This window comes from Poecilia latipinna, unplaced genomic scaffold (assembly GCF_001443285.1).
Source record: "Poecilia latipinna isolate Pla-1442-1.1 unplaced genomic scaffold, P_latipinna-1.0 Scaffold1167, whole genome shotgun sequence".
Taxonomy (NCBI): Eukaryota; Metazoa; Chordata; class Actinopteri; order Cyprinodontiformes; family Poeciliidae; genus Poecilia; species Poecilia latipinna.
Genome location: NW_015113783.1, coordinates 71,494 through 128,465, shown reverse-complemented (window position 1 = coordinate 128,465; position 56,972 = coordinate 71,494). Strand labels below are relative to the sequence as shown.

The 56,972-nt window shown below is 41.1% G+C and overlaps 6 protein-coding genes across 10 annotated transcripts in view; 4 read left to right on the top strand and 2 right to left on the bottom strand.

Annotated features, from left to right (window-relative positions):
• The window catches only part of tpx2 (TPX2 microtubule nucleation factor), an 11,874-nt gene extending 8,505 nt beyond the window's left edge, over positions 1-3,369 (top strand). For both annotated transcript variants that reach the window (XM_015053212.1, XM_015053213.1), the window contains exons 9-17: positions 1,053-1,191; positions 1,277-1,496; positions 1,592-1,687; positions 1,765-1,938; positions 2,019-2,165; positions 2,249-2,360; positions 2,522-2,688; positions 2,997-3,100; positions 3,299-3,369. In XM_015053212.1, the coding sequence (XP_014908698.1) occupies positions 1,053-1,191; positions 1,277-1,496; positions 1,592-1,687; positions 1,765-1,938; positions 2,019-2,165; positions 2,249-2,360; positions 2,522-2,688; positions 2,997-3,100; positions 3,299-3,362 (1,223 nt within the window). In that variant the 3' untranslated portion in view covers positions 3,363-3,369. The remainder of the gene's footprint in view (positions 1-1,052; positions 1,192-1,276; positions 1,497-1,591; positions 1,688-1,764; positions 1,939-2,018; positions 2,166-2,248; positions 2,361-2,521; positions 2,689-2,996; positions 3,101-3,298) is intronic.
• A 3,009-nt stretch (positions 3,370-6,378) lies between these two features.
• plod1a (procollagen-lysine, 2-oxoglutarate 5-dioxygenase 1a) lies at positions 6,379-19,512 on the bottom strand. The gene is made up of 19 exons (XM_015053211.1): positions 19,149-19,512; positions 16,463-16,554; positions 16,252-16,385; positions 15,442-15,605; positions 14,141-14,253; positions 13,814-13,877; positions 13,167-13,264; positions 12,378-12,479; positions 12,132-12,263; positions 11,215-11,336; positions 10,008-10,112; positions 9,789-9,914; positions 9,048-9,189; positions 8,817-8,930; positions 8,671-8,736; positions 8,473-8,577; positions 8,175-8,321; positions 7,612-7,737; positions 6,379-6,942 (listed from the first exon to the last, which is right to left on the bottom strand). Exons 1-19 carry the CDS (start codon positions 19,237-19,239, stop codon positions 6,787-6,789), a joined length of 2,199 nt encoding a protein of 732 aa, XP_014908697.1. The 5' UTR covers positions 19,240-19,512; the 3' UTR covers positions 6,379-6,786.
• A 1,511-nt stretch (positions 19,513-21,023) lies between these two features.
• Positions 21,024-30,839, top strand: kiaa2013 (KIAA2013 ortholog). The gene is made up of 3 exons (XM_015053194.1): positions 21,024-22,479; positions 23,842-24,695; positions 27,065-30,839. The coding sequence occupies exons 1-3, from the start codon at positions 21,519-21,521 to the stop codon at positions 27,113-27,115; spliced, it is 1,866 nt and encodes a 621-aa protein (XP_014908680.1). The 5' UTR covers positions 21,024-21,518; the 3' UTR covers positions 27,116-30,839.
• Positions 30,840-32,040: 1,201 nt separating this feature from the next.
• Positions 32,041-39,160, bottom strand: phc2a (polyhomeotic homolog 2a (Drosophila)). 2 transcript variants are annotated; one of them, XM_015053196.1, is made up of 7 exons: positions 39,068-39,160; positions 36,070-36,235; positions 35,655-35,733; positions 35,100-35,211; positions 34,789-34,912; positions 34,016-34,241; positions 32,041-32,858 (listed from the first exon to the last, which is right to left on the bottom strand). In XM_015053196.1, exons 2-7 carry the CDS (start codon positions 36,208-36,210, stop codon positions 32,704-32,706), a joined length of 837 nt encoding a protein of 278 aa, XP_014908682.1. In that variant the 5' UTR covers positions 36,211-36,235; positions 39,068-39,160; the 3' UTR covers positions 32,041-32,703. The 2 variants fall into 2 exon arrangements, with proteins under 2 accessions (XP_014908682.1, XP_014908681.1); XM_015053195.1 differs by lacking the exon at positions 39,068-39,160 and adding an exon at positions 38,650-38,996.
• A 2,908-nt stretch (positions 39,161-42,068) lies between these two features.
• Positions 42,069-53,931, top strand: LOC106960214 (uncharacterized). The gene is made up of 8 exons (XM_015053193.1): positions 42,069-42,344; positions 43,433-44,546; positions 45,679-45,813; positions 46,846-47,020; positions 49,121-49,219; positions 50,392-50,483; positions 51,241-51,381; positions 53,576-53,931. The coding sequence occupies exons 1-8, from the start codon at positions 42,220-42,222 to the stop codon at positions 53,837-53,839; spliced, it is 2,145 nt and encodes a 714-aa protein (XP_014908679.1). The 5' UTR covers positions 42,069-42,219; the 3' UTR covers positions 53,840-53,931.
• Positions 53,932-55,002: 1,071 nt separating this feature from the next.
• Positions 55,003-56,972, top strand: part of rcc2 (regulator of chromosome condensation 2) — a 17,589-nt gene continuing 15,619 nt past the window's right edge. The window contains exon 1 of one of the 3 annotated variants that reach the window (XM_015053206.1): positions 55,003-55,110. The gene's annotated coding sequence lies outside the window, so the exon portion shown is untranslated. The other 2 variants (XM_015053205.1, XM_015053207.1) reach the window with 2 other exon arrangements.

Genomic DNA, 56,972 nt, shown 5'->3' with positions numbered 1-56,972 from the left:
TTTTTTGTTCAAAGTCAGATTTCAGACTTTTCATGCTTACAAATGGCAGAAAATATCTTCAGAAAGCGACTTTTATTCCAATCATTCCTTCTGTGAGTTGACCTGAGTTCAATGGATGGATGTTTTGGGAAACCTTGACCTTTTCTATTGAGAGATGTTAAAATATTCTCGTGAACTCTACCTTGTGTCAAGTTTTGGGTGTGGTTACACCCCAATGCCGGTCAGGGTAGAGCCGGCGCCAATCTCCAGGGATCACTGGATACGCCCTGGAAAGATTAGCAGTCCATCACAGGATGACATGCAGAACTAACGATACACTTACACCTGAGGGGCAATTTAGAACCACCAGATGACCTAACCCTTTCACTGTGGGAGGAATCCCATGCATTCTTTGGGAGAGCATGGCAACCCTATAGAGAGAAACCACAAGCTAGGATTTGAACTCAGAACTGTCTTGGTGCAAGCCAGCAGTTCAAAACAAAATACTAATGGAAACACGAATCCTAGACTCATTGATTTATTGTCCAGTCCCATTTCCATCAATCTAGCAATATAAATGACAATAGACATGTGATCAATATCAATGGATAATAAATCGGGTAGAATATTCAATAATATTGAACTCTGAACCAGAACCTCACGGTATTTTGGAGTGTAGGCAGAGGAATGGTGTTAACTGCTCAACTTCTCACAACCATCTTAGCAAGGTGGGTGGCATCACTCACTATTTGGTTACCTAGCAACAATATGTTGAGTAACTTGTACAGCAGCATTTTCAGAACATTTTAACAGTGTGCCTCATAACTGCTTCAAAATGATAAAAAAACATTGTGGTGTGAAAGAAGATGAGAACAGGCGCTTGAGAGGAAACTGTTAAAACAGGAAAGGTCACATCATCAGTTTGGCAGTAATTCAGATGCGCAAAACCAAAAACGAATTGTCGGCTGACATGAAACCCTTGTACTGCCATTCGTTTTTCCACCATGTCAACCAACTCTAGATGGAAATATTGTCATTTCTTGGGTTTTGAGTCTTTCCTGGACTTGTCTCAGGGCCGTCTCCGCTGAAGGGTCAGCACCTGCACCTCACCCAGCCTCACTCCCCCCAGCTGATGACACGACAGAGAAGCCGCCAACCTTCTGTGAAGAGCAGTGCAGAGCTGGAGGCAGAAGAGCTGGAGAAACTTCAGAAGTAAGAGCCCATCTCTAAAGAGCTCATCATTAGAGCTGGAAGTTCTGTAAGGCGTTAAGCTCCTCTCACAACGTCGTGTGTTCAGGTTTAAAATCAAAGCCCTGGAGCTGAACAAGAAGATTTTGGAAGGCCCCGAGGAGCTGAGGAAGCCAGCGGTGAAGGAGCCCACAGTACCTGAAGGATTTGAGCTGGAGATAGAGAAACGACTTCAGGAGAGACAGATGAACAAGAAGTCGCAGGATGGGGAGAAGCCTCACAGTTTCAAAGCAAACCCCCTGCCCAAGAAGGTCCTGGATGGTGTCGTGGTGAGTCCCTCCAGAGGGTTCATCTGGAACAGTCTTGTCTTCAGAACTTCAAACCATTATAAGCGTCTATAAAGCAGACATTCTCCTGTGGGCAGGGCTTACCTGAGAAGAAGGTAATGTATCCGACTGTACCAGAGTCTCCAGCATTTGCCCTGAAGAAGAGGGTTCGTATGGAGCGCAAGGTTGAGGAGGTAAGGAAGGACTCTCCCTTTTCTGGGTCTCCTGTTACTCTGTCACTTCAGTTTGGTGACCTTGTTGTTGTGTTCAGGTAAAGCCACCCTCACCGGTCAAAGCCGTCTCCGTCCCCCACTTTGGGGTTCCATTCCAGCCGCAGCTCCCCGAGAGCCACCAGGTGGAGGTGTGTCCCTTCTCGTTTGAGCAGAGGGACAAGGAGAGACAGGCTCTTAAGGAGAAGAGGCTGGCAGAGTTGCAAAACGAAGAGGTGGGGTTTCATTAATCCAGAACTGGAAATGTCGCCCTTCAGAGTCCATACAGCTCATGGTGTGTCTGCGCTGCTTCCAGGTGCCCCACTTCAAGGCCCAGCCACTGCCAGACTTCAACGCAGTGGTCCTCCCTGAGAAGAAGAAGCTGGAGCCCACCAAGCCCGAACCCTTCAGGCTCCACATCGACGAGCGAGGAGCAGGCAGACACAGGCAGTGGGAGCAGATGGTAGGACTGGCCACCTATGGCTGACTGTGCTTGAGACTTGTGGCAGAGTCTCCTAGCCGACTGACTTGTCCTGTGTCCTGCAGGTGAAGGAGGAGCAGAAGCAGCAGGAGGAGGCGTCTACGTTCAAAGCCAGGCCCAACACAGTCACTTACAAAGAACCGTTTCGACCTAAGAAGGAGAACCGGACGTTAGTGGGTAAGACTGGAAACCAGCCTGTAGTGAAATGATGCTGATGACTAGGGCTTGTAGTTCAACTACAACAGCTGCTGACTTGGCATTACTTTAACTGACTACGAGAGGTCCTATTGCTAAGCTAATTCTGGGCACCTCCTGAGAAAACATTGATTCTTCCACAGTGGTGGAGCCCTTCCAGTTGGCCACAGAGCGCAGAGCCCAAGAGTGGCAGGAGTACGAGCGTCTAATTGGTGAAAAAGAGGTGCTGAGGGCGCGCATGGAGGCAGAGCAGAGGCTGGAGGAAGAGCAGAGGGAGAGGGAGGAGATTGCCAGGCTGCGACAAGAACAGGTGAGCTTCTGTCTGGGTGACATATTTTGTTGACTCAAACTTGGTTTTTAAAAATAATTTTTAAATAAGACTTTCACAAACATTTGCAAACTGGGCTCCAGTTCATTCACTGTCATTGATTCTGTTCTACTTAAGAACAGAAACTGGAGTTAACACAAGTGTGCACATCAAAAATGCAATATGTTGATCCCCCACTAGGAGAGATCTCTGTCATGCTTCAAACTGATCTGGTTCTAACTGTAGGAATCATTGAAGATTAAATCTGCCTTTGAACCACTTTACCATGTGACGTTTCCTCCTGCCTTCAGGTCCACAAAGCTCAGCCCATCAGACACTATAAACCTGTCGCCGTGAAGAAGAGTGACGTTCCTCTCACAGTCCCAGAATCGCCAAACTTCTCCAAACGCTTCCGGTAACAAGCAGCAAGATCCCTTTTTACAGCAACATTCTCAACAAATGTGTTTTCAGTTTTTAACTGTTGCAATGAGGTGACTGAAAACCGCTTTTGTTTATAGTTCTACTTGATCTCAGCTTCAGCTGGTGATTAATTTTTCTCTCATATCTTGACTTTCTAGTGAGTTTCTTGGTAAATTTTTTTATTTTTTTTTAGGTTTTTGAAGGGTGGGCATAAACTTCCACATGTAGTACATTCCTGTAATAAAACTTTTATTTGAAATCCTAGCCTGCGTCACTGACTCCAGAACACAAAACTGGCAAAAAATGATCTGGTGTTCCATCTCAACATTCTTGTGTGGCTTCTCACAATTATGCAAATGACTGTGCATTAAACACATGACTATAATTCAGCCTTTACTCTTCTCAGGCTAAAAAAACAAACGGTGCTGAGTGCAATTTAGCGTCAAAACATGTTGCTGTCCAGCAACAAACCTGTAACAGCCATACAGCTCACATCTGTTTGTTTGTGGTACAAAATTCAGACTGTGGTCCCAGGTCAAGAAGCCTAATAAATAAATCAAGTACTCTTCATGTTTTGCATATTTCCCTAATTTAAGACGCTTGATTGGTTCAACAGCTTATTAATCAGTCATCAGTTGAACTTGTGTGCTTGAAGCAGGGAAAGATCTAAAACATGCAGGGCAGTGTGCCTTCCTGGCTGAAGTTGGGAAATGCTACTTTATGCTACATATTACTTAAAATGCAAGAAAGCTGAATTAAATGCGGCTTGAATTTAGCAGTCTGACAACTGAAGGGTAAAAACTGAGTCTGGTGCTCTTGCTCTGGATGCTCCTCCGCCCTTTCCCTGAGGGAAGGGGTTGGAAGAGGATGGGTGGAGTCCTATAAAGTGGAGAAGGAAAAAGGTGCACTAGCCACAACCATGAGAGGATAGTCTAGCAAAGAATTTGCACAAGAACTAAGGGGAGCTTCACAAGGAGAAGCCTGAGGCTGCAGTACAAACATTAAGAGCCTCTACGCCTAAATGATTTGTATTTTATTTGGGAAATTGGAGTCTGAAAGAAGAGTAGAGAGAATTGACGTTGCTTGAAGTTTCCATAACCAGTGATGGTTTGGGTTGTCATCTCCTGGTTCTGGTTCTCATTCAGTCGGTTTTTCCCCACAGACCGTCTCTAACAGGTCAATGCCATAGTTGCACTAACTCAGTATAGTCCTTCTTTTTTATGAAAACATTGTGTGTGTGTGTGTGTGTGTGTTCTATAAAAACTGATTCTGATTTCAACTGTAAGCTGCAGTCTTACAAGAAATAAAGTCTAGGAATATTTCACTATGTGCAGTGAACCTATACAAATGTCCCTTTGTGAAATAAGTGAAAATGCTTGTTTGTATTTTTTTTTTTTTTTGTTAAAAATAAATTAAAAAAATAAAAAGCTTTAGGTGTTCTGGCATTTCTGGAGTAATTTTGTATGTCCTACAAAGGTTCACAGCCATTCTGTCTTCATTTGTAAAAAAAAAAAAATAATAAAATCCATTGTTTTTGCTGAGGTTTACTGGAGCATTCCAGGGCTAAATGCATTGGTAACCCTGAGCAAACTGACAGATGTTAAAAAAAAATAGTGGTAGAATTTCTTCAGAACAGGGTGAAGCTTTGTCATCATGGAAAACCTCTGATTTAATAAGGCAGAATTACTTTTTCCACATCACCAGGTTTGTTTTGGAAAGCTTTTATTCCCCTCACTACATGTACTAATGTTGGCATAAATGACACCAGTATGAATATTTGACTCCATTCATCCTTTAAGGTTGATGCTTTTAAGAGGAAAGTGAGCAGCCTGAAACGCATGTTGTTTTGCTTCCCCGCTTTATTCTAGTTGTCTTCAAATCTCTCCCATAAAACACATTCAACTTTTTAATGAGACACAAAGTGTTACAGATCATTTCCATACTGCGGCTCTCACTCCAAACATCTGCAAGGAGGCAGGTAGTCCAGCTGTTTCACATCTAACATATAAAAAAATAAATAAACTTACTTTGGAGTACTTCAGTAAAACAGCTAGGATACAGAAAAAGGCACTGGTGATTTAAGCAGCTGCAGTTTAAAGCAAAGCTCAACATCAAACTAATGCATCTAAAAAAAAATAAGTAAGAAGGGTTTTCTCCTGAGAGAATCTGATTGTGATCCATAAACCCAGACATACTTCACCTCCTGCTGTGAGCTATTGTTGCTATCAAGATCAACGTCAGAGAGGATGATCAGTTACTTGAAAGGAGAACAAAATTATTCGTTAAATCCACTACAAGCTGGAGCCTCGGTGGTCCCTGGAGAATCAATGATAAATCTTCAGTTTAAAATTGGATATCTGCTTCTATCTAATCACTGATTGTAAACTCCTGCATTACAGCGGCCTACAACTCCCAGGATGCACGTGTACTGGTAACATTTGTTCCATTTACTTTTACAACTTTGAGGAAGAACTGGGAATGACATCATTTTATGGGTTGCAGTATGAAGTCAGGACATGTAATACTATTATCATTATATTACTCGAATATGGTCATGAAATATCCATCACTGCAATTATTTCTGGGACAATGTGTCCAGCAAAATTTGTTATTGCAACAGGCCTATATGCAATACTGCAGTTGACCACAAGGGACAGCCTCTTGTCTCAAAATACTGTAACTCTTTATTTGAAGGGGGTTGAATAAGACTGTCATGACACTTTCATAAACATGACATAAACTTTACCTTTAATAACATAAAGTTACCTCATTTTTAAAGTGCAATCAGTAATACTTTTATAACAAATTTATATCAGTAATGATTTCTTGGTTAATGTCAAGTTGTCATAACAAAGACATTTTGAATAATGTCAACTTTGTATTAAAAGTGTCATAATTTACCGAATGACGCTTTATGACAACAGTCATAAATACTCATGAAGACTTATTTATGTTCATGACAGGTGTTATGTCATGTTTATGACAGTGTCATGACAGTCTTATTCACCCCCGTTCAAATAAAGTGTTACCCAAAATACTGAAGAATAATTTTGTATTTGACAAACGTCCTTTACTTATCCCCAAAAATCCAGTTAAAGTTGCAATTTTTATATAAAAAAAGTGCTTTTTAAACATCTGCCAAAACTGTTGCTATGCTATGATATGAGACTGAAAAATCCCCCCTGTGGTCCTACTGCCATCTGCAGAAAAACAGCCAGTCGGTCAGAAACAACCAATCAGAGTCAGGAGGATGGTTTTGGCGAGTAGTTCTAACTGGGACTCTAACTGGGACACAGATCAGGTGAAATGTCATTCTCAACTCCCACTTCCAAACTAACATGATTTTACCCCACTGGTGAATCAATGAGACATGAGAACCTGCCTCGAGGCTGACTGGATCCAGGTGCAGACTGGGAAAACTGCTTCAAATAAGGCACGATTTGTTGAGAAATCTTTAGATCCCACCTTCTTTACGTTCCCACTAAGTTGTGTTTTCACATGTCAGAATTAAAACTTCCCCAGCTCAGTTAGTAAATGATGACGAACTAAAGCTTACAGTTAACATGGAGGGAGTATCGGTGATTGAACTAATTAGAAATGTTTCGGAGACAGGGATAAAAAACAAAGATTATTTTGGGTGTCACAGTGTCCCGTTCAGTCTGGAATATGCGGTGGTGAAGTTCAGGGGTCCACAAAGGACACTGCAATGTAGCGGACCCCCGCAGTGGTGGGCAGGCCTTCGTGGTAGTGAGTGAGGCGGCCGGGGTGCATGAGGGCCCAGCCTTTCCGGGGGGCCTGGATGGAGCAGTCGTATCGGAGGAAGCGGCATCCACCACCCTGCATCCATAAAACAACACTTTACAGCTTTCACTCTAAACACATCTCAAACACATCTCGACTGAAGGTCGACTCATCTTTGAATTCAAGCAAAAATAACAACAAACAAAAAACACACAACACAGTCTCTAAAGATACAAAAAAAATATCTTAAAAAGCTTTGGCCTCATGTCAGCAACACGTTTCAAGAGGAAAACCAGGTTTCCATTAGGTCACTGATGGGCGTCATCAGTAAGAAATTAAATGTTTCTGACTGGAGTTTGGCAAAAAAAAAAAAAGATTCAGTTTTTGAATAATATTTCTTTCCAGTTTGAAAGAAACACCTTTAAAGCTGAAGTTGAGATTTAAAGCCAAAATGACATTTTCTATTGCATCTGAAGGATGCAGAAAGCTGTCAAAGCAGCTCCACACCTTTTTAAAATGAAAATAATTTATCAATCTGGAAAGACGTCAAAGTTTAAAAGCCAATATAATCAGTCACTTACATGTGATTTCATCCTTTTATCTCGTTGTCAGGAGCTAAGACTACTGTACCTCCTAACTGTATTCATCACGTGTGTGAACGCTCCAGACGTTTACTGGAGCGTAAACGTCCAGCTTTCACTGTCGGTCAGCATTGTTGCTCCAAAATCTGTGAGGTGCAGAGCAGAGGGGCCGCTGTTTGCTTACCTGGTAGTCAATGCCGACTTGGTTGAGTGCAATGTTTATAGTGAATGTGGAGGCGTCATGATGCGGCCGCAGAGACGGCTGCTCGTCTGGCTTGTATCTAACTACGAAGGCCAAGTCAAACTGAGCCTGCAAACACACAGACACGCAGCAGATATAAAAACCTAAAACAAAACTAAGAACTGGAACCTCATTGACTCAATCACTTTAGTTTCCGTTACTTTATTTTAGCACTTATTTTAGACATAACTGTGTCGATGTTGAATTGACTTGTTGCTGAAATTTACTATAAATAACAGCCAATAAACTTGCCTTGCGTTGCTTTAAGGCAGATGCAGAAAATCTCCATGAATTTGTTTAATTTGAAAGCTAGTCTGTAGTTTGGTCACAGGGTGGCGCTACAGGACAGTGCAAAGTGCAAAATCCCAGCCTGTTTCCTGTACTCTTTTAAAGCTGTCTTCAATATTAGTACGTGAAACTATTAACTAGTTTCACTAACTAGTTATTAGTTAGCAAATGCAGAATTATGCTGTGGCAGCGGATCATTTAGGGTTCAGAGGTCTCACCTTGGTGTAGTACCCAGGGAACATTTTCTCTGTTATGGGTGCAACAAACTCCAGCAAGAACTTTTGCCATTCCTTTTCATAGTTGACCTGGTTCATGTGGATGTCGATGGTGGGGACGTTCTCATAGCCCCCCTGGATTCTGGTATCCTGGGAAACAAACCAATCCAAATGTATCACTGAGGGACGGCATGGACCGAGACAGCAGAGAAAACACTCATGACACAAGCAGCTACGTCCGCTCTGAGCCTCACTGATCCCTCACAAGGTGAGGGATGAACACGTCCATGCAACAGCTTACCATGTTTCCCCCTCCTGACCACTTGCCAAAGTGTTCCATTTCTTCAACGAGATGGTCGCAGGCCACATCATTGAACAATGGGAACCAGTAAACGTCTGGACACGGCTAGAGAGAACACAGAACCGATCAACCCCAGGTTAGAGAGTCATTTCAGTTTGGTGGGTTCTCTCTGGAATCTGGCTTCATGCTGCTTCTCACATTTTCAATCAGTTTGTCCTTAATCATGCGGGTGTAATTCTCGTGGATGTAACGTTCCTGCCAGTCCTGAAACACACACAGACAGACCACACTCGCATCAGTTCAACACTATCCATCCGTCCATCTATCAGTCCGTCCGTCCTTACCAGAGGATTTTCAAAGATCTGCCACAGATCATTGTGAAGATGTTCTGTCCTGTACTTCTCTGTCGACAGAATGCGGCCAAATGTGTGTAAGTTGTTTACGTACATGAAGACACCCTGGCAAAAGGACAAGACAGAGTCGCAGGTTTAAGGCTACGGAGAAACTTTTCATAATAATGTTTAACAAAACCTCTGAATCAGAGTCTCATTGTGAATCTCTGCTGTCCTGAAGACCTTGCTGCGAACGTTGTGGCAGAAAGCCATGTCGGGGTCTAAGCTCTCCGAGGTAAACAGCTGGTAGTCCTTCAGCTCTGCCTGCAGCAGGCTCGCCTTCACCAAGTAGACGCTGGAAATGTACGGCACATTCCACAAACCCCTGCAAAAGAATTTCAAAGCAAACATGAGGATCCGACATCAGGAAGAGACTGTGACAGAACGCTGCAGATTCTAAAGGAACAAGGCTTTTACAAAAGGCTTTTTAGTATTATTGTCCCTCTTCACTGATTCTAGAATCGTTGCAACATGTTGGAATAGCTTTTTGTATAATATGATTTCTTTTAGTTTATTTGGACAATTATTCCTCTGGTTTTGGATTCTGTGCCGCTGGAAGAATTTGTGCTCTTGTATTTTTACGGTTATGTTTTTACAAGTAGGTGCAGCTGGTTAGCTTCTCAAAAAATAAAATATTTTCAATTGAACTGAAATGTTTTTTTAATTCTTCAGTAAAAACTGTCCGTTTCCTGGTCTGATCCAGAAACAGGTTCTGTTTCGTCTGGATCTACAGCTGGCTTCAACTTTGACCTTTTCTCTCATCACGACTTTTCCCTCCAACATAGCTGTTTATTTTAATCACCACTTTAGAACTTTCCAGTGGTTGGTCCGATCTAAGTAAACATAATTTCCTATCAAATTATTGATCATCAGTCTACCCGGTAACATAGCATTCAAGTCCTTGGGGGACACCAGCAGACTCACACTCTCCGTCCTTGGACGATGTCCACGTAGTCCTCAGAACGGGCATAGTATCCGTCCGCGCTGAGCGCCCCCCAGAAGTTGCTCCACAGTCGGCCCACTCTAGTTATCATGGGCGCCACGATGGGCCTGGGGCACCGGGGGACAAGCAGTAAATAAACCATTACAGTTTGTGCAACAGAAATCAAATCTGATCTTTAATTTTATTTTTTATGTACTTACAGGTTTTGCTTAATCAAGATTTTCAATGTGTTCTCGTTCTTTAGGACCACCTCAATGTCCAAGTTGAAGAAATAATCACACTCCTTGTCTTTCCGGCACATGTCACTGCAAGACAAAGCAGAGGTGCTAGGGTTGTTAACCCTTTACAGGTTTTTAACTTTTCAACCACAATGAAGTTTTCTGCACCATCATCTGTAAAATGGAGTAAACAGCTCAGGCAAAGCCAGGGCCCCGGAACAGCCGGCATCAGAGCTGCTCAGATTTATTGAGACCACAGATCTTACAGGTTGGTTCAGGGGTGTCCAAACGTTTTGTCGTGAGTATTTGCAGGCCACATATTTGTTAAACTTTTCTTGTAACCCCTCAACAATAAACTGAGGATTTGCTGTCTTTTTTCCAAGAATTGAGTATTTTAAATCAACAAGTAGATTTTTTTGTAGCAAGGGTTGTGTAAATCAGTGTAGATCCAAAGCTCACTGCACCTTTGTCTCATTAGATGTCGAGTTTGAATTCATCTGGCCTCAAACTGAAAAACTATTCTCAGTAATTGAAGAAAAGATCCAAAGTGGTAAAAACTTTTTTTATTTTTTTGATCAGGCTGTGTGTATAGAGCTGCTTAATACTCTTCAAACTATAACATGTGTGACGAAATTTAAACGGGGCCTGTTGGAACCCAGCGTTCTGATGCTAAATGTTAGCATCAATGCTAATCTTAGCTAAACTTTACTAAACAGCATGTGGAGAATCACAAGCATGATGACTAACATGGACTTACTCCATTCAGTATGTTAAAATTAGTGTGTAAGCTAAAATTTGCCAAAATGCTCATTTTTATCATAAATGCTGTCAGTAGCATGTGGGGTATCACTAGCAATGTTCTCTTGCATTGACTTCCTCCATTTAGTATAACAGCTAATAGATAAATAATAGCTAAAATGCTCATTCTGGAGAAAAGGCTAATGCCTACTGGGGGGCAGTAAAATGCTAATATTTTTGCAGCAGTATGGGACTCATCCTTTCTTGCTTTTCTCACTCCTTCTTGTTGAATGAAAGTAACTCTTAGACTAATCTAATTTGCATGTTAGCAAATTGGATTAGTGGGGCTTCTCTATCTATCCACACAGGATCATCTTTCTGTCCTGCCGTAGTGGTTGCCATGACACTGGAAGTCATGAAAAAAATGTTTTGAGCATAAACTGAAACTCACAAGGCCATGTCACGAGCATCTGCTCCGTCCATCTCCTCCTCGGGTCGGATGGATTTTACATCCAGATACAGACTCCCGTGATTCTGCAGGAAGGAGCTGACCTGCTGCTCATGATGAGGCTCCTGCAAGAACAAAAGATTTAATGAGTTTATTATGTCCATCTGTTCTCTGTAGACAAAGCAGGACAGACAGGATCGTTCATGTTCGCAATGTGGCAGCTTTAGAACTGCTGGATGTGGATTTACACCAGGACTACTGCAATTGTTTCTTCCTGTTAAATACAGTATTGACACACAAAAATAATAATGTTCTGATTCTCTTCACAGTGGTTCCTTCCACAGAAACACTTTCATGACTGAGAGAGCGTTAGAAATAAAAAGAGAAACAATGACCCGTGGAGCTACTGTTTCAGTTCAGTCTGGCAACCAAGCCAAAAAAACTCTACGGTCACCTTTAACCCAGACTTCAGAACCCTTCACTACTGAAACATGCTTACCTGTAGGAGTCTTAGTCCTCAGTGAACCAGCTGGTCTACAGGCTGTCGGTCTTTAGGTTCCCTTTTTACAGTAGTTATAATCACCAAAACTATTTCTATTTGCTAAATGCCGCAATAGCAAGAGAAACAAAATGTCTGAAATTTATTTATTAGTCTTCAAAATCGTAAGTTTTCTAACTAAACATAAACAAGGGATGTATGGCCTGATTTAACTTCAGACAGTGAATTAAAAGTTGGATCTGCCCAGGATGTGACTCTAAATCCAGGTCTCCACAGGATAATAACAATACATTGACCATTTTATGCTATTTTGTTCTCAACGCATTCCACTATGTAATAAATAAAGATTTGCAACTGAAATATTTTTTTTCAATGTGATCTAGGATGTGTTATTTTTTGAGAAGTGCACATCAGGGGTCACCTGGTTGGAAATGAAGAGCTTGAGTCTGTTCTTCGGGTACTGGAGCTTCAGGAGACGTTCGAAGAAGACGGACACAAATGGCGTTGGCTGCTGAATGAAGATCCCGATCACCACCAGAGGGTACTCACTTTCCTGTAGAAAACAACAACGGACTTTGTCCGACTACTGTTTTGCACAGACTTAAATGTATTTCATGGAAAACCTGGTTGGAAAAGCCGTGGCTGGTCGGTCGAGAAGTGAGCTGACCTTCAGGGATGAGAGTGAGCGCAGGTTCTCGAGGCAAACGGTGCAACCGGTCTCAAACGTCCACGAGTTGGGGACGTAGTTACCCAGGTAGTTCATCTGGAGCTGGAAAAAAAACGTGTTCCTGTTGGTCATCACAGCACACCTAGGAGTCCACTTTTCTCAACCCGATACAGATGTCTGTTCAGTGTCAGAAAAACAGCACTGTCTCTTTTTTTAAAACAGAAATAAATTTATTTAATTACTAATTTATTTGATAACTCTGCACCAGCACAGCATAGATAAATACACCGATAGCCTCACAAGCTCGATCAACATGTAAAAACAAATACAACTTTAATTTGTCCAGTCGGTGCAACTCGGAGCCGTTGTAATTTAAACAACAAAGCAGCTGAAGCTGACAAAAGCAGTAAGTTGATCAAACACGTAAAAAATGAAACGCAACAAACTGTTTGTCAAATGGTTCAGACAGTGCAATTAGTAATTCTAAATATACTGTAAAATAAATAGCTCAGAGCATTGAATTTGCTTTGTGCTGAAAAGATTTGCCCATATGGATCGGGCAAACCCGTCTGGAATGTTTTTTTTTTTTTTTTTTTTTCCAATTCCAGAACCAGTGCATGTATTAATACTGGATCTGTGCATCTCTAGTCACAACTTAAAAAAATATTTTAAAGGCTAAACCTTTTCTGCCAACAGAATGCTGCCCAAGTACTCTGTGTAGCTGCTTTGTAGCTGACAGTCGTAGTGAAACATTAGCAGCTTTTCATTCCTTTTCTCTGTCTGCAGTACCTTAGTTGGTCCGTTCCCATGGAGGATGACGGGCAGGGTGTCATATTGGACATTTCTGGCCCGAACTCGACCGTCTTCAAACTTCAGCACCACCTCATCTGGAAGCACAAACATAAATAGAACTGACCAGGCACAACATTATGACCGACCTGCAGCTCTGTACAGCTGAACCCACATGAAGTTCTTCATGTTTGAGCTCATTTGTTGGATCCAAACAAGTTCACAGGGCGTGGTATGTTTACGGCACATTTAAAGGCAGCAACAGCTAACCAACATGATAAACTACCATAAAACTCTAAAATACAGACATGTTAAAATAACTAAAATAAACTCAGCCAATACAGATATGTTCAGGCAATATGTATGTATTTTTTCTAAACAGAGATTTAAGGTGTTGAGGTGTTAAGATCTAGAAAAAATATATTTAGTTTTACTTCCTCTGATGTACAAAACTGTTAGCTGGAAAACTAATACGTTTCACTAAAGGTAAAAACACAAATAGTTATCTATTCCAGGAAGGATATTGATGGCTCCTAACAGAGTAGCAAATATAACAGGGTGGGCTTTCCGGCCCACTGAAGTGTCAGAGTGATGTGTGGCCACTAAGTTAAACGGTGAAAATCTGGTTGAGGTGTTAAAACACTCACCAAGAGCTCCATGAAGGTTCTGGAACAACCTGCACTTGGTGTCCAGGGTGATGTTTAAGGCCTTCTGAAAATACATTTAGAAACAGCCGAGTGAGTTAAAATTACTAGTTGATTGTTTACATTTTCAGCTCATTCGTGTTTGCATGTAAATATTTATTCGTGTGTTCTTGTCCTGCACGGTTGAAGTGTGGCTGAAAAGGGAAAAGTTGTGCCACTGGAAGCTTTTTAACATGAAACACGTGCAGGACATGAGGAGTCTCATTAGTTGTGGCTGAGTGCTTTGATTAAAGGGGCTTGCTTGTGTAATTGCAGTGACACATGTCTTACCCTTCTAGCTGGATCTATGTAAACCTTAGTGAAGAAGAGCTGGTCGCTGTCGCTGTCTGCTCCCGTCCAGTTAGCGACCATCTCTCTGATGTTGGGAATGTAGCCCATGAAACCTGGGAACCAAATAAAGTCAACAAAACACCGCCTGACTTCAGTCACAACTCCATGGAGGTGTGGGTGCGTGTGTGTCGGTTCCACGTCGGCGGTACTAATGAGGGCTTCCAGGCACAGATTTACAGGCTCCATAGTCAGCAATTCACCAGCCTGTAAAATCTATGAACAGCCACGTCAGCAGCTTCTGTGCACACAGAACACCACTCGGAGACAGAAAGATTAACTAGAGAACGCCGAACTGAATATTTCAAAGAGAGCGACGAACGACAACAACAGGTGATGGTTTTCTACAGCAGCAGACGGCAACAGAAGTTGAACATTTTTCAACGTTCTCGTGTTGCGCCATTAGCCCAAGTGTGCGCATCAAAATTTCACAAATTATGCTGCTCACTCGGCTGCAGGAGGACAAGTGACTGCTGCCTCATCGCACACGGTCCGTGTGATGTTATTGTTATAGAGACATTTCTAAATGAATGTTTCAGTCAAAATGACTTCCTTTATGCAGGAAAATTAAATCGCTGAAAACTGATAATCTTCAGACATGTTTGGTTTGAGACAATAAAACATTTTCTTAAACATTTTTTGAAAGCGTGCTTGTTTTTGATATGGGCCATATGGGCAGTTCTCCAGGGCAGCATAAGAACGTGGTGGGGCGTCCGAGAATTAGAAAATAAAACGTATCTTATCTGTCAGTTGTCCCCTGCACAAGTTTGCTGCTACTTGTATGTGTGTGAAGTGGAGAAAGTTTCCCTTAGTCGCTGTTGAGTGATGAGAAGTTACATCACCTGCTTTCAGATAATTTCTTACTGGTTGGAGTGTGGCGAGTGTGCACGACTGCGTGCATATTTATATTTCAAGCTTACAAAGTTAGGCATGGTGATTAAATGTGATTAATCAGAGAGCCAGAGTGTGATTAATCTGATTATCTGATCGATTGACAGCACTACTTAGTTACATGTAATCAAATTAAGTTTGTCAAACTTAATCTTTTTACATTTGTTTAGCATGACGACTTAATAGACTTAATACATTTACTGAGATAAACTGTTGTCATTTTTCAGTGTGGCAGATAACACAGTCTGAGAAAATAGTCCATGTTTAGCTGATTTAAAGAATTAAATGTTATTTTGTCCACCTATCGTAGCTGTTAGCAGTAAGAGACACGTGATCAGCCCTGGGCGACCCACCTCCTGAACCCAGAAACCTGTTGCCCTCCCTGACATGGGGGTACTTGTCCTCCAGATGTCTGTCTGGCCAGATGAGGCTCTCCGAGGAGAACACCACCTTGTGTTTGGCCTGCTGGAACTTCCTGAGAAGCTCTTTAGGACCCGAGGCGAAAACCACGTCGTAGCTGTGCCAACAAGGGAGAGAAAAAAGGAAACATTCACAGCTCGAATCTGGCTCCGCTGTGTGAAAAAAAAAAAAAGAAAAGGCTGAGAAGAGCGCTATAAAAGTGAGGAGTTAAGGTGCCAGTGGTTTTCATTCAAAAATGCTGGTTTTTGAATGGATTTTGCTTTTTTTTTCCCCTATTGCTGTCTCAGAGACGTAGTTTACGCGTAAGAATCCCATTTTCAGTCAATGTTTCTTTTAAAAGGATAGTTTGGGATTTCTAGCGTTTTGACCACATCTGAATGCGGTCAAATGGACCTATTAGCTATAAGACACTTTGGCTATAATACACTATCAAAACGTACAGAAAATGATAACCATCGCAATAAAACTAAACACGGCAAATTTTACATGTCCAGGACTCTTTCAACCTCTGACTCCTTTCTGTTTTCCTTCAAAGCAGCCAGATGGTTTACAACTGTAATTAAGCTTTTTAAATGTCTTTAGCTGGACTTTCCCTGAAGTTGACCATCTTCAGAGAAAGGTTTTTCTCATTTTTATCGCCCTTCACTTAGATCTATGAAAGATTCTGCTGTAAAAGCAAAAGGGAAAGAATAGACAAACCAGCAGGGAGGTGGATGCAGGTTAAATGTGAGCATCAGTCCCACCTGTCGATAAAGAGGATGACCTGGTCCTTGGACTTCATCTCCGCCACAGCAGCTTTCAACAAGCGAACCTTCTGACCTCCTCCTGGAGCCGACATGTAATCACCTCCCCTCCACTTCTCGCCTTGGCCGAGCACCTGGGAAAACAGCACAAAAAAGTTACAATTAGGGTTTTCTTTATTTTATCTAAAGAAATAGATTAGCTGTGTCTTACTTTTACAGTGTAGTTGAAGTGCTTAGCCGACCTCAGGAAACGCCTGAAGCCATCTGTCTCTTTGGTTGCAACAGTCAAAACTAAAAGTTTATCTGGAAGAAAAAATTATGAGATGGAAGAGTGGTCAAACGGTTTGCTTCATCCACTACAACATATATATTTTCGGTTCTAGAAAAAAAAGTGTACATAAACATATAAACTTGTTTGTTTCAACTTTGAAATGTTGCTTGGTTGTAAATTATAGGTTTTCCTTCACAGAGTAACTGGCCTGCTCACGACAGACAAAGTAAGAAAGTGTTGAGTGAAATGACGCTGGGCACAAGAGTCATTTAGCTCTGCTTTTCTTTGGCAGAGAACCAGAGGAAAACACAAACCAAACTTACAGAAAAGAAGCAATTAAGTCTTGAACTGTTTTCATGTCAGCACAAAAAAAACAAACAAAAATGTCTATTTAATGGTTCATTATTTAATTGTTGTAGCAATGGTTCTAAATAGTTAGTTGGAAACCTTTAAATTTGTATCACATTAAATTGAGCAGTAGACTTAAGAATCCATGAAAAACTTGCCAAATCCTCTGACAATGCCAGACAAATGATTCTGCTATTGACGTTTATCTCTCTGAGTGAACTGTGTGTAACCCAGTAGAACAGTAGACGAAGTCCTGCGTATCAGCAGGAGATTGAGGACCAACTGTCTTGTAACCCTGCTGTCACGGTTCAAATTTCAGAACTGCTTCCTAAATTTGGGATTTTTTTTCCCGATACGCATGTCTTCCAGTGCATACTGATCCACATATATATCACTTCCTGTGTGATTAAGTGTATAAAGCATGTAGTCTTTGTTTTCCAGAGCTGTGTACTCTGGGCTGTAAGAAGGTGTGTGTGTAAACTACTTTGCTGGAAATAATAAACTTGCAGAAACAATTTGTCTCTCCACTGTTTTCTTTGGTTTAGGACTCATGTTAAAAATCCTACAAAAGCATGTGCCACCATCAACTGAAGATTCGTAATGCTAACAAACAATATGAGCCATTTAGCCTCAATTGTTAGCAAACTAAAAAAAAAGCAACAGTTGTTAGGAGCTGTCTCAAAGGCCACAACAATCAGTAAAACACAACATTTATAGGAGTTTTGAAAGATTAAAATAAAAAGATAAAGTTAAAATCAAAGCATGGTTTAGACCATGCATACAGCATCTATGTGCGTGGTTTAGACCTGTATGCACAGACCATGCTGTGCATGCGGCATGGTCTGAACCATGCTGCTTTTAGATGTGTTCCTTGTCCAACAGTTCTCCAGTCCTGCTAATGACTATGTTACTCATGTGTGCTAAAATAGAGACACATCTAAACATTGCAGGACATCGACTACAACTCCTCTAAAAACTCTCAGAACTGTATATTTTACTCAAATAAACTGAATTCAAAACATTTACAAATGTAACAGAAAATGTAGACCAATCTATTTTTAAAAGTATTTTTATTCCTTTATCACTTGCTTCTAAATAAAAAAAAATATGTTTGTCTGGATAAAGATAACAGGTGTTGCACTGACTTAGCAGGAGCACTTAAGAAGCGCATTTAACAAGAATGTTTAACTGTAACATCTGAACTTTGTATAAAGTCAGTGTGATAGGGTTCTCTCTGAAACTGATTCAATTAGCTGAGAACTATTTCTCATGGTCTCTTTGTTTCTTTAGCATCGCTTCTACATAGTTCAAGTTTTGATAATAAACGACCATAATTCTATTAGACGTTGTGAGTGTTTGATGATGTAGAGAAGGAGCTGCAGGAGCCGGAGGCTATGTTTAACCAGCCCTCGGTCCTCTGCGGAATCCCGTCCACGTCAGCGACATGGAAGAGCTTCTCATGGTGCCGAAGTTAGCCTCTGCAGGACCATTTCTGTTAGGGAGCCTCAACTTCACAGAACTATTCATAGTTTAAAATACTGGAAACTAAACTGGATTAGTAAATATTTTACAACTGCGTTTTGGGAAAAATAAAATAAAATAAAACAACTTCCTCCATTCTATTATAATCAATTCTGGGTTTGGCAAGTAGGCTCCTGTCTTCAGCAAAACACTATACAATGTGGTCTTTATCCGCAAAACATTGCAACTCTCGTTTTTTTTTTGTTTTTTTTAACAAATAAATTATTCACAAATATCTGATTTTGCAGTCAATGTAAACTAGGTCAAGTTTAAACCTGTGAAGGTTGAATCACTAAAATCAGTTAAATAGTTCTTTATTACGTGTGAATCGGAAGTTAACTTCAGGACTGATTCTGAGCTGAAAGCAAATATATATTTATCACAAACTACACTATAAACAGATTGAAAAGTTTTTATTAAAGTCCCCAGATAAAGTAGGTTAGCATGAATAGTGATAATAATTTGGAATGAGGAAGTCCCAAAACTGAAAACCGTAACGACTAAAACAGATTTTTCTAACCGAGCTGACATTACTGCGTTGTCGTGTTTTAACTGCAGCGAATCTGCTGGAACGTTCTCTAAGCGAACCGATATAACCTCAACTACCAGAACACAGAGCGAGTTTAACTTCACCCGGAGCCACAGAGGCTGATGAGGAGAACCAGACACCGCGCTGATAGACTGAGAGTAGCCGCAGTCTGAGCGACATAACCCGGTGGGAATGTGAGCGGGGGCTCCGGCGGAATGCTCCACTTACCCTCCGGGATACGCTGATCTTCACAGTTCACCAGCGAGGAAAGTGCACATAAACACATCCATGAAAGGATGGGAAAACATAAGCGTTTCATGTTAACCAGAGTTTACAAAAATATGTAGCAGAATCCCAAAGTGTGCGAGGGTTTCCTGTGTGCTGCCTCGTCCCGGACCGAGAGCCTCACTGACTGTACACCCTACTGGGCTGCCTGGACGCTTCTACCACCCCCGTGTGCCTCTTCCCACCATTCCACTCTTCCTGTCTTTGCAACCAACGGTCACTTCACATCCGTGAAAAAATATTATAAAACGTTCAAAGTCTTGATGTTGTGGCGTTTTTGAAATGGACACTTATAGGTCATGGTGTAAATGAACCACCCTCTCCATGAGTGGGTGGGATAAAAACTTTTGGGAATGGAGGATATTATCCTCTTGTCTGGGGGACATGATTCCTTGCACGTAGACTTCCCCTCATACGACACTGTCCTAAAGGCTGAGTGAACGCCTCATTGTTTTAATACTGCGCTGAGGCAGAGTTTGCTGGGAAAATTGGTCTTGAATTACAATAAAACGACCTAATTTACCCATTGACTACTTTTTCAGTACTTTTGCTCATTTACCTTGATGCCATGACCACCACTTCTTCATAAAAGGTTCAAAATATCAGATTAGACAAGTGAAGGACTACACAGTCAGGTACATGTAAACACAATTTCAAGGGATTTTAGAGATTACAACTGTTGTGGCCAAAACAAAAATAAGTAGAGTCACACTTACAAAATAATCGTCATTGGGATGGTCCTATACCTCAAAGTCACTGCTTCTACACAGCCATCAATATCAGAAATGATCCAGGCAAAAGTAGGTTGACCTCTCCACAACAATAAAAGGTCACAGGTACAAGACAGAAGCTCTTCATAAATGCCAGTTCATCTAATATTTTATAGATTATCACAACTTTAAAGAATGGATCAAAAATAGATGAAGCTGTTTGCTTTTATTAAACTACAACTTATACTTTTTTCACTTGAAATGTAACAAAATCCTGAAGTTTTGGAACTAGCTCTCCGCCAACTTCATTTGTTTTCTCTGCCATAAAACATCGCAAATTATATAAATACACAAAAATACACAATGGTAAGGTAATTTCCAACTCCTCCTCAGCTCTTACTAGAGGTCAACAGAGTGCCCACCCTGCCTACTAAATACTGTACCAGTATTTTGGTAAAGCAACTATGAATGTGGCAACCCACCAAAGCTAAAACCGTGCTCCTGAAACAATGCTAATCACGCAACCTCATTCTACAAAAGCTAGTAAAGGGCACCACCTAAAGAGGTAGGTGGTTTACGAGTGGTGGTGTACAGGGAATTTTCTTTGTACTTGATGATTACCAGAGCAGACAAAAACACACACTGTATCCTCTAAACAACCATGGATCAATAACTTTTTGTTAATAATAACTGGGTAATTTGACCAACCAAACTCAGTTGGACTACATCATCTAATTAGTAAACACTGTGGTGGAAAATTTCCTTTGAATATTAATCTCTCTGAGTGAACGGTGTGTAACCAAGTAGAACAGAAGTCCTGCATATCAGCAGGAGATCTTGTAACCCTGCTGTCACTGTTCAGATTTCAGAAGTGCTTCCCATATTTGGGCTTGTTTTTCCTGATATGCATGTCTTCCAGTGCGTTCTGATCTAGATAGATATCAATTCTGGTGCAATTAAGTGTATTTAAAAAAAAAAAGCATGTAGCTAGTGTGTGTACGTGTGTAGTTATTTCAGGTTATTAAAGATAGAGGATAAAATGAATTTCTGGATTACACCTCCGTCCAGTTGATGGCGGTAATACACTAAGTCTGTAAACTGCCAGTAAACACCATAAAAGAAGAAGTAAAAGAAGAGACCACCGGAAGTGTCAGCCGTTGGAGTCTACTACAACGTCAGGTTGTTCCTTTTCGGGTTGATTAACAAATGCAACTAAAATATTTTGGACGTGATATTTTGATGAGCTTCATGCTTACTTGGTGAAGAATGTCAGACTTAAAAAGATGCGAGAAAGAAATGTTCCACTGAGTTGGTTCTCAGCGCTAGCTACTTAGCTAAGCTATCCTCCCCGGTGGAACCTGACAACTAAACTGAACGGGACACTTTCAGTTTGCCTTCAGCTGAGGAAACTGAACCTTGAAGTTAATGCGGCTCCTTAGACTCATCTCTGCCTATCGGAACTTGAGCCAACACCATAAATGTAGCTTCCTGAACAGAATCCGACACCTGAAATGAATGCAAGACTTTAAAGTGACCCGTAAGCACTCGGGGTGTTGTGTTGACACGCAGACTCGCATCTGGGCTTCCGTTGTTTGAACAGAAAATGTGGCTGCAGCAGAGACTGAAGGGGCTACCGGGCTTGTTGTCGAGTAGCTGGGCGCGAAGGGTCCTCATCGGGACGCTCCTCTTCCTCATCTTCTACTGGTTCCTGGGGGCAGAGCGCAGGTGGACGTTCCTGGGCGGTTCGGCTGTGCCCGGAGGCGCGGCGGGGGAGTGCCTCCAGAGTGAGATCCACAAGTGGAAATCCACAGCGGAAAGGGGAGAGGGGATCTACAGCACCCCCTCTGAGCCCCTGGACACGCCTTTCGTGTCGGGGAACGGCCATATTCTCATCGATGTGGGCGCCAACAAGTTGTGGGTGGCTTCGTCTTCACAGCCGGGCTCAGCCCCGGTTCACCAAACCGAACACTCTCCGAGGGTCAACGTCCGCCTTGTGGGGGGACTGGCCGAGGCTGAAGCCAAGTTCCTGGGGTACCGGAAGGGAGCAGTCCTCTCGGTCCGGTGCGCCTCGCCGGCCGCGGTGCAGTCCGCCCGGGACTGTGTGTCCATCCGAGAGGAGTTCATCGCCCACCGGAGCCGACCCAACGTGTACCTGCAACGAATCCACATCAACAACCCCTCAGATCGGGTCGCTAACGTGGACATATCACCCGGCAGCCAGCCAGGATCGAGGAGCAGGTTTTCCTCCAGCGTGGACACGCTCGGCGACAGAGAGGTGGAGCTGTCCTCCGGAACGGTGCAGGTGGAGAACAGCCAGGTCGTGCTGCTGGTGGTGGTCACCAGAAAGCTGAAGAACAGGATCCAGGTCGCTGCAAAATCCGAGTACTCGGACAACATCCTGTCTGTGGTCTGGACCTCAGAGCCCATCGAGTCCTCGAAGGTGGAGGCGGCCTTCAGCAGCCTCAGAGATGGCGCCAAGAAGGAGATGGAGGAGCTTCTGAGGGCTGACGTGAAGGAGCTGGTTCAGAAACACCAGCAGGCCTGGATGGACCTCTTTAGCTCAGGTAAGCAGCTCACTGACTCTGTGTTTTTACAGTTCTGAGCCAAACATCAGCCAGATCTGTGCTAAACTGTCAGCCCATCACTCAATCCTTTATGCCTTCCTTCCAAGCTGCCTGAAGTTCTTAAAGGAGCTCATGCTATGTACATTTGAGACGCATAGTGCCATTTTATAGCACAATCAAGTATGAGTGCACCGATTACAGTTTTCTGGCTGATCAGTGATCTTTACAAAGCCTGACCTGCCATACAAATATTTTTGTCTGAAATGTTGCTATAGATAGAAAGAAAGTCCCTGAGTTGGCAGTGATGGGGTGGCCATTGTTAACTGCAGACATGACCTGGTGTGTGGGTCTGGCAGTCAAGCCTGTCTCACAGCAGAAAAATAGAGGACAGTGGTTGATTTTGAGACCTTTGCTCAGATAGATAAGATAGGTGCATAAGAACGTCTTTAAGGCCAGTTTATCAGTGCACTCCTCAGGGCTTCCCCCAGAGAACTTGCTAAGTTTGGTGATTGGGGTACCAGCAGCCCATTTTGTTTTTTGTATTGGAAAAATGTTACATTGACAGGAATTGTAAAAACATTACTGGTTAACTATACTACTGTGAGACATTGTTGACAATGCTTAAACACACAAATGGTTTTAAAATCAACAAACCAAAAAAAACAACAAAAAAAAACTAGTTAAACAAATATAACATTTTTGTACATCTGTTAGATCTCAAATAGGTAATGAGCCTGTGAAACAAAAAACATGATGTAAGGCTGATCACAAAATTAGAGAAAACCCAAGGCATACAGGAACTAAGCAGCTGCTGCAAAACTGCAACAAAAACGCGTTTTTTCGAATTTCACTATTCACCCGATCAACGGCATGATCAAGGTTGCCACTGGCAAAAATGATGAAAACAATAACGGCAGGAAACAGCATGAGGATGATGGGTTTTTTTCCCCAGACAATGTGCAGCTGGCTCCACCAGAGCCATCACAGTTCATACAGTTCATAAAAAGTTGTGTGTTTAATCCATGTCTGTTCTGTAAAATCACTGACAACAGTTTGCCCAAAACACCAGCCTCTGAAGGCTAATGGATGATCAGTGCCATTGGCACGGCTGAATTATGAGTATAATCTCATGTAACGGTTTAGAACCATCACTGACATATTTTTTAATGACTCATCACATGAACAAGTATATTCATATGTGATTTTAATTCAACTTCTTATTTAATGGAAACACAGCAAATGTGAAATTGTGGGGAGGGGGGGGGGAGGGGTTGACATAAGCAGAATATCGGCAAACATTTGCCCACATTAGGAACGGAAACCCAGCTACTGACCAGATGAAATTCTGTCTGTTGAATTCAGGTATCGAAATGAGAAAGATCACGGACTCCCACACGCCGTCCAGCCGCACCGTGAACAACACCCTCTACTACATCCTGTCCTCCTCCACGGCGCCTCTGCTCGACCAGCGGCCGAGCGCGGAGGAGCGTGCGCGCCTCGTGTCCAGCCTCAACTACGCCGACCACTGCTTCAGCGGCCACGCCACCATGCACGCCGAGAACCTGTGGCCTGAACGCGTGAGCAACACGGCTCAGATCCTGCAGCTGGTCACGCTGTGGACCCTCACCCTGCAGAAGAGGGGCTGCAAGGTGCTGGTTGCCGCCGGCGCCCACGGGGCCATGCAGGGCATGGTGCTCAGCTTTGGCGGCCTCCAGTTCACAGAGAACCACCTTCAGTTCCAGGCCGACCCGGACGTGCTGCACAACAGCTACGCCCTGCGAGGGATCCACTACAACCAGGACCTGATCAACCTGGCCGTGTTGCTGGACGGCGAGGGGAAGCCCTTCCTGCACCTGTCGGTGCGGCAGCAGGAGGCGGCAGTCAAGCTGTACGCCTGCGAGGCCGGCTGCCTCAACGAGCCTGTCGAGCTCACCTCCGAGGTCAAAGGCCACACGTTCCCCGTCATGGTGACCCAGCCCATCACGCCACTGCTCTACATCTCCACCGACCTGCGCCACCTGCAGGACCTGCGCCACACGCTGCACCTCAAGGCCATCCTGGCTCACGAGGAGCACATGGCGAACAGATACCCCGGCCTGCCCTTTCTGTTCTGGTTCAGTGTGGCGTCGCTCATCACCCTGTTCCACCTCTTCCTGTTTAAACTCATCTACAACGAGTACTGCGGCCCCGGCGCCAAGCCTTTCTTCAGGAGCAAGGTATAAACGGCGCTGACAAAAGCCAGCTTCCCTCTAATCTGCTCTCTTGTTTGTGTCCAGCGTGTCTTCTCTCTGCTCACTCTCTCTGTGGGGCTCTTGGTCTGAAATGAGGTTCTGTGAGTGAACACCAGAGTGGGCAGCCATAGCCTTAAACACTTTCCTCCCTCCGTCCCCCCCCTCTGTTGAGAGATGATTGGTCAGCGTTGGCTCTGGGTGGAAGGACTTGGTGCTCTGCAGCTGCAAACAATGAAACGATCCAAACTGAAATCCTTTTTCTAAGATCGGCAACACGTCTGGCTTCCAGCATCTCGTTAGCACACTTCCTGCTCTCTTCACGTCCGCCGTGGATTGGAAGGAAACGTTGGTCGCTGTGGAAGGACGACAAGCACAAGAAATCTTTTCCTTTGCCAATATTTTGCTGTTCATCTCTGCCAGTTTGGGTTTGTTGGAAGAGGTGTTACGTTTTTTATGAAGATCATCATCTGATGGTTTTTCAAAGTAAATAAGAACATCCAGAAGTTTCTGCTCTTTTCTTCCCAGCAGTCAGACGTTCTTTTAATGTTTTAAAGAGGTCCTCATTTGCAGTTCTCCAGACTTTCTGAAGCAACACGTCAGGGGGAGGTTTTTCTTTTCTAAGAACTCCTAGTTCAAATTTTTACATCCCCGTTGTCTAGGATATTCAGACATGTTGAACGACTGGACTGAAAATGTTGGAAAACAGCAGTAAAGTTGCTAGAGAACCTTTAAAACTATTGATCCAGACCAGTTCAAGAGATCACTAGAACGTCTGAGTGCTTGGATGGACTGGATCAGAATCCCCATTGCTGCAGATCTGTCTGTCATAGAAACCTGTAGCCTCATGTTGAACAACAGCCAAGTCTTCACCTTATGCATAAATGGTGTAATGTAGTCAGTAGGAGGCGCTGTGGGCATGTTGACAAGTGTTGGTGATAAACCCAGAGAAATGAAATGACACTAGGCCAGGTTGGGGTTCGGTTATCATCTTTAACTGGGCTGATTGGTTCCTGTCCCTGTGCCAGAATCAGCTGATCACTTCTGTAATCCAGTATGGAGTACTACTCTGGTGAGTCCTGTCCAAGTCTTTGTGAAAAGTACAAATATACTTCACACATCCAGACACCTAAAACCTTGTTGGTACCACGGAGTGTTGGGGCCAGAGTAAGAGATTTTATTTATTTTTAAATTACAATAAAGTCATAATATGCAACATTACCAGATAAAAGTAAAAAAAAAAAAAAGTTGTTTTAGTGAGAAAAAAGCTTTGATAACTATTACGATCTAACGTGACCAGCTCAGCAAGTCCCCGATTCTTTCTTCAAAATATACTTTGTTGTTTGCAGAATCGCTTCAAAGTCTTAAAGCTGCTGATAATAATTTAACTTTGATGTGTTAAAAGATTAAGCATTTCTTTATTTGTAAAACTAATACTAAAGTATAACTTCACAAGTTGCTCAACATTCCCCATTTTATCTTTTGATTATTTTTCTTGGAGAAATTCTCATAAAATGACCGCTTCATTCTCCTACTATACAACCATATTCTGGTCATACTATTACTTAATTCTTGCATTGTCGTGACTTAATTGTCATATGACTTTTTGTAATACGACATTCTTGAAGTGAAAAAGCATTCTTGGCCTGGCCCTAATACTCCATTGTGTGTTGGAAATTTATTATCTTTATTACAGCTAAATATAGTTTTTCAAGAACTATATTGATTGTCTTAATGCAGACAGATCTGTTCCACACTTATCTAGACACAAATGCCACACACACACCGTTGATGCTCAGTGTGATCAGTGAGCCACTCTCAGTGTAACTCCTTGCGATCTGATGAATCTGTGTGACGCTGTGATCAGGGATCAGAACCTGGTGCTCAGGAAGTCATCTGGAGGAACATCCTCAGAGAGGATTCTGGGATTCATAAGAAGGCAGGTTGAGGTCGACATGATGGAGCCCTTCACAGCTGTTTGTTTCCTCTCTGAGGAGGGTTTAGACCTGCATAGACGCCTCTGGCTCGGTGCAGGCGTCAGTTGCCGTTTCCAGCTGTTGTGCCAAGCAGCTGGGAGGACCTGCCACACTCTTGAGACAGGCCGGTCTCTGAATGCATGAACTGCTCCGTCTCTCTGCTTGGACTCTTTCTGCTCTCTTTTTTTTTCTGCCTTTTTCATAATGTTTTATATTGAATCACATGATTAAATTAACAACAAACCTGTGGCTTTGGTTCTTTACTGCCCACACCCCCTCTTCCTCCTCCTCCTGCCTTGCTGTCTGTGTCTAGTCAGGGGTGGGGGCAGCCAGTTTCTGCCATGCCTCACCTGTTCTAACGCTCCGCTCTGACTCCACCAGGTCTCCAGCAAAAGGGAAGACGACTGCTGCGACTCCTCGGAGGTCGCTTAAGCGTAGCTTCAGCGCGGGTTTGCTGCTGCTACTGTTGTTGTGGACATATTGACATGGTGGGTGGCTTGTTTGCTGTTCGCTCTGATTCTAAAATCTCTGACCTCCAACTCAGAGGTCAGAGGAGTTTTATGGAAAATAACATCCAACATGGCGAATATTGCCCAGACATCAGTTGTTAACCCAAACCCACAGGGCTGGATTTGGCAATAACGCTCTTAAAAATCATTTGTTTTACTCTGCATGAGTAAATGTACTGAAATTTTGTTTTTTAAAAAAAATCACAACTTATAAGTTAGAACTGTATATGAAACCGGTCTTTTGTAGAAGATTCTCTAGATTAAACCTTTAAAACAAAAAAGATGCTGACCATTTTCAGGTTCATCTGAACCAGTCCTGATTGGTTCAGACATGGTGGTGTGAGCCACCAGGTCAAACAGGAAGAGCTGAATATAAGCCAGGCGATCCAGGTGGAAAGCAGCAGTTTCGGCCTTCTGTTCACCTTTCACCCATTTCATTAGAACCTGCAAAATCACTGCAGCATGCAAAGGTTTCCATCCACCATTTACTTCTTTAAACCTGGCTTCGGTGTGATAAGCAGGCATGTTTTCTAATGGCGTTGTGCAGAAAAAAAATATTTAAAAACCAAGTTATCTTTCTGGTTTTAATATAACAAAGAAATATCAGAGTAAATAGTTTGATGCTGGTGGTAACAAAGTGCCTAACTATAATTTTAAATTAATTTTTTGTCAAGTTGGTACATGTTGATTATCGTTTTTTTTTTTTTTTTTCTGTGTAAAACACTAAAGACATGACAAAGGACTGTTAATCAGAGGTAGGGAGGGCTGGACCAGGCATGCCTGTATGGAGGATTAAAAAGGACAAAATTAATACATTGTCGTTAAATAAATTCACCACAAAATAAATACTTAATCAGATGTTTAAATATGCCATTAAATAATTTAAATGCACACTTGAGATAGTTAATCAAATGTATGTTTATTTATTTCACAGTTCCTATTTTTGAAGCATACCAGTGAAACAATCTGACAAATTCGCCTATCAATCAAGAGGCAGGGCTAACACCGATCTATTTAACTCCACTAGTGTGATTTGATGTTCGGCATTCGACCAATTCTTTGACTTTACCCTCCACATAGTCTGGATGCTAATTATGTAATCTCTCCATCTCGCAGAAAAGCTCCTGAAAATTCTCCTTTAGAAAGGCTACCATGATTTTCAAAGAATCAGGCTAAACTAGTGGAGTACAAGTTGGCCCCTCTGATTTTGATTTGCGAGTTTAACTGATTAAAATTATTTAATTAATTATCTCAATTGACTGCTATAAGTTTGACCTTTTTTTTTTTACCGTCCGTATGTATGAGGGTACTATGGGCTGATTAGACAGCAGAAGCATAAATTAGTGAAAATTGTTCTGAAACATTTGGGCCCCACTTGGGGTCTGCTGGTCAGATATTTATTCACAGCCAGTCCCAGTATTGGTCTTTTAGAACTAAAATCTTCTGCAGAGGAGGGTCTGGGTTTTTCTTTAGAGCTTTAACAGTTTACCCATTCAATGCTTTGCTAATTGTTCACAGGGAAACTGAACAGTTCTGCTAATAAAGCATTCACATGGTGACTTGTGATAAATGAAATAAACAGTGTTAATGTCGGTCTGCATCGGGGTCTTTGCAAACATTGACCCCAGTAAAGGAGTCGTCTGTCCACCTACTAGGAAAATAGTTTATTTCCATCTCGATAAAGTTTTATTCTTTTTAAATTAGCTTTGAGTCAAAGTTTGTAGTTCTGGCTTCAAAACAACATAGTTGTAGGTTTGTCCACCTTATGACCATTTTTCCCTCCAAAACGGTTTGGTGCTGCATTTAACAGTATCATCCAATCTGCCACTGCCAATACATATGAACACATCTTTACGATAGGCATGTTATGATAATGACCAACTTGTGACATAACGTTCAGGCCTAGTGTGAAACTACACAACAGCAGAAGTCGTCCCTAGAGTCACTAAGATTTCACCAGAGAGAGAAAAAGAGAAAATCTAGCTTTGAGAAAATCTAAAGAACTGGGACTGTGGTGAGTTCTAGACAAATTCTGGCCGTAGTTCTGTGACTGAACTGAAACATGGCGTGTAGTGACAGCTTCAAGCAGGACTCTGTGACGAAGAATCCCAAGCAGACTGTTGGAGTCAGTGAACACGACTCCTTCCTTTGGTTGACTGGCAGCCACTGTTTAGCTTCTCATGCTAATGAAGTCCATCCTCTGATGGCTCGTGTTTAGCCTTTTCCATCAGTTTTCTTTTTTCTTGTAACCTGAAGCATGTAACCTTTCTCCAGTTCACCATCTTTACTTCTCATTTTCAGTATTTCTCATAACATCTAACCAACATCAGCTTTAACAAGTCATGTTCTGCCTGGTTTTTCAAGCTTTACTCGAACTCTGGAGGTTTTTCTCAAAGTGTCGCTCAGGTTTCCTGACCCCTAGTCTGGATTTAAGCCCCAACATCAGACTTGCTTAGGAAATGGACCCTGATGGACAGCTTCCCTGCTGTATTTGGGAAATAATTATTCTGGGAATGCAGGGTGCATTGAATCTTCTTTGGGCTTTTCCCCTTCCAGACAGAACATTAAAACTGATTCCTTTGTTCACACATGTAAATTCCACTTGGCTTCACGCTGATTTTTAGGTCCTTTTCCCTCGGTTTTCACTTGCCAGGTGATTTATATTTGTTCCGTTTCTCTTTATGGTTTTTTTTTTATTATTTCTTTAATGTGAACTACTGAATATGTCTGAATGAAGAAATAAGTTAATTTATTGAACATTTGCAATAATCCCAATGCTTTGTACTTGAAGTCTTTGTGCTTAAAGTTTGATTTGGGTTTATTTTGGGGAGAATAAATCACTTATTAAAATGTGGCATGGTGTTATCACTTTCTTAAAGATTCTTTAGCACAGAGTTTAATCTTCTGCTGACGGGAACCCTCAGACAAAAAAAGTTAAAGGTAAAATGTCCACGATGTAAAAAGAAGCAGCAGGAGGAGCAAGAGGACTCTTTAATAAATCATTAATATGAATCTGTGAAAAGTCATTTAGGTTCAAAAAGCTCCTACTAACCACAGGCTAGAACTAGTGTTTATTTTCTGTCAAAATGTTCGGGTTGGTGTTTCTTATAGATTCAGCTACAAAAATCTGAATAATCTTTTGGCATGGGGGTGGGGGAGAATCTGCCAGCGGAACTAGTACTTAGTTATTCATTTCAGATGGGCTTCCGTATCTTTCTGAAAAGTTGCAAGTTAATTTAGTCTTATTTCAAGTGTGCTAAGATAATTATCCAGAGTTCCTCTAGATATTCAAACTCCAAATATTCACCGCCATTAAGATAAAAACAGTAAGTCAGACGTAAAGAACATATCTATTGACTTTATTAAAGTGTGTTTTGTGTGTAAGTCCGGAGAACATGTCCAAGGACTGACACACAGTCTACGCTAGAGGAGAGCGTCACCATTCGCATCTAGCAGTTTGTCAGCAGAGCATCTCTGGCTTCAGCTCCACATGACTTTGGTAAAGGCTTGATGACGGAACAGTGTATTTTTGTGTGTGTATTCTCTAATTCCCAGCCATGATTTTGGCAGCTTTCTCTCTCCACTCCCACAGGCACTTATTGCAGTCACATTTGTGTGCATAGACTTTCATATAAATTGCCTGGGGGGGGAGAAAAAAAAAATCTGCTTGCTCCGAGTCAGGTTGATTCAGAGCAGCACCAGAGGAAGTGAACGGAACATTTACAGCCAGATCGTTCATCCATTCATCAACAAAACACCAGATGCAAAGCAGAACTTAAGGATTTTCACATTAAATCTTAAGTTTTTAATCCTAATCGAAGAATTTTGGTAACCCTCCTGTCACTATGCAGAGAAGTAGAGAATCAATACAAGAACAAATAATCACAGTTTGTGTGTCACAGTGTTTATCAGTGTCATTCTGAGATGAGGATCAGTTTCTAAGAGTGCAGCAGAAAACAGCTGTCAGATGTATCATTGTCTGATTGTGAGTGAAACCAGAATGAACCTGAACATTTCCAGATGTGGGCTGTAGAGCCGGTGCCTTGCAGTAAGAAGGTCCTAGGTTTTCTCCCACAGTCCAGAAACAGAACTGGGAGGTTAACTGGTTCTGCATGTTGCCCTGGAATGGACTGGTAACCTTTCCAGGGTCTACCCCACCTCTCACTATAGCTAACGAATAGATAGATTTCCCAACGTCACCACAGTGGGTCAATGACAAAAACACTTGTTGTATTCCATCCTGATGGTTTGTAACCTGGGACATCTACTCCTTTCCTTCTCTACAGCCACTTTTTTTAATCGTCAAGTTTAGATTTAAATTGCTTCAGCATAAACTTCCATCTGGGTTGTAAACGCCGTAGTTCTGATTCAGGACTGTTGGATTTGAAGCTGCAGTGTGTAACTTTAAAAAAATGTGGTTTTTTATACCAATTTGTTCAAATACAGTATAATATGAGCGAGATAATCTGTAAAAAGATGGATCTTCTCCATTTCATCCCTGAGCTTCTGTTGCCTCTGCATAAATGCATCACTCCTGGTCAAAAACAACCAAATCAGAGCCAGGAGGAGGGACTTAGTGCTGTCAATCAATGCTATTCAACATGTTAATGGTGGAGAAACAACTTGCTATTACAGGTAAACCGTTTATCTGCCGTCATTGGTAGTCGTGCTAACTAGACTGAGCATTCACAACAGGTTCTGCTGACGGGGGAGAAGCTGCATCTCCTGGGTCTGATTGGTTGTTCCTAGGTAGCACTGGGAAAAGGCAGAGGAGATACTTTTTTTTTTCAGATTGTCTCATACCATACAGTCACGGCATACTGACAGCTTCAACAAATCTGTAAAAAAAAAAAAAAAAAACTTTTAAAAAGTTACATACTGCAACTTTAACAAAGCGGTGAGAAAACACAGACTGTGACTTGTTGTCATGGAGCATGACCACATACTGTCTGAGGTCACAGCAGGACAGAGCAATGATTATCAAACAGCTGGAAACGCATTACCTCAAGACAGCGGGAGAAAACGCCCCACCCTCTTTCTCTTCCGCCCATGTCCACAGGCTGGGACATGGGGACCAGACTGACGGTCCAACCGCCACCTGCTGGTTCTAACTGGTATATCAGCCCAAGTTGGAAGGCAGCGTTACTTTAGTAGTTTTCTGCTGTTTAACAGGGAAGTGACTTGTGCAGGTTAAGCCATCAGTCATGCTAGTACATTTGCACACAGAGCACAGAGAAAGTCCTGATCTTCTGATCAAGCAGGTGTCTTTAGTGGAGACATCTGACTGCTGCTGACCTGAAGCAAGGAGTGAACCTGCTGGATGGTCACATTACCAAATCTACATGGATTCTTGAAACCAGCATCTGTCTCCAGCAGAGAATACCTTTAGTCCCTGAAGTAGTGAGAACATGTAAGAGGTGAGACGAGGAATCACTGAGAGTCTTTGAGGTCATGATGGATATCTGAAGATCCTGAGCAGGCCTGCTGTGTCCGGTCAGCGACAGAGACGAGCTACGAGTCTTTGAGCATGCTAATCTGAGCGAAGATTTTCAGCGCCGGGCCCAGTTTGATGTTCATGGTTCCCATGAGGTGGTCCTCCTTCAGGAGAAGCAGAGCCTGTCCGTCAATCTCCTGAGAGCGGAACTCTTCTGCAATCTCCAGGCAGCCTGCGACCAACAACAATGACAACCTTCATGTCAGGGTACGGTGCAGTGGTTTTCATTCACCTGTGTTTGTTCAGCTGTGAAATACAAAGGTTTACTAAGGCCATTGTAGATAGTAAAAAAAAAGTAGATTTGTTGTTTTCTGCCAAAAAAACCCCCCTGAAATTTTACAATTAATTTCAATCTTTTTTCAAGAAAAAAAGATGAACATTTTATACTTTTGAAACTCAGAAATGTTTTTTTTCCTAGAGAATTTCTGACTGAACTCAAAATTTTAGCCTTTTCCAAGCTCAGAAATGTCCTTGTTTTGTAGAAAACTTCTGAGATCCTAATATTTCCATGTTTTTGTCGAAAATGTACTCCTTTTTTCTATCTACAGTGGCCCATTGGACATGCTGCCATTGGTTTAAGTTGCTAAAGGACAAACTGACCTCTTTTCCATCACTATGGTACTTTCTTGTTCTACTACTCTACAATTTGCAATATGTGCTGTTATTTAAACTGTTAACTTTATTTCCCATAGAGGGTCTACAGCATGAGATAATGTTGTCAGTAGCTAAAAGTTCTCCCTCTTCTGCTAATGACTTTCTACATTACATTAACAAAGAAACGACTTCAAAACCAGTTAATCTGTTTCTTGTTGTGCATTTTGCTCCGTCTTCTCAAACCTGCGGTCGGTTGTGGCAGCTGGCTGCTTGTACTGAGCCCAGTTCTGGTTCTGCTGGAGGTTTCTTCCTGTTACAGGGGAGTTTTTCCTGTAAATCTTGCTTGTTTGTTATTGACCAAATACTTACTCCACCATAATTTGCAAATAAATTCTTAAAAATTCAGACAATGTGATTTTCTACTTTTCTCATTTTGTCTTTCATAGTTGAGGACTACCTATGATGTCAATTACAGGCCTCTCTTCTCTTTCTAAGTAGGAGAACTTGCACAATTATTGGCTGACCAAATACTCCCCACCCCCAAACACTGTATATTTGAACCTGTATGTATAATTCTGACCCTGAATACAGTCAAGGAACTCTTCAATAAATTCAAATTTGTCCACATAATTTTTAGTTAAAAAAAAAAAAAAAAAAAATCACCGAAATCAATTGTTGCACAGTAATTCTTCTAACTGGAGCAAAAACTATCAAGGATCAGCATGCCGCACCCACCTGGTAGGGAGGATATGAACCCGTAGACGTCCTGGATGTTCCACTGACCCGGATCGCTGTGCACAAAGCTGTGGGGGTGCGGCTGGAGGTCGAGGTTCTGCACCGCAGGAACCCGAGGGGTCGTAGACAGGGGGGGTGATGGGACTCTCTTATAGCCGGACAGGTCTGAACACTGACTGGACTCTCCGTGTGCAGGGTGAACAGTGTGACCAGCAGAGGGAGCAATCTGACAGAAACGAGGAAATCAGCTCATTTCAACATTTGAACTTTGAACTAAAACCTGAGGTCAGCTTCAGAGAAGACAGTTTGTCCAAAGCTAAACAGTAGCTTCTTTGCCATGCCCAGATCCTGCTGAGAAGACTAAGGCTAGTTAGCAAGGCCACCAGCAGATAGCAGCGGGTAAACGGATAAACGAAAGGTGACTTGTTTCTCCGTCATTAGTAGGTTGAGCAGCGTGTACAGACAGCGTTAAGACCCTCCCCTAGTCTCTGATTGGTTGCTTCCCAGTCCTGTATTTCTGCAAATGGTAGTAAGACCACAAGGAGGCAGAGGAGATTCATTTTTTCATTTATGTCTTATATGAAATTACAATTTTTTATTTATTTATTTTTTTTTTTACAAATACATAAAAACCAACAATTTTAAGCCTTATTTATCATAAATCCTGAAAATAATGATGTCAGGAGTTCTGTGCTCTGTTTTGCAGACCGGTTACTCGTCGTACTGTCAAAATTGGATTCATCATATAAATTATGAAAGAGCAGAAATCTCACCTTCTTTTTAGACTCCAAGCTGCTGTTTTTGTAATTCCCATTCAACGTTCGCCTCTTCAGGTTCTCCAGGCTGGTTCTGCGGTTCGGGAAGAGACCCATTCTCTTTGTGCATCCCACGTTGTAGCTACAGGAATATTTTAGAATATTGAAAAGGAAATCAGAGTAGTGTAAATGCAATGTTTTCCATTAATTTGGTTTATCATAGTTGCACCTTCATTAAACTAAAGGAAACTCCATGTCTTGACATAGATGGAAAAAGACGGTATAATCAGAGCAAAAAAACCTCAGAAAGAAAAATAAATCAGACTCACCGTTTAGCACACACTGTGGAGCAGAACCTCTTGGATCTTTTAAAGATGTAGGCAAAGTCCACCTTACCGCACAGTTCGCAGGTCAACATGGGCTCCTGCTGGGCCTTTAGCTCTGAGAGAACACACAAACAGCACACACAGTTACTGTCAAGCGACTCCCTAGTTTTCCTTCTCTAGATGTGAAAAAACTCCTCTTGAGATGAGGAAAAACAAGGAGAAAGGCAAGGAAACACGCTTTTCAACAACTCTATTCCAATTCACTGTGTTACTTACATTGTGCAGCACTACTGGAGAACAACACTGCAGTTCAAGGATGAAGAACTCACAGTTCCCAGCACATCTCCCTGATGTACTCCACAGACATTTTCTTAGAATAAGAATTGTCTGAGAATAAGAACTGTCTGTATGTATGTGTGTGTGTGTGTGTGTGTGTGTGTGTGTGTGTGTGTGTGTGTGTGTGTGTGTGTGTGTGTGTGTGTGTGTGTGTGTGTGTATGGATGGAAAATGAACTTTACTATTGATCTAAAAACAAAAGCAAAGAAAAAAGTCATTTACCCTTGGAAGATGGGCCATCCATCTTTGAATTTTCTGCCCGTCTCCGGAGGCTCTCTATAGAAAAAGATGGACGCTCCACCTACAGAAAAGAAATGTGTTGATTCAGCTGACTGATAAAAATGCCAAGTATAGTACACTGCTGGTATGAGCTCAGCTTAAGACGGTGCTAATAGCATTAGATTGTTGAAACAAAAAGACCTTTGCATATCTAAAGAAGATTAATGCATTCTGAGGCATCGAAGCAAGAAAAATTCCTTGAAGGATTACCACGAACGACATTTGGGCATAAAGACTTGCCCCTAATCAAGCCAGCCTTCATTACTGCAAGTCAGAAATCATTTTAGGCGTGAAGCTGTATGTCAGAAAAAGTTCTGCTGACATTAACCAACAGACCAATGGATGACCAGGTACTCACAGGGAAAGGCTCGGCACCTTCCTGGATGACAAAGCCTTCAATCAGGTGTGTCAGGATCTGGGACTTGTCTATGGCCTGCTGAGCTGCTTTGCTGTCTCCATTATGCTGGCTGCTGTTAGTGCTCCCATTCCCAGAGGTCATGACTGGAGCACAGGCAGCCCCAAACCTGCCAACACAACAGCAAAGTACAACTGCATGAATCTGAAAGGATGTTCAAATATTGAAATGCAGCAGAGTCAGTGTGTCCGGTGGCTGATGAACCAGGATCGTTCCTTTTTAAATGTTGCCCTTTAGACACACCTGAGCATCTTCACATAATAACCAAGAAGCAACATTGGGAAATGTCCAGCTTAAAACCAGAAATCAGCTGGAAGGACTGGAAGTGAAGTAAAATGAAACATCTCCACCACCATATCTACAGAGGCACAGAAGATACCAAAAGCAGATGGGCGTATCTAGGTATTGGTATCTAGGTACAGTAAAAGGTTTCTCCTTCTTCTTCTCTTTCAGTTTCTCTCTTCAGAGGTCACCACAGCCAATAATATGTCTCCATTTAATCCTGTTTTCTGCATCCTGCACCACTCCAACATACTTCTCTCAGCCCCTCCAAACCTTGCCATGCAACACCACTTCCTCTATGGGCACCTTGTCATACGTTTTCTCTAAATCTAGAAATACACAGTGCAGCTCTCGCTGGCCTTTTCTGTACACTCCATCAGCATCTTTCAAGTAAAAACTGGCATCGGTAATTCTGGCATGAAACCGTTCTGCTGCTCACTTCTGACCTAATCTTTTCCACATACAACTCCAGGTATGAGAAACTCCATACCAGTCACAATTCTGTATTTCTTCTTAATAACCGACACAACACCTTCCCTACATTTCTCAGGCATCTTCTCAGTCTTCAAGATTTTGTTGAAACAACCAAATCATAAGCTCCCATGCCTCCATGAGTATGTCATCAGGACCCAATGCCCTTCTCCTCCTTCCAAGTAGAAAACTGAGACAGTCATAGTGTGGAAACTTAAGGACCACCCAGAACTCTTAAGGTATTGCCGTCGTCAATCCTACAGCCAACAAGCATGTGTGTTCAGCAGATAACTGTAGGCTGTACCCAAGCGGCTAATGTCAGTTTGTCATACTTGTTACAGAACAAAAATTATCATATTTTGCTCAATAAGCGTTTAAAACTTATGTAAAATTCAGCAAGGTCTTAATCTGTTTTTCATTTCATCTGTATTTTCATAGAAGTAGGATTTGTTTGTTTTTTTTAAATAAAAGGTAAGCAGATAATGTTCTACATTACAGTAAATTCCAGATTAGATAGATAGATAATTTATCAACCTTGAAATATCTAACAATCCATACTTTTTTACTTGTATCAATAACGTCAATATTGTCTCAAAGAACAACACAAAGTTACTCTCATAGCTGACATACCTCAAATTTTATTTTAAATATAAAATTTTAATTCAGCACACACACATTCATCAAAAAGTATTCATCCACACCTTACCAGCTGTATTATGTTTTTAAGCAGCCATATTGTCTCAGTACTTTCTTGATCAGTTCACTTCAGCTTTTTTATAAAGTGACAGATCCAATCTCACGACATACATTCTAGCTTGATCCCAGTTCTAACACAATGTAGCCAAATTCAGTTTAAATGCCATTTGGTAAAGATGGATTTAATCCCAGCAGATTAAATCCAGACACTAACTCTGCATCAATACATCAACAGAGCACTCATTTGGCGACTATGGAAAGGAACAACAACTCCTCTTAACATGAATAAAACCTCTAGCAGAACCAGAACCAGTCTGACCGGTCATCTGTCTTTACAGAATAACACTTCTCAAGGTTTTCTCTTCAGAAACCTGTCAGTTTGTCTTACCCACTTTTAATCAGTCCACAAGATCCTTCAGACAAAACATAGTAATAATAAACTCAAGGATTAAAACATTTGACACTATACTGTTCAAGCAGATTTAGCTCCACTTTCCATCTACTCTGAAAAAGAGCAACTTCTTTTTCAACAATCTTGCAGTGGCAGCTTCACCTCGTCAGCCGCTACATGAAGAAAACTATCATGTAATATCCAATCCTCTAGTGTGTTAAATATTTGTTCTGCTGTTTGTACAGAAACAGAAGAACGAAGATAAACCTAACAATTTTAGAGTAGAGTTTGGCGCTCCATTACTACAAAGCAGCACGCTGTGGTGACCAGGGGCTGTTGTTTGGCATTCAACAATAAGGAAGCCTTAAATTGAAATAAATAAAGGCGTATACTATCAGGGAACATTTCCTCTCCTGGTTAAGTTTAGGTTCCCCTTGGTGAGAGTAGTTTGTTTACATCCATGCTTGAACTCCACCGAGCGCGTCGGAAGTTTCTAACTAACAAACCGCACAAAGTAAATCTAAATTGACGTGAGGGCGACATTAATCCAGTTAGTTGGGAGCTGAAATCAGTGTTGGGCAACAAACATGTAGCCTTCTTATCGTGTGTTGCTTAAAAGTACACCAGGCTAAAGTCATTTCACCAACACGCGCCTGAAGGACTGAAGCTAGCAGTTGGCTTACTTTAACCGTCCGAAACCAGTTCGGAATCAGTTTCAGGCGCCCTGCACGGTAACAATGGTCCGGGGAAGAAAAGCTCTTTGTTCAGCGGCTCCAAGCTGAACAACTGCTCCGCTCCCGCCGCTGGGAGGAACACCGGCCAGCCAGCTGGAACCCTCGCCGGTAAATATTCACCGCATAAAGCGAGCCGAACCGCCTCGTTACACCGGCAACCGCGATGTTACCGACTGCCTCATCTTTTCACCGCAGTCCCACGCTGCACTTTCAAACGGCGTTATCAACATCCATTACAACTCATCTCCAAACTGATCAAGTCGGGATGTGAACCCGCATAGTTTCCGCCAACAAACGTCAAAATAAAAGCACGCTCCGTGTTTTGTCGGCGGTTGCAGCTGGACATTCGTCTACTGTTCACCCTTACTCTGAAGAGAATCCCTGCTTAGTGTCTTTGGCCGCAGGTGAACTTCTCGGAAAGGCGCTAAAATCACCTCAAGCTGGGATCAAGAAGCGCGTTTATTTTGATATTCCCCATGTTCACCAACAGCTTGCCTAAACAACTGATCTCCGACTGATTAGTGAGCGCTGTTTCCATCAGTTATGGAAATGTGTGGAGCTCCGGAAATGCATTTTATTATTTTTCTTTTTTGGTTGTTTTTGTGTGTGTTTGTTTGATTTAAAGACCAAATTTTATAAAGAGACGTTGCCGATTCGAACCCCGGTCCCTCCTTCTCTGGTCAGTGTACAGGCTATGGAGCAACAAGCAGAGCAATATTAGCAGCAACGTAAGGAGTTAGATGATAAAAACATAACTGGAAACAAACAAAAAGCATTAAATGGAAGTGGCAAAAATAATTTGAAGTACATATATAACGTCCACTAATAATAATTTATTAGTCTACTAATCAGTTATTATTAGTCAAAGGTAACTCTAACTCAGGGTCTCCACAGTTTTCTCGAATTTTTTTATTATTTTCAGATTAAAGGAGCATAAAAACTAAATACTGCTTGTTCATGTTTGGTTCTGGTGAAGCAGAGTAGACTCAAGACCTGAGTTCTCTGGAAAGTTGATGCGACTACAGATCTTTAATGTATTTTGATGTTGAGCTATTCAGCGATTTATCAACTAACAAAAGAATTTTAAAGTCTATTCTCTGAGCTACAGACAGCCAGTGGAAGGACTTTAGAAGTGATGCGCTGTATCGTATCAGACACCTTGTCTGATACGCTGTTTGTCACAGGTATTTGGGTCCTTCGTGTCACCAATTCATGACAAATGTAGTCTTGTTATGTTAGTTGAAACTAGGGCTGTGTAATAATATCTATATGGCGATATATATAATATTTTCTTTCCTAGAAAAAAAATCAATATTCATCCGCAAGTATTGTAACATCCAACTGTCACCTTGCTCACTCACTGCTTGCTTCGCCGGGAGAGTGATTAGGTCATCAGGCTTGGAGTGATTCCTTCAGATGTTAAGTGTCAAGGTTAAAAAGGTATCAAACTATTCAGAGCAGGGTACTTGGTGCACTTTATTTACTTTACAAATGCATGTAAGCTACAGTTTGTACTGTTTCAATTAAAAGAAACATATTTTCTCACCACTTCTTTGATTCATTTTGTCCAGCTGTCGACTTTAAGTCTGTGTCCATGGACATGATTTTAATCAGTTTTCAGTTAAATGAATTCAATCCAACTCTATAACAGTCACAAAATGTCACCAAAATCACTCTGTCCCTCTAAAATCTTTCAGAAAATCGCAAAAGTGTATTGAATTGTATCGTTTGCTGAATATCGCAATATATATTATATTGTTGACAGAATATCGTGTATTGTATCGTATCATGAAATTATTGTATCACTACAGCCCTAGTTGAAATAACGGCTAAGTTATTTTCATTCAACAAAAACAAGTAAAAGCACAACCCACCAAGCACAAAGACCCACAGAACAAAAAAACAGAACAGCTCTAGAAAACATGCACAAACTGATTCTTTGACAGGGCTGCACAGTGAACCAGCAGGTGGTCACCCTGTTGTCTTGGGTGCGTTGTGGATTCAAATCCCTGACTGGAGTTTTTCTCCATGTAGGTTCTATGTTCACCTGCATCCATTCTCCTGGGTACTGCAGCTTGATCCCACTGTCCAAAACCCATGACCGTTATATTCATTAGTCCCCCGAGTTGTCCTAAGGTGTGAGTGTGTGTGCATGGTGTCCTGTGTGTCTCTGTGTTGTCCTACATAGGGAACCTGTCCAGGATGTATGTTGCATCTTGCTCAATGACCACTGGTATAGACAGTGGATTGTTTGACAAAGTCAGACACACAACAAAATCTGTTTCTTGGTACAGCTTCAGACTTTCAACTTGAGAAAGTAGAGGCATTTCTTGCAGCTGAAGCCAAAGTGTAAAGGATAACAAATCTGTTCGAGATATGATGTCTGAAAGCTACTGGACATTTGCAACCAAGAGCAGCAGCCTTCTACCTCAACAGTATGGCAGGCCTGGTGAGAAGCACTGGTTTTATCATTTTAAATCGGTTCCAACTCCTCAGAGCCTGGCCACACACGACTGCAGTTGTAGAAATACAGCCCTGATTAGGGAATCAATTGTTTTTTGTACATTGCTAGAAATAACCATTTACTTTAGACAATTCTAAGAAGTAATCTAAATCATTTTTAGATTATTTTGTGACCAATTTGACTTAAAGATTTAATCAGTGAATACTGTGAAAAATGTTATATCTCTTATTAATGATAATAAAAAAATTCAATACAAATCAACTTTTAACTATTCTGAAAGCATCATGATGGAGGTGCTTTTCCATTAAGTTGTCGTAAATTAGTATATTTGTCTTTATGTATGAAGACCCAGCTCCTTTTGATGATGTTGAAGCGCCAGGGTCCAATTTATGGGCTTCTAATTACTGTCCATTTTATTTGTTCAATACATTGAGCACATCGTTTTAAAAAAGACCTGCATGAAATTATATTAACTCACCACTTTTTCAATTTGTTCAGTTTAATTTATTTATTCTTATTTTTTGTATATATAACTCAACATTTGAAATGTAACTTTTTTATAAGAATTGTGTCAGTGTATAAAAACAGATTAAATTAAAGTAAAACAGGCCTATTCTACTACTACTATTACTATCCACGATAATAATAATAATAATAATAATAATAATAATAATAATAATAATAATAATAATAATAATAATAATAATAATAATACATAAATAAACAAAATAAGTAAACGAACCATTTCATTTCAGAGAATGTGTATGGATGGATATGTTGCACTACTGACGGTGAAAGTTGTGATTAAATAAGAAATAATAACCGTGGTTACAAACATCACTGATGTGTGCCGTTGAATAACGCCTTGTGATAATGATCTGCTGCTGTAGCGAACAGAACACGGTAATCTGTGTGTTCCTGCTGCTCAGCCGCATGTTGGACGGGAGCCGCAGACTGACGGACAGCGAGGCGCTCTCCGGTCGTAAACTCTCTGAAGGAAACGGATCTGACTGGAGGATCAGCTGGTGGAAACGGTCTGATCGACGCTGGACCTGATGAAAAAGCAGTGTTTCACACCTGGGACTCTGTCCTCTGCGTCTCTGAAGAGAAGACTGCTGAGGAAAAGGAGGAGAGTGGCCCCGGAGGAGGCTGCCCCGGACAGCGACTGTGAGCCGTGCAGGTCAGATCCTACCTGTTCACCCTGCTGGAAGTTGTCTATTTACAAAGTTAAGCCAGAAGTACGCACTTACTGAGCTCTGATATCTTAGTTATAGGATCGAGTGATTTTAAAGGGGTCTCTTCGTTTTATTTTAGTGGACTTCCTCAGCAGTTCTTCAGTCTTTAACACATATTATTTGACACCATCTGATCATGGTGAGGAGCAGGTTTTTTGTTGTTTTTGTAAGGCCTTAGTTCTTTATCTCTGGATCAGCAGTAAATTTGTTATAGCAGCTTTTATAAAACACATACATTTGTTTCCTTTCTATGAGTTGCATTAAAAAAAACCTGTTTTGCTTACAAAATCATTTCTCAAAGGACTAAGATCACCAAAGCTATAAGTTTCTGAAAAGAAGGTGTTCTACGGGTCAGATAAATTCAAATTAATTCACTTTAGGTAATAGTATCAATTTATAGCAAACAAGAAAATACCACATTCAGCATCCAGGGAGCAGTGTTGTTCAATCAGCCTTCTTACTTAAAATAACAACGAAAAAAAAGCCCAACAGTATTAGAAGTTAGCTAAAATTTAAAACGATTTTGTGAACAAAAAATAATAATAAGACAAATAAACATGTACTCCTGAGTTAATGTGATCATTTGGCATTGGTGCTGCATCAAAGAAAATATAATGTAAAAATTTTGAAATTTCTTACTATATGTCATTTATGCTCTGAGCAAAGGAGGGCTGATTGTGGGTTAAAAGAATAGGCTGTTGCAGCAATATTGCTATTAATCTTTTTATATTTTCCTTTTTCAACGTTAAATGCTTGTTGGTAATGTACAAATTTATGATTGTAACTACATATATTCTCAGTGTATGTCTTTTTTGCTCTTCTCTTAGTCCAATACAGCTTCATCAAGTCTCATGTAGTCTCTTAGTCTCATCTCCCCTCGGAGTACCGAGGGAAACAACCAGCACACCTGAATAAAAACAAAGCCTTGTTGCCAAACCTTTGCCATTGTTCATGACATGCTCAGGAGGTTTTAGATCATAATCTGTAGCATAGTGGATCAGAAAATATAACCGGCTGTTTTCCTGTGTTTCAGATGTTCCATATTTTCCTCCTCTGGCAGCAGTCGCTCTGTTCGGCGGATTCTGACCGCCTGTGTCTTCTCCTTCCTGGCTCTACTTGGCTCTGTACCTCCAGACCTCAGCTCCAATTTTGACCTGCTCGATGCAACAGAGGCCGCGTACAGCGAACTGACTTCATGCAGGACGACAGCTCTATTACAGCTCGTCAGTGAAATTCAGAAGATGAGGCTTTTATTAGCCAAAAACACAAGCAATGAGACACTGGGGTCCGGTTTCGCAGCACTGGATCACCTCTGTGGTAAAATGGTGAACTACAGTAATAATCACAGACTTCACTGCAGTGCGGAGATGTCTGGATTTTGCCTTCAGATGAGGAGAAACATGCAGGCATTTCTACATCCATCCCAGGATGCCAGGGATGGATCAGTTTTCACTCAACTCATAGAGAGACTGTTGACCCTCTGGGGCTCAGTTGAAGTTGCTTTAGCTAAAGCCAAACAAAACTCTGCCTGGGCAGATGTTCTTTCTGCCAGACTACTAGTGACCTTCACAGAACTAAACTACCAACTGATGTTGCACCACAACACCTTGACTCCTGCTGACTTCCAGCGCAGGTGGACCAGCACTCTGTATCACCTAAGCTTATGCAGACTGATGTCGGAGCGGCTGAATGACTGCTGGTCAGAGAACGTAGACCTCAAAGTAAACCTGAGTCTGGAAGCTCAGCCAGTGGATATTCTGGACCCACGTCCATGGCAGATCTCTGGAGCAGGAAGCAAGCTTCTTTCTGGGTCACACACAGGAATTCAGGCTCTCATAAAAACCCAGCAGTGCCTGTTTGATCGGGCATCGCTGGCTCTCCGGCTGGCATCACGAGCCATGTCGTCCAGCCTCAGCATAAGGATCTGCCTGCTGGCCGTGGCGTGCCTCATCTATCCTGCGGTGATGTTTTCTTTCAAGGAGATGACGGAGTGGATCCAAGACTATGCTCGGAGCTTAAGGGAGAAAACCGAAGACCTGAAACGCCAGAGGAAGCTGGCTGAAGATCTGCTGCATCAAATGCTGCCAAAATCAGTCGCCAAGCAGCTCAGGAAGCGTAAGCAGGTTGAAGCCGAGAGCTATGAAAGGGTAAGGGAAACAGCACGTTATCTAGAATAATAAAAATGTATGAAAACTTTCCTTGAAACGCCTTTGAAATTGCTTTTCAAGAAGGCACACTTCTAAGTTTGAGACTTTCCTAGAAACTACAGTTGTGTTTTTGACTGTGGGAAGAGAGCCAGAGCACTTGGACAGAACGAGGGAGAACGTGGAAACTCCATGGAAAAAGACCCCAGGTTAGGATTCAAACCTAGGACCTTCTTCCTCCAAGGCAGCAGATGCTACCAACTACTTCACTGTGTAGCCCCACCGTTATCTCATCTCCCAGAAATAGAAATAATACATTGTTTAAATAGCTGTTTAAAAAACTAAACCAATCATCACTTTTCAAAAGTGATGGAAAAAGTTGGAGATACTATGTGATACTATAAGTACTTCTGTTGTCCCACACCGTTCACATGAAGCTGCAGACTTCGTTAAGAACAGATCTGCGTCTGCTCTCCTCCTCTGTCACTCTTTGGCTAAACCCTGAAGCTGCTGAGGAGGTTACATCTGCAAGATGTGCAAACACCCTGACTGAACGTGTGTGTTTGTTGCCTTTGTTGCTATTGTTGGTGTAATTACCTGTAATTGCCCTGTTGTATATTCATGTGGAGATAAAACAAGTTGTACGGGTGAAATTGCATCTGGCTTATTGAAGAGGTTTGAAGCAGCTGGACCAAAAAGCCTTATGGTGGTGAGGGGGGGGTGTCTGAGCAGCTTAAAATGATCAGGAGGGGTTTCTGTATAGAACTCACTGAAAAGGAAAAATCCTGCTCTGATATGGAAATGTAGTTGCAGACTTTCAAATGGCACACATTACTTTTAGCAGATATGGAGGAAACTTGGATGCTGATTCCACAGATTTAGTTCATTGTCCTGTTCAATGCAGAGAACGTAATTTTCTACTGATAGAGGGCGGTACAGAATATATTCTGAAGAGTTGTAGCAATCATTCTCTAAATAAAAACTCACTTCAGCTCAAACCCTGAATGTCAATCAAAGGAAACGTATAAATCAATAATATTATATTTCTGTTACCTCATCCTGTGAGGCTGACACAGTAGAAGAAGACAAGCTGACATGTTGTGACGGAGCAAATGTTTTCTCTCTTGTTTTCCAGGTCACCATATTTTTCTCAGATATTGTGGGCTTCACATCTATCTCAGCATCTTGCACCCCTCTGCAGGTGGTGGAGATGCTCAACAACCTGTACATGTGCTTTGACACTCGCATCGATTCCTATGATGTCTACAAGGTAACAAACCCGCGCCAACAGAGCACGTTTCTGTAAGTCTGAAGCTTTCTGTCAAGACATCCATACTGTCTTCCACTCTTTTAAAAAGAGTTCTTGATCAATAGCACTCCAGTCTGTCTGGCGATGTTTTTAAAGTTTTCTTTGGACTTTGGCAAATTTTTCTTGGGTTAAATCCCTGTTTATACAGTTGTGTTGTTGTATTCATCTTACTTTAGTGAAGTAAAATGAAAAAAAAAAAAAGTGTCTAAAGTTGGACTTAGTCCCTACCCTTGATTGCTCCCAGCTGTGTCTTGTGTTCCCTGATTACCCTCGGGGTATTTAAATCCACCCAAGTCTCTTGCTTCCTTGTCGGGTCCTCGTCTAGTCTGTCATTAGTTGTGTTCCCTGTCAGTTTCTACCAGTGTGAGAGTATTTGCTGTTGCTCACTTGTGCTGCCTGGATTATTGTGTGTATTTCTTCATTAAATCATCAACTCTTCATATCTTGGTCCACCACACCTACCTCACCACAACACACCATGAGGTCTCCTAACATGAGTTGTGCTCTACCCCTGCGCCATCTCAGCACTGTGGTTGGTATAGGAAAAAACCAAACCTCTGGATTTATTGACAGGTTATGATACAACCCTCGCCTGTGATGGAAAGACTGACATCCTGGAAACAAGCAGCTAAAATGTATGTAGAGTGATCAGACTTAGTCTTGGAGGTATTGGACGGAGTTTGATCGTCTGGGGGAGCATGGGGTGGGGCTTCAACTCTTCTAAATCAAAAGGAGTCAGCTGAGGTTTCTTGGTGATGTTGCAACAGGGGGAAGACCAGTAATTTACTAGATTATTCTGCCCAGAGAATGCTTGATCCTAACCAGGATGAGCTGGGAGGTTTTGCTTGGAGATGTCTAGAATGTCTTCTAGGAGCTGTTGTGTACAGATGGCAGACTACAACAGAAACTGCGTTGCAATCAATTCCTGTTGTCTTTAATTAAGAAACTTTTCCCTATGTCATCTGAATGAATTTAATGGAATGCTCTAACAAGGTGGAGACAATCGGAGATGCCTACATGGTGGTGAGCGGTCTACCTGAGAGAAACGGTGACAAACACGCAGATGAGATTGCCAAGATGGCGCTGGACCTGTTGGCGGCGGTCAGGCAGGTGTCCATCCCTCACATGCCCAACGAGAGGCTGCAGCTCCGAGCCGGCATTCACACAGGTCAGAGGAGCGCCACATGAGACCGCAAGGTCCAACACATCATTCTGGCTTTGTTAGAGTATCAGTCAATTACATTTCAACAAGGTGGCAGTTCAGAGTGCTTTACATCATGAAAACATAAAAACATCATAAACACAGCACATTGTCAGCAATTGTAAAACCAGTAACAGACATTGTATTTTGTCAAGTGCCATCATTAAAATCATCAATACAAATCAAATATTTTGATCAATGTTCCATTTACTATGGTTCAAAAGCAACTCTAATCAGGGGGGGCTTTAAGTCTTGCATTCTAAGGAACTCAGTGTTACAGCTGTATTGCAGTTTTCTGGAAGTTTCTTCCAGATTTGAGATGCATAGAAGCTGAATGTGGATGTTCTGGTTCTGGGGAATAAAACCTGTGGTTTTATTTGTAGGTTTTTAGACTGAGATAATTCTAGTTGGTTGTCTGGAGCTTGGTTTCATGTTTGTATACTGTACGTGTTTCTATTCTTTCCAGTGCTTTGAAAAACCCATGACACTGAGGCTTATTTGGGACAACAAAGTACTGTAATGCGTCCACTGCTGAGAACAGCTGCTCCATCTCTCTGACGTTCAACCTCTACAGTATTTAGATAAAGACAGCATTACTAGATTAATTCACAATGAAGCAAAAAGATAGCTCACTAAAAATAGAAAAAATAGAGCTGATCTGGAAGCATGTTCATTTTATTGTTTGCCATTTTATTTTCTTCATTTAAAATAAATTATTCAGTCTCAAAAAAATTTTTTCAGTGTTTTTAAGCTATTTAGATATTTTCTACTCTCAACCTTCCTTTCTAACCTTAACCTAATCTTGACGCCTTTTCTTATTTTGAAGTGCACTGACAAAATGCAAATTTGGGGAGCTTGTAAAATGTTTTCATGTCCAGTTTGTTGAAATTCAAATTACAACATACAATAATTATTAGGTTTTAGGTTACATGTGTTGTTTTTTGATCTTTGTGGAGTGTTTGTGTGGTTATATGTTTGTTCATATGGATTTGTAATATTTAGAAGTAAGTTTTGCTATACACACGTAAGGTTTAGGCTGTAGAAATGAATGGAAGCCCCCACAAAAATAAATAGCCATGCAAACGAGTGTGTGTGTGTGTGTGTGTGTGTGTGTGTGTGTGTGTGTGTGTGTGTTGGCCTGCGATGGACTGGTGACCTGTCCAGGTTGTACCACAACTCTGTAAGGATAAGCAGGTATAGACTATGGATCAATAAAGATATTTAAAGATTTTTTTTCTTTTTGATTGATATAGTTCATAAACAAGGTGAGATATTCATAAACAGGTAAGAGAACAATACATGAGAATGATTCAATTCAATTAGTTATTTGTTTTTATCTCTATTTTATGTAACTTGGTTCTGTCTAAATAAAGTTGAATTGACTAAAAACCCAGAGAAACAAATATTCAGCTGAACCCACAGCGCCATCTAGAGGAAGTGCTGTGGGTTCAGCTGATCAGTTGAAATTTTTTAGCGTGTTTGTGTGTGTATGCGTGTGCGTGGCCTTGTATTTGCTACAGTGTAAGAACCATTTCTCCAACAAATACTACTCCGTAAGGACTGAAGAGGTGCTGTTTTGAGGTTAGAAGTTAGATTTAGGACTAAGATGTGATTTGACTTTAGGTGTTCACTGGTTGTGGTTAAGGTTGGGGTAAACGTTAGGATTAGGCTATAGAAATGAATGACAAATTAATAAAAGTCAAAGTGCTGGAAAGATACACAGACACATGAGGATGTGTATGTGTTTTTTAGATCATAAAATCACAGAAACATGTAAAAAAAAAGAGGTGTCATGTTCAGCACTGAATGGGATGTGAAGCTTAATATCTAGATAGAAACTCAGGGAGATGAAGCAACATGTCACAATATTATTCCTACTATTGCCTTTTAAGGAAGCTCTAAATATCACTTCCTTGTTTGTGAGTGATGGCATCAAATTTGTTTGAAATCTACTTAAATTGTTCCGTTTTATTTCTGTGTTCTGGTTGTATTGGTACCTGATTGTTGACCTTACAATTGAAGCTCTAAAGCAAAACGAAAAGCAATTTGTATTTTTTGGCTCCACAGGTCCATGTGTGGCAGGAATTGTGGGCTACAAGATGCCGAGATATTGTTTATTTGGAGATACGGTCAACACTGCCTCCAGGATGGAGTCCACCAGCCTGCGTGAGTCCTAAGTAATAATTAAATAAACCTTTACAGCTCTTAAAGAGAATTCAATTTTTAAATATCCTGGCCATAACTTGCTTTTCCTGCTTTTCCTGCTCTATGATGATGATTATGTTAAGGCCCTTGCTGTGCACTGCCACGCTGCAACTACCACAAATGAACTTTTCAAAAGAATATTCTACCAAGAGAATATTGTACACCAGCATACATTTCAAGTAGTTGATTTTATTTAGATCGGTATCAACAGCAACCTAAAAAGTTTAACTTAAACCCAAAATAGCAACAAAAAGGAAGCTAACCTACTCCAGCGTAAGAAGAAAAAGAGACGTTCTGACAGTTTGAGAAGCAGAAAACTAAATAAAACCTTTATGCTATGTTGTTTCACGAAATGAAGGACCCAAAGTCTGGATCTGTTCACCCACCTACAGAATAATCCACAAAGCTTTACTAACAGAAATCTCATATAAAAGATAAAAACTGAAATTGTTATGCAACTCTAAAAAAGAAAACCAATCTGTGTTTAACACTGGTTCTCACTGAATCTATTACAAATACAAATGACACTATTACACTCTGTAGAAAAACAGAACAGAAGAAGACTATTAATTAATCCATTAAAACAATTATTAATTGTAGCGAGCAGGAGGCTAACTTCAACACCATGTAACATAGGTGTTACAGCAAAAATGTACATAACTGCAAATACCATGTAGTTTTATTTTTATTCCCCGATTACTTGTAGCCATGGAATTCTTAACCAATAGTTTCTAATACCTCCTTTTCCAAATTGTACAAATGCCTAAAACAGCAATAAATAATCAAGACTGTAAATACTTCAATAAAATATATTTTTAAAAATACTCTGCCAGATATTTCTCATCAAAATCTTTTTCTATAATTCCATCACAGCTAGAGATGTTGCCTGATTTTTGTACTGATGTAGAAGGTCAGATAAGTTGTGTTTCGACAAAAAAATTTCAGGTAACTCAGGCACATATCTATAATTTACAAAGTATTGGATGTTCACAATGTTCTTTCAGGTATATTGTAAAGACATATTAGTTCCCTTATCAATCACACCGCAAAAAGCTTTGCAGAGAATGACCTGGGAATCTGCTTAGAGCTAAAACAGTTGCTACAAATGTATTTCAAATGTTTTCCTGTTCCAGCTCAGAAAATCCACACCAGTTCAGAAACCTATTTGGCTTTGATGAAGGACAACGCCTATGAGCTGCAGCTACGTGGAGAGATTGAGGTTAAGGTAACGGATAAAAATCAAGCTCTCAACTTTTTACATTTTCTTTGAGAAATTCAATTTTAACGGCTTCATGTTTTCTTCAGTCTGCTTGGAAAATAATACATAGTGAAAACATGAATATCTCATTCTACTTAAATGAAAATTCAGTACATTTTCAAATGATGGACTGTAGATATGGTGAAAATGAGTGGGGTCTTTTAATTAAAATCAAATATTCCCACTCGGTGTGTCTGTGAAGAAACCCAACATATATTATATTAAGTATATTACTTTAAATGCAGTGATAACGAAGAGAAATTGTAAATCGACTGAACTTATAAAGTACCGTTCAAATCATATTCGCGTCATTTCGAGTCAGTACCATATAAAACCATCTTTACCAACAGCAACTGGCCAAAAATCTCTATGCTGTTCTCATCTGTTAAAAGGACACTGTTGCTCAAGTCCTGTTGCGTGATTAAACGCAATTCTGCAAACCCAAGTCATATTGTTGTATTACTTTTTTTTTTTGAAAGAAGAGGTATTTCGCTGGCAGCATCTAGATTCTAGGTGCTACTTCTCTCATTCAGCATGCAATGACATGGCACTTTCAATACTAATTAAAGTCAACTCGTACAAGAAAGTGTAACCTTGTTTTTCACGGTTTCTCAAAAATCCCAATCAGTCTAGTTATTTTAATGTAAACATTTGATTTCAGTGTTGTCTGTAGCAAATTGTTTAGTCGGTATTCATCACTTGGCACCCATCACTCTCCTGTCAGGGTAAAGGCAAAATGAACACATACTGGCTTGTTGGCCATAAAAACTACAGCGTGCAGAATGACAGTCTGGTTTGCAACTGGAATCCCAACATGGCCAGAAAGAAGAAGATGGTAGCTGGCAGTCAGGCCTCTGTAGGGAACGTGAGTATTAATGTCATCAGATTGTTCAGACATATTGTCTGACAATATGTGTATCTCTTTTTGACAAGTGTTCTTATTGTCATTGTTTAGAAAGAAATATTTGTTATCAACATGTCTGGTAGAAACAACCATTTCTTTCAGTGATACTTTGCAAAATACGTCCAATAAACACAAATTTATTGGAGATTTCAGTGGCTGAAATGCCCAACTTAAGGACATTAAAATATGTTAAAGTTCTATATATTTTAGCTGTAACTCATAATATATATCTTTAGTTTGTGTTTACAAATAACTTTCATTTGCAAGAAGAACAGTTATGTTTGTATGCCTCTATCCTCCACTGTATAGCCAGGGGTGAAAGTAAGCCGGTGTCAGAACACCGGTCCGGTACGGTACTGCGTACCGCTAAACGATTTTGCGCCGGTCCGGTAATCGGCTGCAATAAAGCCATCATTCAGAACGGCTGCACTTCGAGTCAGAATAGATCTGCTAGCAATAGACAGACCAAAACACGAGTTAATTTGTTTATAAAAACGCATTTTTTCTTATTCTGAAATGTTTCTGAACTGTTTGTGCCGCGTAATGGAGCCTCTCACCCTCCAGCTGTCTCCCCCCCCACCCCCCTCCCTGAGGTCGTAGCTTTTAGTCTACAGCCTTCAAAAGCCGTTCACCGCTATGTTTAACGCCTGTCTGCTTGTTACAAAAATGTTCCAATTAAAAGCAAAAGGAGAATATCTAGTTGAGATTTTGCTCAATTAAAACACAGTACACCTGGAAAACAACTACTTATTAGCTTATGACCGGAAATATCACTGGTATTAAACGACAGCGCATAGCACGAGCGTCTTTCTCTTAAAGACGGTGGCTGGTTGCTGATCGGATTGGTGCGTTTGATTTATGGACTGGGTCATTTTACACAGGTGGTCCACAGACATAAAAAATGCCGCTTGCACTGGGACAGGACGAACAATAAATCGCTTATCATTTATAGACTTTAAAATATAAACCGGGAAAACGCCGCAGGACAGTGAATTTTTAATTCAACGTAACCAAAACCTGATAAAAGTGCAGAAAAACAATATGTTCAAAAGAAAAGACAGTTGTGCCGAAGTTATTTATATTAAAAAAAATGCACTGAAATACTATTAAAAGTAACAAGTACCTCATTACAATTTTACTTTAGTTACTTTTTGATGAGCAAAGGTTCTGCTCATCACAAAGGAAATGAGAACATATTAGTCTCAAACTGTTTTGATTTACAAGAGCACACACATATATATATATATATATATATATATATATATATATATATATATATATATATATATATATATGTGTGTGTGTGTGTGTGTGTGTGTGTGTGTGTGTAAGCAAAACAAGATATGTGCATTTTTACTGACATTAATTGCAATATCTAATGACAGCTGCTGTTTGCTACTCCTTTATAATAGTTTTAAATAACCGACTCCAAACTAAGCACCTGATTTTCCGTTTTCGTCAATGCAAATTATAACCTGATAAAATTGGCATTTACATTTGTTGTTCAAATATTAAAGATTACAATGCATCAGTTAAATTCAGCTAGAACTTCTCTTTTTCTCAGAAGTTAACTTGAAGTAAACTTGATGGGTTGTGCTTGCCCCCCTGACTTCCCATTGATGCAACACCATGAGGTCTTAATGTAAATCCAGCCAAAAGCTCAATGCCATTTTTTCTGGTATTTTCTTATGTTTTATCTTTACTCATTAATGGATATGATTTCAAATGTAACAGAGTAACTTTATTTAAAACAAATTCAAGGAAAAGTAAAAGCTCAGGTTTTGTAAACAACTTAAAGGACAAATTAGATAAATTGTAATTACATCAATAGATGTAAATGCAACTAATTACTTTCCACCTATATGGCAGACTTTATATTTGTTTCACATTGTGAAGTGCTTCTACTTTCTGCGTTATCTATACAGGGACCCTATAAACATTAATATACCTTATATTAATGTTTTTATTTATTTTGGTTCGCACAATGAGCCACTGACAATTGGCAAGAATTTAAAACTACATTCACCTCTGTGTATAAATCAACCTAGAAATAGATTTTTTTGGTAATGGACATAGCAGATATGATAACTGACTGCTCTCAGTTTTTATCACTGTATATCTTATCTTTGTAACTGAAACTTGTATATCTGTGCAGTCATCTGTCACGGTGCAAAGCCTCAGCGACAATGCGGCCACGCCTGTTTCCCTTCCCTCTTCAGCGCTCAACCAAACGCCCAAGATGCCTCGGACAGAGAGGCTCAGTCTGAGCGTGGCCGCTCAGATGGAGCCACATGGGGGAAGCTACGGGACCCTGGGCTCCATGATTGGGGGCCTCCAGGGTGGAGACGAAAGTCCAGTAACCAGCCAGCAAAGTGGGCTCAAACCTGACCTGCTGCCTGGTTCTAACCAGCAAATGTGACCATTTCATCACTGTTGTATCCATTGAAATGTAATTCCAAGAAAAATTAGTTTGGAAATTATGTTAACTTTTTATTAAAGAAAAAGAATATCAAAATAATATTCTTTTTTGCACTTAGAATTCAACAGTACTTTCAACTTGAATATTTTGTCCTGCGTTGCAAGTGTTTGGACTGCATTGGTTGGAAGAAATATGTCTGGAAAATAATTTAGTAAATGGCTTTGAACTTGTGTAATGGCTTTATCAAGTCCAGAGGACCCCAAAGTTACTTCACACAAGTCTTTCACCCATTCACGCACCAGTCTGACAGAAGTGAGGCTGCCATACACCAGCGCCACCAGCGCCACCAGGGCCTCGGATCCCCGCCAGCAGAGGACCAGTGCAGTGCCCTGCCCGAGGGTACAACAACAGAGGCAGGTGGTGTGGGGAACAAACGTCAAAACTCCAGTTTGCTCCAGTTCAAAACTGTTTGAACTGGAGCAAACAGTCTCCAGCCTTCCTCAGGTAGTGCTCTGTAATCTTTAAAGAGCTTATTAGAATCAACTCTCATAATAGAAGGGGCATTTAACATTAAAAACTGAGGAAAGATATGCTTATAAAGCTACTCTCAAACTATTTTGGTTAGTTTTTGTTTTGCCAAGATACTTAAAGAGAGCTGCGCATCAAATGGCCTGTAGTAAGCACTTTATACAAAGTCCAGACGACCCTAAAGCATTTTAGGCTACATTCAGTCACATTCACAAGCAAGTTACATTGTAGCCATCACTGCAACTGGGGGCAAGCAAGGCTGCCATGATCGCAGCTGGGCCCTCTGAGAATATCACCAGTTTTTTCTTTGGACTTGGTCTTTCTTTTGTTTTTATATTACACTAATATGGGCTTTGTTAATCTAAAGTTATTTCTGAGACTTTTTCATGGCAAATAATGCTTGCTTTAATATGGCTGACAAAACTGAGAAGGTTTCTCCCATTGCCGCACAACAAAGTTAACTTTGGTTTTGAATGAAAGGGAATTAAGATTTAGATAATTATACACACACTTGAAAGGGGAACTAGAGTGGTGTGTCTGACAGAATCGGATGCCTTGTGTGCTGAAATGGAGAGAAAACGGGGTGTTTATGTTTCTTAAAAAACTTTTCCTGAGTGAAAGTAGAACTTCTGTTTCCTCTGTGTCAGTGTAGTTGAGTTGTACCCTCATAGTGGTTGTTCGTGCTGCATCACAGCAGCTCAAAGTCACCTCCGCCCCCCTCTCATGTCTGGTTTTATGTATTGGTGAGTGCTCGGTTTCCTGTATGAATGCTAAATGCAAACCACGTGGTGTGAAAGCAGACTGCAGCTTCTTTTGTTCAAATCAATCAAACCGGAGACGGACAGAGAGCTGCTGAATCAGGAAATCACCGGTATATATCATTTCTTCTTAGTTTTAGCAAACCACTTAGCAAGACTACGGAACACCAACGAGGCAGCAGATATTATGTTATAGAAACACTTGTAGTTTGGAAGAGGTTTTAAAGTTTGTTGGTGTTGTATCGTTCGTATGGAACATCAGACTCTTTGACTGTTTGTTAGCATACACTAGCGAGGTAACGTTAGCATAATGAGCCCCATCATTCAATCAGATTTTACTCGGTTTTACTCCAAGTATTCGTCGCTTTGAGACAATTCACATGCTGTTTAAACACGCAAACTTCCCAGAGCTTGTATGTGGAGCGGGAAACGGTCTAAGTTCACCTGCCGTACCGCGGGTCTTTACGGCAGCTAGCACGCTAAACAGCCGAACAAAGAGCGGTGGAGCTTAGCCTGATGAAGCTAACGGATACCGGCTGACGGTTCGGTCTGCTGTCGGGTTATGGCTCCTCTTTCATCTGGGGAACCATCAGGGAGAACTGATGGGATTGCGGTACCGAGTGATATGGAATAATACGGTGAACCAGCGGCAGCTAAATACCGTTCGGTGAACTTGTTTCTATGGAGCCCGGACAGTGCCCAGAGTAGAAAAAAATTGAAAGGTCAGGAGTTCCTTAAGTCAGTGAAAAGCGCCAGCTGATTTTCTATTTATATGGTCCTGTCAGAGAACAAACATTATTTAGGTTGATTCTTATTTTATCTCATATATATATATATATATATATATATATATATATATATATATACACACATTCCCAGGACACTGTTGACCAAACCTTGAGTAAAAACTCAAAAATTTAGGTGTATTTGACAAAAGTTTTGTTCAAAATTTGACATGCCACTCAGGAAACCATGAAGGTAGAATTTTTGTCTTAGAAAGTCAGTAATTTCTTCCTAAGTTTGATATTAGTTAGTTAATATATATTAGTTAGGTGACATACTGCATACTGAAAGACTCTGTATCCGACGGGTGTTTTGCACTTCTGACTGGCTTCGCAAAACATCAAGTCAGTCACAGACAGTTCTGTACAACAGAATGCATAAGATGTAGATGCACTGGTACTGATTCATATCTCTATGAGCCAATAAGGAAGCACAAAATATGCAAATCTCATAGAAGTCTCTTTTATAAGACGGTTGAATAGGCAACATTATTTTAACATTCAGATAGAAAACACATGATCTAACTGAATCATCTGTTCAAATTATTTTCCTTAAATGTAACGATTGGAATGATTTCAACTGGTGGATTAAATGTCTGTGGAATAAATATTAAACACAATAGTACGTGTTGTACATACTTTTAACTAATGGGGAGAAGTTTGCGAATGTAGGCAATCCCTGAACTAATTTTGCATTGGGTGTTTTTAGTTTCTGTCTCCTCGTCACTTGAGGGAATAATGTTAGGAAAAGACCACATTAACACTTTTCTGCCTTATTTTTTTTAGTCCAAAACAAAATTTAAAACTTTTTTTTTCTAGATGTTACAGCACATACTCTTACAGGTAACAATGTTTAACACTACTGTGCCAATAGATGAAGAATTTCCTTTGTATCAAAATCCGTCTTGATACATAAATCAGTGATTCATTTCCAGGTGATGGATCAGCCGTAAATGGCCCGTGCTGTTAGAAAATATGTCCTCAAAGTGCTCATATTGTCTTTTTGTAGTTTTAATTACAAGCACCAAAGTGTGGAAAGTAGAGGTGTGTCGATCGATCGGCCAC

Excerpts from the sequence above, each read along its gene's own strand:
- plod1a (XM_015053211.1), bottom strand. The coding sequence starts at position 19,239 with ATGAAACGCTTATGTTTTCCCATCCTTTCATGGATGTGTTTATGTGCA. Across the intron at positions 9,190-9,788 it reads ATCGTCCAAGGACGGAGAGT|GGGTTTGTGGAATGTGCCGT; the intron begins GTGAGTCTGCTG and ends ATTCTTTTGCAG. Across the intron at positions 8,931-9,047 it reads GCCACAACGTTCGCAGCAAG|GGTGTCTTCATGTACGTAAA; the intron begins GTCTTCAGGACA and ends TCCTTTTGCCAG.
- kiaa2013 (XM_015053194.1), top strand. The coding sequence starts at position 21,519 with ATGTGGCTGCAGCAGAGACTGAAGGGGCTACCGGGCTTGTTGTCGAGT. Across the intron at positions 22,480-23,841 it reads GATGGACCTCTTTAGCTCAG|GTATCGAAATGAGAAAGATC; the intron begins GTAAGCAGCTCA and ends TGTTGAATTCAG. Across the intron at positions 24,696-27,064 it reads AGCCTTTCTTCAGGAGCAAG|GTCTCCAGCAAAAGGGAAGA; the intron begins GTATAAACGGCG and ends TGACTCCACCAG.
- phc2a (XM_015053196.1), bottom strand. The coding sequence starts at position 36,210 with ATGACCTCTGGGAATGGGAGCACTAACAGCAGCCAGCATAATGGAGAC. Across the intron at positions 35,734-36,069 it reads AAGGTGCCGAGCCTTTCCCT|GTGGAGCGTCCATCTTTTTC; the intron begins GTGAGTACCTGG and ends TCTTTTCTGTAG. Across the intron at positions 32,859-34,015 it reads GTTCATATCCTCCCTACCAG|GCTGCCTGGAGATTGCAGAA; the intron begins GTGGGTGCGGCA and ends TGTTGGTCGCAG.
- LOC106960214 (XM_015053193.1), top strand. The coding sequence starts at position 42,220 with ATGAAAAAGCAGTGTTTCACACCTGGGACTCTGTCCTCTGCGTCTCTG. Across the intron at positions 47,021-49,120 it reads CCGAGCCGGCATTCACACAG|GTCCATGTGTGGCAGGAATT; the intron begins GTCAGAGGAGCG and ends TTGGCTCCACAG. Across the intron at positions 51,382-53,575 it reads GTCAGGCCTCTGTAGGGAAC|TCATCTGTCACGGTGCAAAG; the intron begins GTGAGTATTAAT and ends ATATCTGTGCAG.